Genomic DNA, 71,374 nt, shown 5'->3' with positions numbered 1-71,374 from the left:
ATCAGTTTAAAAAGTTTACTTAATTAGATAAAAAGTTTTATAGTTAATTAGGAATATATCATTAAAAAAATAGTACTTTAAACAAAATATGTTATAGGATGAAACATGCAAAAAGGTCAATAAAAGTGGGTTTGTTTTATTAACGTTTTTCAAATTGAATTTGTTACATTTAACCTAATATTGAAGTAATTAGAATCAATCTTATAGTTTCACATAAAATATTAATTTTTTATTTTGGGATGAGCTAGACTCTCCTGATTTGAGTACAAGAAACAAATAACTACCTCATTAAGATTAAGAAAAGCTGTTATTCTTTATAAATATGTCGCAAATGGAATTTATTTTACCAATTCTTCCAATTTAATATTGCAGTGTCTACTATATATATCTAATAATTTTTAATATCTAAATCTTTATTAAAATTTGTAAGAGGGGTGTTTCTGAAATAAATCATTAAATATTTCAAAAGCATATAAGTTTCATTTAGAATGTGACATACATAGGGGATCAAAAGAATACTACTTCTGGTGCTAATTATAAGAACTTGTAATTAGGACTGGAGTGAGTATCATTCAGTTTTTAACTTTTTTAAGAAAAAAATTAACTTCATGTTTTCAATAACAAAATTATTTTTGCATATTACATTTCTTCTAATCATATATAGATAATTGATGCCATAAAATATGAATACTACAACAGTAAAGTTATTTTATTTTTTGGTTTTGGTCCTTATCTATATATTTTTTGGTTTTTCGTCCTCATATTTTATGTTGTTTAAAATATTGATCTTTATAGCTCTATAAGAACTTAGATATGAGTTTAACAACATATAGTTAAATAGGCTAACGTGGACTGCTAATTAAGACCTTATATATCAAAATTAAAACCCATTAAAAGTATCAGGACCAAAATCAAAATATACTAAGAGTACAAGGACTTATAGTGAGTTTAACTGTTTTCATGAGGTTTGCGTGTTGAGTTGTACGTTTAGGTATTTTTGGGTTTTGGCTCTTAGCATGTGTAAATTGACTTTTTTGTGATTAATAAAATGCACTTGTTTTTTTATTGACAAAAAATCAATTTGAGTTGAGAAGTTGATTTTCAATTATAAAATATGATATGACTTCTAACATTTGAATTTATACTCTATTTTCTGACTTTTAAATCAAATCAGTTAGCTAATGCACTAACTAAGCAAAAACGTACTTAGAAAACGTTGCTCTCAAATGATTGTGTGGGACTTAATTCCCTTTAAGTTTTTAATTTAATCTTGGACTCAGCTCTCAATTTTACCAAAAATAAATAAATAAATCAAATCTAAGTCCTTATGAATTCAAAAAGTAGAGGGAGATTTTTTTTTTGCCATATTTATAAGTCACTTTATTAAATCGTTAGCATGAATATACTATTTTGTCCTTTATTTATTATAAGTAGTTGTCTCTTTTAAAATTTGTATATATTAAATATGGATGAAGTTAGAAAGAATAAAGAGTTAATGTATTTTAAGATATTTTTTTAGTTTATGTAAAATATGCTGAAAATACCTTATAAATAAAATAAAAGAATATATCTTATCGTTGAAAATGGATTTCTCACCTGAAAAATTGATTTTGTTAGTCAATGTCAAGTTTCTCGTCTTCTGGTAAAAGTTTAAATTACTGAAGATTAAACTCATTTTAAGTTTCCATATTTATAACACGTTTTAGTCTCCACATAAGTCATATTAGTCCTAGTCAGTAGTCCACACCAGCCTACTTAATAGTGTCAGTGTCACATCAGCAAGGTTAAGCTCGTTAAACTCAAATTCAAGTCTTTATAAAATTACAGGCAGACGCGTTTTAATTTAAATGGCGTAAAATATAAGAATGAAAAACAATAATTAAAAAGTATAAAAATAAAAACTAATTAAAAAATTATAAACACATGTAATGAGTTTAACTCGTAAATTAATAATGAAAAAACAAGCTATATATCGCTGTCCCATTAAATAAAAATCGGCCACAAAAGGAAAACAAAAAACAGTTCTCTTTACATGTTCTAAATGGTTTTTTTTTGGGGGGGGGGGGGACAAAAGAACAAACTATAGGAGGGTTCACATATCACACACTCAACTAGGAGGGATAAAATGATTTATCAAACTTATAAGTCCTATCAGTTTTTCAAAATTGTAGAGGAATTCAAATTGGACAAAAACATCTATTGCCTGCTGTGGTTAATAAAAGAGTTAGTTTGAGATTTAATTTGATCTTAAATATAAAACCTCAATCCGTATTGTTTTTACTATTTATCTACTTTTGCCTTCAAATAATTTTAATAGTAACTACACATGTTAAGTAACTACTATTAAGAAATAGTTTAAAAGCATATGATTAATAATAATATTTTAGAAAAGATAGCATTTATTTATTACAAATAACTAACTTAACTATTCTCTTAATATTTATAAATTAGTTATCTAATTCTTATATTAAAAATAAGAAATATTAGTAAATGGGTTTTCGGATTAGGCGTGGAATGATCAATCCAATGCATAAAATGAAAGCACAACATTCCAAAATGCTTCACGTGACTTTCAGTCTAATTTTCTTCCGTTCACACTATATTAAAATATATTGTATATCCAGTGAGATATTTAGAAATATTTTAACGTTGGAGGAAAGACTTTTTTGGCCTTTTATGGAGACAAAACTTCATGAAAACTGTTTATTTAGCATCAAATTCAGAGCGTTGCTTTATTTTATTTGGGGGGGGGGATGTGGTAGCAGACATTCCTCATGACCCCCACTTGTTTTTCCCCCAGTTTTCTTTAGAAAATTTTCGGTACATTGCAAAAGATTTAGAATACATTATAATATTTGTGACTCATCAATGAGATGTTTTAATTTGTTATAGTATACTCCTTCCTATTCCTATTATATGGCACTTCTAACCATCCCATCGAAATAATGGAGAATAAGTGATTAAGTCATTAGTTTATGAGCCAAAAATCGAATAAATATTTTTTCTTTTAGCCATATATTTAAACAAAATATTTTCATATCTGCAATACATTATTTACAGTATATAGTTAACCCTATAGTTAATACCTTTAAATATGAAAGATAATTAAAAATCATTTATAGTAAGAATGATATATCTCTTTTAAAAAGCGCCTTATAATGAAAATTGAGATAGTGTTTTATTCCTTTAGCCCTATTCATAAGGAGGAGAGAAAATGTTTTTGATGGTCATATTTAAGTCACTTCAATAAATTTTTAGCATAATGTACTATTTTGTTCTTTACTTATTATAGCGTTGAGAATTATTTTTTTTTTAAAGATGCACATATTTAATAGAAGTAAACTTAAAAATTTGTTATATTTTAATCAAGAGTTAATACAATTTAATGTTTTCTTTAATTGATATAAAACATGCTAAAAATGCCCTGTAAATCAGATCAAAGGGATATATTTTAGAATGATAAATTAATTGATTCCCTTTAACATAGTATGAAAAATAAAATAATAATTAAGTAACTATGAAAGAAAATTTTTAAAAAAATACCTCTAAAATTTCAAAATCCTAAATTAGGATAATTACAAAAATATGTTGTTGCTTACTTTTTAAATGTTGTTAATTGTATTAAAGTGTAATGAACAAAACTGATTTGAAATTTTAAAATTAAAAAAAAATTATTCTCCCAATATGAAAATGTTAATCAAGAAAAATTGCCAAATTCCTTCATGCAGCGATAAGATGCAACAGCATATTTCTTTTTCCGAGGAAACAACCTTGAGCCAGTGAAGCAGGGAATCAAGTTTTCCATTATTTTAATAGCTAGTCCTTAGCAGTTAAGGAATACTAATAAACCTTTTTATTAATTAAATTAATTATATACAAAGTTCAAGCACAACACATGACAAGCATGAGCAGGCGTTGATTCCAACGAAGCCAGTTTGGCTTATAAATTGAGGTTTCCATGAGACCCTAAATTCATCATAATACATTATCTTCTTCATCTATTGGCTGTGAAAGAAAGCTCTCCAAGTAATTTCATCAATGGCTACCTTGGTTGCTCCTAATGAAATCTCTCCTCTTCAAGATGCTGAGGCTCTCCACAAGGCCTTCAAAGGTATATAATAACATCTAATTTCTCAGTAAATTAGACCTTAACTATTTTTACTCAAATTGTTCAGGATCTAGTGCTACCAACTATTCAAAATAACCAACGGATTCAACTAGAAAATCGGTGAACTAACCAATGATCCCATTTGGTTTTAGTATCTAGTCCAATTTTTTGCTCCTTGTTATAAAATGGATCTCATATTTGAGACAAGAGGAGTAAGTTACAGGTCATGCGTTTGATCCCACTTATGCCTCTTGCTGCATTCCCCTTAAAAAAGAAGAAGTGTTCCTGAGCTGTAGTTTAATACTAAAAGCCATCCGAATTGAAGTCGGGTTGGGTTGCAAATAAAAGGAACTATTTAAAACAAATTTTAAACTCAATACCCGACATCTTTAGTGACACGAAATCGCTTTTATCATTAGAGGAGAAGATTAATTGTGCTTAGGTTTGATTCATTTTTGTAGGATGGGGCACTGATGAGAAGGCAGTAATAACAATATTGGGTCACAGAAACTCTTCTCAAATTCAGCTAATCAAACAAGCTTATGAAGAAGTTTACGAAGAGAATTTCATCAAACGCCTTGAGTCTGAGCTCTCTGGTGACTTTGAGGTATATATAGCTTCTTATAACTTTGTTCACAGTAGTTCTATTTTCTTTCATGATATTACTGATGTATATTAACTTTCGGGCAAAAATAATATGCAGAGAGCAGTGTACCGATGGGTGTTGGAACCAACAGATCGAGATGCAGTGTTGGCAAATGTGGCCATTAGGAACAGCAAGAATGTTGATTATAACGTCATTGTGGAAATCGCTTGTGTTTATTCATCTGAAGAACTCTTGGCAGTGAGACGAGCCTATCAATATCGTTATAAGCATTCTCTGGAAGAAGATGTGGCTGCCAATACCTCTGGTTGTCTTCGTCAGGCAAGTTTTGTTTAACACTAGCTCTTCTATTAAGGATTAGAGCTGATAAAACACTAATTAGTAGGGCTATGTATCAATATTGTAGGCAGGATGTTCTACCTTGGTCATCAGGCTTTTCATGTATATAGGTTTGTGAAAGTTGGTATATACTACCCCTGGTCCTAATTATAAGACCTTCTTTATAATTTATAAACAAGATTTCATAATTAGGACCAGAGATAATGTATAAGAGGCTAATAATATCTCCTAAATTTATGTGGGTGAAACAAAAAACATAGAAATAACTTTCTAACCAACTAATCTGAGCCATGTAGAGCCATATATAAATAAGTTTTGCTATTAATGCACATCCTTAGGACTCACATACGAGAGATTACTGGTCAAGCTAGAAGAGCCTTGATGTGCTAACTACTACTCATTAGTTATAGAGAGAATGATTATAAAGTCTTAAAACAAAAAATAGAATCACTGAGAAGTCTCTAAACAATGAAAGTCTCTAAACGATGGAGCAGCATACAGTGATAACAGATTCATGTAGCTCAAATGTCGTTGGAAGTTTTCGATAATTACATTCTTTTATTGAGATTTCATAGTAATTCTCCTTTAGTTATATATAAATATATATGCATATGCAGATGTGTTGTTAATTAAAAGGATGAGTAAATAGTGACGTTGGTTGATGGTTTTGAGCAGCTTTTGGTGGGGTTGGTGAGCTCGTACAGGTATGAAGGGGATGAGATAAATGCAAGGTTGGCACAAACAGAGGCTAATATTCTTCATGATGCTCTCAAAAGCAAGAATGGAAATTACGAAGAAGTCATAAGGATTCTTACTACAAGAAGCAAGACTCAACTTGTTGCAACTTTCAATCGCTACAGAGATGATCATGCAACTTCCATCACTAAGGTCTAACAATTAATTTTCATTCATTATATTATATCCATATGCATCAAATTAAACCATTAACATTAAGAACAACCCTTAATTACTATTGAAACTTTTCATTTGCATTCATGTATAATAATTATTTCTCATTCTGCTGTTTTGGCGCAGAAATTGCTGGATGGTGCATCTGATGATTTCCTGAGGGCAGTGCACACTGCCATTCGTTGCATCAATGACCATAAGAAGTACTATGAAAAGGTATAATTTAATTAATTAACATTACTTCTGTAACAAGTTCAAACTCATAACATTCCAATATATGACAATAAAGTGATATATGAGTATAATTATTTGGAAGAAATTTGTTATGAGATCTACGTCAAGAAATCGGGTTTATAAGTTCGAGAAGCTCTCCTACCTTACATGTAAACTAACCAATCTTTTGAGATGAATTCGGCTTTAACCTAATTCTATTGAACAACATAAATATACATACACATCTTTAATTAACTTGTATCCAACGGACACTACGATTTTTCTTACCCTGACAATTAAATTTGTGATTATTTATAGGTTCTGAGGAATGCGATTAAAAGGATAGGGAATAATTATGAGGATGCACTGACTCGTGTGATCGTGACAAGAGCTGAGAAGGATTTGCAGGAGATTAAGGATCTTTATTACAAGAGAAACAGTGAGAATCTGGAGAATTCTGTGGCCAAGGAGCTTTCTGGAGATTACAAGAAGTTTCTTCTCACTCTTCTGGGAAATTAAGATTAATTAAGCAGTTCAATTCTCTAATTAGGATGAGGGAGTTTATATGTGATGGAAATTATTATTGATCCATTTAGTTCATATTCGTCTATGTGGTCGTCTCATGTTTCCCTCTTCATTCGAGTCTGTTTCTGGCATTTTTAACTTCTTGCATGTGACAATGATGAGGGGCGGTCTCATGTTTCCTCCTCATTTGAATAATGATTAACTGCTTCGTTCTAAACTATAATTCTTTGTGTGTGTGTGTGTGTGTGTGTAACCCAAAAATCCCATTCAATGTGATATCTCACAATGAGTATTCCTCATAAGCACATTGAAATAAGTTTAAGAATATAAACTTTTCAAAGAATAGATGCAAACTTTGATTTGAAGCTTAAAAAAAAGAGAGCTTTTAATTTACAAATAGATGAGACAATAATAATGAATGCATTTAATAAGTAATGTACTCCATCCTATCCACAATATAAATTGCTTCTTGCAGAATAGCTTGGCAAAATATCGGTGATTTGAAGAGTAATTAATGTTTATTTCTCAATTTTATCCCCGTAATTAATACTTAAATGTAATTTTTTTGTATTTTTCTCTCCTTTACAACCTTATTTAATATGAGTAAAGTTAAAAAAAATTGTCAATTTGAAATATATTTAATAAATTAACTACCATTTTTTTATGTTGATGAATTGGTTTAAAATGATTTATATTGTGGAACAGAAGGAGGAGATGCTCTCTCCTAGGATCAAGCCATGAAAACAAGTTTTATTTGTTTTTCCTACAGGAAGAATATGCTATTAACAAAAACAAAAGCAAAAAATTGCTCTTAATTTTTTTTTTTTTCACCAGCGAAAAAATGGCTCTTACTGATCTAAATAGTGGGGGAATCAAAGGAGAGAGAGAAAAAGAAGGTGGGTTATCACTATCTGTGTCCAATTTAGGTCAAAGCCCAATAGACTTCAGGATGTTACTGGGCTATAATACCAACCTAAATGAACTTAATTAATGCCTAACACCGGATATTAGATAAGACAAACAATAATGAAATTTATTGGATATTCAATAAAAAAATTATATGACGACGTTTTGACATTTTGTCTTAATTAAAAATTTTGAAAACATATTTGATATGTGAGTCGTGATCAACATACTCTTTTGGTTTTATTTATAAGACATTTTCAACATGTTTCATCCAGACTAAAAAAAATATTAAACTGTACTAACTCTTTATTAAAATATAGCAATTTTTTAATTTTATCCCTAATTAATATATACACCTTTTAAAAAAAATAACTATCTCAATTATAATAAATAAAGGATAATATAATATATTTATGGTAAAAATTTAATGAAGTGATTTATAAATATGATAAAAAAAAATATTCTCTTTCTGCCCAGAGGAGTAAATAACTTTCGACTATTTCACACACGTATTAAAAGGCAAATTGGATTATTGAAATTTTCACTGTGGATTAAAATCAACTTATTTCAATTGCATTTACTGCATCATTTATTTTTAGAATACAATTAATAATAAAGACGTTCATGGACGGCAGAAGGAGGGGGAAAAAAAGACATTCATGAAAACATCATTTAATGCTATTAACTTTTTTTTTTCCCTTATGAGAATGCTATTAACTTTTTCTTAAAAAGTGACTTGTATTTAAGTTTAGAAGGATCATAACAACATTGCTTGAATACAATTAAGATCATCAATAAAACTGTTATAAATATGCATATTGAATTTAAAAAATATATAATCAATTGCATTTTTGAAGAATTAACAATAAAATGCGTTGGTAATCTAATACTACATTCAATTCTTAAGAGCTAATTTGATTTTTAATTTGCTCCTAAATATAATACCATAATCAATTTTATCTCTTATATTTATTTATTTTTTTTAAAGATAGTCTTTGTACGTAGTAGTTGCACATGTTAAAGGTTCTATTAAATGATAATTCTAATTGATGCATATGATTAGCAAAAATATTTTAAAAAAGACACTATATATTTATTACAATTAACTAATTTAATAAAATTTCTTAATTTACTAAAATTAGTCAAATACCTCTTATATTGAGAACAAAAGCTATAAAAAAAATTTTTCTTTCGTTGTTAATCAATATTATTGTCTTGAAATTGGATTTTTTCCATGCTCTCTTTGATTTAATTTGAATTGCTTCACGTACATTTTTTTTTTTTACCATGGCTTCACATACAATATTGATATTATAGTAATAATAAATAATTAATAGATTAGTTAATCCTTTTTATGAGGATAATTACTAAATCCCTAGCCTGCATCTAGAAGCATTAACATATAAGGATCATATGATCTTGCACCTCGTGGTAATCATCGAAAAAAAAAAAAGTTGGCAAAAACATCACCCAACCAAAATGGAGATGGATGAGGACAACAATATTAAAACAAGTTAAACCATCAAATCCGATAAGTGTCATCACTAAGCTTATAAATGCCAAAGAGTGGTTAACCTGAACACTATGATTGTTGCTTTTTAATTTCTTTTGGGTTTCACTATGATCGTTATTTTTGAGGAATCAATAAGTTTAAATTAATTTTTTGAATTTAAAATTTTACTAATTTTTAAATAAAATTAAATGAAAAAAAAGTGATAACAACTCTCAAATATTATAATTACCACACACGGTTTACCATCAGAATTGAAGAAAAACACATTATATGTTCCGAGAGTAAAATTTTAAATATTTTTGTCACTACAAGATTTAAAAAAAATTGCAAATTTTAATTTTAATTTCGATTTTTTAAACAAAGCTAAAATATTTAAGTTCTTTTAATATAATTTTTTTGTTTGAGTTTTTTGAAAAAAAAAATAATTTATGCATGGCGTTTACCATGTAGCTTTACCCTGAAGGAAAATTTCCATGAGATAATCTGTGTCGTTGGATTTCGCTTTAGGTAATGACAACAAAGATGTCATTATCTCGCCTATCCTACAATATTAAATAAGCACTACCTCTGGTTCTTAATATAAAATTTTGTTTGACTTTTATTTTGGTCTTAAATATAATACCATAATCTATTTTGTATCTTATATTTATATATTTTTTTAAAGGTAGTCCTTCTAACAATGGTAGTTCTCGTCAATACACTTGATTAGTAAGAATATTTTAGAAAATACAACACCTATTTATTACAAATAACTAATTTAACTTCTTTTCTTAATCTTCTCAAATTAGTGAACTAGCTTTTATAATTAGGACCAGAGGTAGTATTTAATTTAAGTGTTAATTTAGGAAATCAGTTTTAATGCTTATATACACATCACTGTAGTGACTTCTAAATAAACAAATTATTTTTTTAAAAAAATTTATAGTTAAGAGATTACATTTATTTTGAATTATGTATATATTAATAAAAAAATTTTAAACCTAAAAAATATTAAATATTAAATCTCAAATATTCATATTAAATTTGAATGGTTGAGATTTGATGAGTATCATAATGCTTATCACTGTAATGAGCAGTGAAACTAATTCTATTAATTCAAAAAGGTAATCTTTTGGGATTTTAAAGGATTTTAAAAATTCAGATAACCTTTTGATATTTTAAAAATCTAACTATCATTTTTCTAGAATCTTTTCTTAAAATTGAAGTCTGTTTTAAACATAAACTCTCATTTTTATATTCCATATTAATTTTTGTTTTGGGGGAGCTCCAATTAAATTCTGTCGAAATATCTGATTATAAATTAAAGCATACATTTTGAATAAATTTCTAAAGACCTAATTAAGAATTTTTAAATATCTTTAAATGATCAAAATACTCCTTTTTAAATAAAATAAAATCTGAATCCAAATTAACGAATATATTTTTAATAAATTTGTAATTAGGACATGAGACCTAATTAGAAATTTTTAAATATTTTTAAATGATGAAAACGCTCCTCTTTAAATAAAAATTAAATTTGATCATTTTATCCCTCCTAAGTGATTCATTATCTCTTATTATTTATATTTATACAAAAAACATATAAGTAATTTTTAAATTTTGTATATATAACTAAAACCTTCAAAATATTTTAATAAAAAATTTTAAATTACAATATAAGTAGTTTTTAAATAAATATTTTTTATTTTCACGTTATAAATATTTATTTTAAAATTTTAAAATATTTTAATCACAATAATATTTAATATTAAGTTGTTATAATCTACGTTTTCGGGTGAATCCAACATTGATAATACATAAAATGTAGATGATAAGAACAAAGAATAAAAAATATTTATTTGAAGGCTAAAGGCTACTTATATTTTTAATTTAACATTTTTTATTAAAATATTTTTAATGCTTTTAGTTATATAAACAAATTTTAAACATTGAAAATTACTTATATTTTTTCTCTTAAAAAATAAACGTAAAAAAATAAGGAATGACTTGGGAGGGGTAAAGTAATCAATTTTTCTTTTTAACTAAAGAAGTGCATTCTAGTTATTTAACAACATTAAAAAGTTTCTAATTAGGCCTCAAAATCTAATTAAGAATTTGTTAAAAATGTATATCTGAATCTGGTTTTAGGTATTTTGGTTGGATTTATTTGAAATTCTCCCTTTTTTTTTCATAATTTTCCTATTTATTGGAACATTTTTATCTCAACATATTAAACTTTAGTCGTTAAATACTATGTGCATTTTTTGAAAAAATATCATACCGAATTCTATACATATTAATTATAATTAATTAATTAATTTACCTAGCTACTTTTTTGTAATTTTTCAAATTACAAGTTAAGAGAAGTTTATATTTAGGACAAGAAAGAGCACCATCTAAAATAAAATATTACTTGTAAAGCCAAATCGGTCGACATTAACAATGAATCCAGCTCATTGGAACTTCCCAATGTCAGTTTTTTCAGTGTGTGCGCGCGCGTATGCATACCTTGTCTTGTTTTATATTTCGAGCATTATATCACATCATTTTAATTATCACTATCTGTTGAGATGAATTTAGGGTTGTAAAAAAATATGGAGATGAATTTAGGACAAAATGTAATGCTTTGTCCGAGATGAATTGACAAAGGGATGAAACTTTATGGGGAAAAAAATAGAGAATTAAAGCCGAAGGGGAAAATCCCCTTTTTTCCCCCCAATTTGGGAAGTTATATGTTATAATTGGAAAAAAAATTAACAAAAGGAAAGAATATCAATATTTTAATATTTGAGAAAAAATGCATATGAATAATAATAATTAAAAAAAACTGGAACTCATAACTCGATTACCATTTATTCCTCATCATCCCCTTACTACTACATGTCTACATTTCTGATATTGGATGTTCCAGTTTGGACCCTTTTTCTCCCCTTTAATTTAATTAGATGTTACTCCATCCGGTTTAAAATATAAGCTAAACTTTATCCATTTGTGTTTATCAAGAAATTAATTAAAATCATTTTAAAACAACAAATATGTAAGCCATGTATAAATTTATTAATAGAGTGGATATTGATTATATATTAATATATTAATTTTGGACATTGTGGATTGGGATAAAACCACATTCCAGCTGTGGTTTGCATAATTACTAGTTTGTCATGCCCACTGTTTTCACGATTTCTAATTTTGGTTTTTTAACCTTTTTTTCATCTAAGCTGTGGCAATTTATAAAGTAGTGATCCTTTTAAAAATAGTATTTACCAAATTAGAATAAAAAAATTTTCACAAAAATTAGGAAAAAGAATAAATAATGACTTTCTCAATAAACCAAAATTAAACACGAAGAGATTTTCATATCCAGAAGTGGGCAATATGTATTAGTTAGAATTTGCGCTATCCCTATAACTTTTTACCATTGAATATATTACTTTTTTAAATTTCTGGTAGAAAGTACTTTTGTGTTTAAATTAAGGGAATCAAAAATAGAAACTACAATCCTAACATTCCATTTCTGCATCCTATTAAATAAAAGCAATCCTTTCATATATTTATTATTATTTTTTGTTAGGCAATTGTGTGAAAATATAAAAGTTTGACAATGCTTCTTGATTTAAATTGAAATTAAAGCTATAGATAAGAGTAAAGATCTAGATCTGAGGCAGTAAATATCATTTCCAATTATGTATCCTTTATTGAATCGAATTCTAATATTAAAATTTGTTACCTTATTTTATTCACCCAGACCTACCCCTTTTTTATTATATATAGAAGGCCTTTAAAGCACATTGTAGTCATCAAATTAAAGGCAGTTGTATTAGGAGCATAGCACTGAAAACCATGGCTACTCTTATTGCCCCTACCGACCATTCTCCCCAAGAAGATGCTGAAGCTCTTCGAAAAGCTGTCAAAGGTACCAAAATCACTCCTTCAACATCAATTTTATTTGTCTTTTGTTTCTGAATCTCCTTCTTCTTCAAAGTTTAATGTTCATGATCCATCAAACATGTCATATCCTTCATGGTTCATGTAGGGATATGTATATGTTTTTCCCCCCTTGTAGCTATCATCCATCACCGTGTATTAATATAACGATCCAGATTTGATCCTAAATAGGGGGTATATAGCTTTCCCAACTTTTTACAATCCACCCACATACTATTGATATATAAATCATATGTATTTTTCATATTAAAACCCAACTTGAATCAACCAGTTAAACTAGTGACTGGTAAATCAGTTTTCTAGTTGGTCCAATCAAGAGTTTTGGACAGATTAATTGGGCTATATTTTATGCTTTTCCCCTCTTACAATTGTTCGTTAAGTTTGTATTTTGATAACTCTATTTTGTTGAATTATGCGTAATTTATATGTGAATAAATCAGCCAAGAGTTTTGGAGAGATAAACTGAATCGGATTTTATGATTTTTTTTTTTCCCTCCTCTTGACCAGTCTAAAATGATGTTGTTTTGAGTTTAAAAAAAAAACGGCAACTTGTCACATTGAATGGCTCCTTCCAATTTAAATCTTACCTTTTTTCAGAGTTACATATATATAATCATTTTTTGCACATTTTAATTAAAGTTATATATTATTTTAATCGTTCCTTGAATGTTTAATAACCTGTTCATCAGTTTTTTCAACACCCTTGAGCTTTTGTCATATATTTAAATGGTGTAGGATGAGGGACTAATGAGAAGGGGATTATAGCAATATTGGCTCACAGAAATGCTTATCAGAGACAACAAATCAGAGAAGCATATCAGCAACTTTACCAAGAAGATCTCCTCAAACGCCTCGAATCGGAGCTCTCAGGCCACTTCGAGGTCTTCTCTCTATTCGGCTTGTTTGGATTTTTTAAGTTTTCATAATTTCCTCTGAGATATGCAAATCAACAAACACTTGTTGATTTGATCGATTTGGTTGGAATGGAATGATCAGAAAGCTGTGTATCGGTGGATATTGGAACCAGCAGATAGAGAAGCAGTTCTGTGCAACGTGGCGTTGAAGAAACATAAGAATGTGGATTACAATGTGATTGTGGAAATCGCTTCTGTCCATTCGCCTGAAGAACTGTTGGTGGTGAGGAGAGCCTATCACAGTCGCTACAAGGCTTCCTTGGAGGAAGACGTTGCTGCTTATACCCACGGCCATCTCCGGCAGGCAAGCATATTTCTTCTTACAGCTTTTTGAACATTGATTATTAATCATCATGATCTCACCATACTAAGCCATTACTTTTTTACAACAGTAAAAATTAATCTCTCGAAATGACATTAAAGATTATAATTAATTCTATGATCAGGAGAATATCATACCGTACGTATCATGCTATTACCCACGGTAGTTAATACAAGAGATCGATAACTATTTTTTAGATATTAAAAAATTAAATAAGTTGGTCATTTGTTACAAATATGTCTGTTGGTCTTTTTAAATTATCCTCTTTAATTATATGCATTGGATTATTAGAATTATTCATTAGTAGGAACCCCTTACAATAAATAGCGATGTTTTGAGAAAATATGAAAACTAAAGTAAATTGAGGTCTTATATTTAGGACCAAATCTAACCCCCTAGTTAGCTCTTATAGAAATGACTAGGGGTGGTATTGAAAACTGACCTGGGTTAGCGGCTTTTCATACTAGTGAACTAGTTCTCCGACTAATTATTTGATCAAAAGTTCTGAGCAGGTCAAGCTGATTGGATTTTATACTCTTTTTTTTTTTTTTATGGGAGAATTGCAATGAACTCTTGAGTAAGGAATATATCGATTAAAAGCTCCAATGACAACAAAACAACCTGTAATGACAAGTTTTATAGTAGTAAATGACAACTGCTTGTTTGTCATTGAGACTTACTAGTAATTATTTTATTTTCTTAGAACCTCCTTATAATTTTTCCTTCTTTTATCTCATTGCCGAGTCTAAGAAGACGTTATTTTGAATTAAAAAAAAAAAAATTAGTTCCGCATATTTGTGCTGTGTTAACTTTATTTTGTTGAATTGTATGTGATCTATTTATGGAATGTTTCATTTATTACTTGTGGATTGATGTCTTTTTTTTAATTTAAACATTACTCTTTTAAAAATTATGTATAAATATTTTTGCATATATTAAATATAATATATTATTTTAATTATAGTTGGGTTAATCTTGGTTTAACCATGGTTACACTACTGATCCTCGACCACTATTTTAATTGGATTAATGATGGATATGTTTTTTCAAACATTCGCATGCACGGACAAGCATTAAGTTTCCATTTTTTATATAAAGGAAAAGGAGAAAAGGACAAGTATTATTCTCCCCTACTTTTACCTACCCTTTTTATTGTTTGCTCACATATGCCAAGAAATGCAAATAATGTTTTAATTCCTCCTACCTTCCCTAATGTGCCTCTATCAGATGTACTTTATTTTACTTGATTAAGAGTTAATAATTGTTCTTAATAAAAAGTAAAAATAGAATTGGAAAAAAAGAAGAGATTAGCAATTAACTTTGCAAGTGCTACTCCCAAAATCAGCTTAAAATGCGTTGGTCTGACCCAATTTCACTAAATACCATATAATTGTATAAGAAAGCATTTTTAATTGTAGTATAACACTACTAAAACATAATTAATATAAAAATGAAAAACCAGCACAAGAAACTTTATGAGTAATATTAAAATCCAAATAAGTAGTGTGAGTGTGTTTGGTGCAGCTCTTGGTGGGGTTGGTGAGTTCGTTTAGGTATGGAGGAGATGAGATAAATGCAAAAATGGCACAAAGTGAAGCTGAAATTCTTCATGACGCCATCAAAAACAACAAAGCCAACTATGAAGAAGCCATAAGGATCCTTACCACAAGAAGCAAAACTCAACTCGTTGCCACTTTTAATCGCTACAGAGACCTCCATGGCACTTCCATCACTAAGGTGCGTATCATAAATACTACTTCCTCCGATCCTTATCACAACCAATCTCTATATGTTCTATAATATAACATGTTTTGTTAAAAGTATTAATTTTTTTAATCTAATTAACTAAACTCTCTTCTAACTGATGATGTTTATTGAGAATAATTTTGATGTTTTATAAGAAATAATTGATTTTATTAGACGATATATGTAAAACTGTTATTAGATGATTATAATAAGGACCTGAAGGAGTATTATTTACAAGTCATGTAGTTTATTCTCCAAATGATACAATTACAAAGGGAAATATGCATAGTTAGATGTTAAAACTTATCTATTATCAATGACCAAACAATAAAACCAATTATAATAATTTATGTAATTCATTAATTGCTTATTTATTTTTAATATTAGAGTGTTTATATGTGATTTTTTTTATTTATTTATTGTTTCCATTCTATATATATATATATATATATATATATCGCTGTAGAAACTGTTGGATGAAGCATCAGATGACTTCCGTAAGGCATTGCACACAGCAATTCGTTGCATCAACGATCCTCACAAGTACTATGAAAAGGTCAGATATGTTTCTCACTTTTTTTTTCTTTGTGATTGGTTTGAGATTGAAAAGTAAGAAAATCCAATAAATATAACAAAGTCAGCAAATAAATAATTTTGAAAAGTAAATAAAAACATAACAGATGAATAAAACTACATTAAGAATGAATTTTCTGCGAAAAATTAAAAACATGAATCATATATGATGTAGGCTCTGAGGAATGGAATCAAAAGGATTGGAAGTGATCATGAAGATGCAGTAACTCGTGTGGTGGTGACAAGAACTGAGAGAGACCTAAAGGACATCAAAGAGCTTTATTACAAGAGGAACAGTGTTCATCTTGAGCATGCTATCGCCAAAGAATACTCTGGCGACTACAAGAAGTTCCTCCTTGCCCTCTTAGGCAGTGATTAGAGAGTCGGGTGGGGGTAGATGGTTGAACTGTCCTTCCAATTTGCTAACGGCTCAATTTGGATGAGAGAACTTTTTTTTTTAATGGTTGAATCTTGTGGTGTTATTTTATTAAAAACTTCGTATATTATGGTATTGTTATGTTAACAATTTGACTTATATATTATGGATATTTATATATTTCTTTTACATGTCATTATATATGCATATAATTATTTTTATTAAGTTTTATTTAATTATTACGTCATCAATTCAACCGTATCATGAAATTATGCACTACTGACTTTTCTAATTGGACACTTGGTTTGGCTTTTAAAACATTGCTTTTAGGTCAACACAACTAATTGAATCATTTAACTTAGGCAAAAGTATATTTTTGTCCTCTAATCATCTTTTAATTTTTTAAAGTGTTTTTTCATGCCCATAACCTTAGTGCCATTTGTCTCAAATGGTATTTTTTGTGCTAGTCAATGTTATTTGAGAAAAGAAAAAAGTAAACATAATATGTCCACATTTACAGTTATACATTCTTAAACTATATTTATGTGTGTATATAACCCCTCATATTTTAATTAGTATGTAAATAATCTCTTTAAACTTTAAAGTGTGTGAGAATAAATAAATAATTTTGGCCCAAAAAAGAATATATAAATAATATATAAAAGTAGTCATACAAGAATTATCTACATAAATGCAAGAATTGATGAGGAGGTTTACCGTATAGTTTTAAATGTTATGAAAATTATATGTATATGATTTAAAGTTTAGGGATTATGTATAATAATAATAAAAATAACAACAAAAAATAGAGATACCAAATCCCATAGCACTTTTTATGACAAAGAACATAACTAAATATAAATTTGTGGAGAGAGAACAGCCCATGGTATACAAACCAAACCCTACCATATGGTTTCATATTTCAAACAAAGACCAAGGTTTTTTTTTCTTATTTTCTTGAAAATAATAATTCTAATTATTCTCCTCTAGAAATCAAAGCTAGCAAGAAATCTTTGTAATTTCCCTTGGCCACATCAGCAATTTTCTGGGATAAAGAAACCCCATACAATTTTTGGTACTCTTCAGTGATATTACGTATATCCATGTCTGCTCGAGTAACAATCACACGAGTCAATGCCTTCTTTATATTCTTATCTTCACTGCTCAGTGCTGCATCCAAAACCTGAGAGGGGAAAAATATAAAGCTCAATAAAATTATCACAATTTTTTCTATAAAAGCAATTAACAAATTCATGTGATAATATATATAAAAAGGTTGATCAATTACATAGTTTTCACAAATTTTGGATTATGCGCAAATATAAACCAGTTATTAATTTTATGTAAATAATACAAAACTTTCTTAAATTTTTAATTACTTTCTTAGATTTTAAATGTAAGAGTTAGTTGAAGAGTTTGTTTTGACCCTAAATATATGGCTCCAAGCTTTCATTATTTCTCACATTTATCATTTTTTGCATCCCTTATAAATAACTAAAATACAAGTATTTTAACAAAATCAACATGTGTTTTTACAAATAACTAATTTAATAAATTTTCTTAGTAAATGTAAATTAGTTATTTAAATCATGCGTCTAAGACCAAAAAGGGATGTCTAAATAATATACTTGACATTTTATCTATTTAAAAAGAAAAAAGAAAAAAACACATTTGTCATATATTCAAATTTCAACTTGTGAGTTCTATCTTACCTTAGAGAAGTAGGTATGAGGAGCACAAAGGCATTGCACAGTCTCTTTCAACCTTAAGTCCTCAAGATCCTTTTCAATGGCAGCAGGGAGGTAAATTAATATACATTAATCAGTAATGAAAATCTTGAAAGGCTCAGAATTAAGAATTTAAAACTAAAAAAAATATGACATAGTATTTATATATATATATATATAATATAAAAAATATTCAAATTTCATACAAAACACTGGACTTATTTTAATTAGTTAGAGCAAGATATATATACCTCATCAAGGTAATTGCCAGATATCTCATGATAATATTTGTAGATGGCTTGAATATGAAGTTTGCTTCTTGTTGCTAGAATCCTTATGATTTCATCATCCTCAATAATATTGGGCTTGTTTGGCCCATTATGCTTAAGGATGTTTATAAGAACTTGGGCCTCTGATTTGGCAGTCTCATCTTTCACCTTTGGGCCTTCATATCTATATGCACTCGCTAGAGCTACTAACAGCTATTTTCAAAGGAACAAAAAAAAAAGATTATTAGCAAAATAGGTATACTTAAAAAAAAAAAAAGTAATTATTGTGGCACACATGTACTAACTTCTGGAAAGGGAAAAAAAAGGAGGAGGACATGTACTAACAAACTAAATTTGAAGTGAGATTTGAACCCATAACTCTAACTTCCCACTTGAAAGGGAGCTTAGATGACATAATATATATAATATTAAAAATTTCAAATTTCAAATTTCATACAAAAACACTGAACAAATCTACTCTAACATATATTCTCTCATTCATGAATGCAGGAGATAATTAAGGTATACGTTTTGATATTAAATGTACCACATTAACTTCTCATATTTATATTTTTTTCTTAAAATATTCCAATCAATTGCAATTTTTAAAAGGAGATTTATATCAATTGAGATCATGATTACAAGTGTATTTTAAAAAAGAAAAATACTTAGTTTAAGTTTCTTATATTAATTATGTCATGTTCTCCAATCAAATATGACCATATGTTTTTTTTTTATGTGGGTTTATAATTAAATGCTGTAAAATACTAATATTTTAAAAACCATACATATAATCAATTGTGTAAATAACTTAATATAATAGATATAAGAAATTTGATATAAATATTATTCAAAAAAAAGAAAATCAACACACCTTTATCACAGATAATTGACTTACCTAATTTTATCATAAATATACAAATTAATTATCTAATTTTTATTTTTAGAATTGTATGAAATATAACTGAAGTCATTAATTTATGTTACCAGCTCTATATACAGACTTACGAGTGAAAGCAAATGGCCAACAGAATATACATATATAAATGAATCATCATCCAATTGTAATGAATCTAGCGGCTGACCTTGCGTTCCTTGGTGTGGATGTGAGTAGCGATGTCTTCCTCGAAGGAGTGCTCAAAGAGGGCATGGTAAGCCTTTCTGGCTCCCAAGAGTTGATCAGAGGATCTGGTGCATGCGATCTCAATCAGGACTCCGTACGCCCGGGGGCCCTTCTTCAACGCCTCCTTCGCTAGCCGCGCGTCTCTTTCCCACGGATGCATCGCGCGTAGCACCACCGCATTCTTCCCCAGCATTTTCCAGCCCACAGCTATCGTCAGTTACTAATTTCTTTTTTTCTTTTTTTTTAATACAAATCAGTTCCTAATTTCTAATTCATACTTTTCTTTACATTTTCAATCATTTAAATAAAAGGAGTACTTTATATTCCAAATATTTTAGTGAAAAATAAACTAAAGGTTTTAATAAAATTAAAAACATATATACTATTTATTATTTAAATTTAGTATTAAATCATGTGGACGTTAAAGTTTATTGCAATAAAAAATATCTGAGTTTTTTAATTTAAAATTATGTGAATTTGAATTTTTTTAAAAAAATACAGGATTTGAATAAAATTTTGATGGGACAATTATGTCGTTTTTATTGGAAAAATAAATAATATAATTTTTTTAAAAAAAGAATAAAATAGTACCTTGAAACGCATAAATTCATGCTTGAGAAGACGAACACAATGATCATCCCACTTGTGAAAGTTACGTTCATCCTTTATGAAGAAGTTGGGATTGGCCTCTCTGAAAACTTCTCTTTCGTTTGCATCCCATTTTCCCAATGTTGATATCAGCGATTTCTCATCAATTCCAATTCCTTCATCATCAACCCAAAAATGAAAATTAAAAAAAAATGTTCAACATCAGATAAATAAAAATTAATATCAGTTTTGTCTTTAAATTTGACTTCATTTTAGTTTTGACCCCTAAAATTTAAAACTAGTAGTTTTTTTTTTGTTAAATCTTGTTTTGAGTACCAAAAATACTGTTTCAGGAACAAAATTATTTAAGCGAACAAAAATGAAGTTAAATTTTAGAAATCAAACGTTTCAATTTTCAGAGATTAAAATTAAAATAATATTAAAATGCAAGAATTGAAGATAACATTAACTCAATAAATAAGAATTAAATGGACTTTCTTCTGAGAAAAAAATTAAAATAATTGGCCCAAAAATAAGGGAAAACTAGGCCAGAAGAAAGGAATTAAAGTAATTTTTTATTTTTAAAAATTAATTATTGGAAGCTCCCCCCAAAAAACAATTGTTGTGTGTGACTATGTGGTGCGGATATAAGTTTTTTTGAAAGAAAAAAAATGAAAAGAAAAGGAGAGGAAAACATATGAATAAAGGAAGGAGAAAGAAATTAAGAGGAACCTGAGAGGGCATTTGTAAGAGCTTCGACCTCTTGATTGATGAGTGCCATTTATTTCTGTACGCTTCTCCCAAATGACGCCAACAATGGATTGCTTCCATTTATAAGAATCTCTGAGCCCATTTTCGTCATTTCACTTTTGTCATATAACCAAACTTGTCCTATGGGAGGATTGGGCAAAAGCAGCGATGCCATTAAATAAACATTTGAACGGATCATGATGATCCCGGCGGGGCAATAACTTAACAAGTCATTGACAAAATTGCCCTTAGTGATAAGAAAAGATAAAATGTAAACCCAAGTTGTCCCCCAAATTATGAAAATGTAAAATCTTTTCAGGAAGATATGACATTTTTATTTAGAAATCTTTTTAAAAGAAATTATATTTTAAAAAATAACTCATATTTAGAAAGGTGAATATGCTTAATTTTTAAATTCAAAATATTGAATAATTTATCTAAATATAACAAAAATGTGGCAATGCATATTTTTTTATCAGATTCAATAGTATTGTATTGGATTCAAAGATAATTTATATTTTGTCTTAAACATAATACCAATTCAAGGGGCTACATAAATAATTTGTAGAGATTAAACAACTTAATTAGATTAGTTATTTGTTAAAAATGTATACCAGTTTTTACTTAGAAATACTAAACATTTAGAAGTTTTTTTTGTTGTAAATTTGTCTCAAAAACTTAAAATCATAGCAATTTTGCTCCCTATCATTAAAAAAAAATGATCGTTAAAATAGTAACATTGACAGTTTACATTTTACTAGTAAAAGACAAGATTGTTATGATTTTAAACTTCTGGGTACCCAGTACTTATGAGTGAAAACTTTCAAAACAAATTTATACATTAACCCACAATTAGATTGCCAATTGCTTTTTCTAAAATATCTTTTTTAGTCATTAATGTTGAAACTACTTTTAAAGAAAACCCTTTTAACATATATAATTAATATAGATAGTTTGAAAAAAAATTATAAATTTATGAGAAGAATTAAGTTGAGATGTTATATATAAGATAAATAAATCTTTTAACTGATTTCCATATTGAGTACAGGAGGGGGTATTTCTGTTAAATGTGTACTTATACACATAGTGGAATGCATGTTTTATTTATAAGCATGAGTTTTATATGCATTCATTCAACAATAAATAAATTCAAACTGTTGTTCAATAATTAAAGGGAAAACGGAATAAAGTCGGAAAATAATAAATTATATGCCCCTCACATGCCTCACAACTGATTTGGATTAGCAAGTTATGCTTTTAGAGAGTAATTAAAACTTAAACACTTTCGGTAAAACTGCAATACGCATGTATTGTAAAAACGGCTTATATGTTATTTTACTCATTTATCATGAATACATTGAAATTTTACAATAAACTTCTTTGACTTTTACATTTATATAGACAACTTCTATATTATTAGTTTTGTTCATTATTTATCTATAAATAATTTAAAATTTAAGGAGTTCAAAATTTAAGGGGATTATACGCATAGACAAACAAAAGTTTAAGAGGATATACCAGCATGTTATTGGTTGACATGTTAAGCAGTTTCACCTCTGTAATGAGAAGAATACAAATTCGAATTCTAAAAAACATACTACATCCGGTCCTTAATATAAGACCTTGTTTGACTTTTATTTTGATCCTAAATATAATAACCCAATCCACTTTGTCTCTCATATTTATAAATTTTTTTCCAAAGTAATCATTCTAACAATGGTAATTCTAGATAACAAATATGATTAGCAAGGATATTTTAGGAAAATAACACCTATTTATTACAAATAACTAACTTAACTAAATTCCTTAATCTCTCCAAATTAGTCAACGGGTCTTATAATTAGGACCGGAGGTAGTATTTGTTAAGAAGGATTTTAATTTCAACACTCCCATCTTAATAGAGACTAGTCTCAAATATAAAATAACTTGAGAAAACTTTAAATTTACACACACAAAGTTTACCAGGATATAGAAGCAATAGTTTGGAGTTATTTGTATGGACTTAAAATTTTAATTAGGAGAATTTATTATAAATTAAGTTTTAAACATTAAGAAAACTATTTATACATAATTCTAAGTTCAGAAAAGTTTTATATAATTTAATTTTTTTATATAAATAAAGAATATACTTCATCTAGAAACCAATCTCTCTCAAAATATTTAAAATAAAAAATACACTCATCCTAATTAAGTTTGCTTTACATGCAAACATGGAAAAGCCACACTATTTATATGTTAAGAGTAATATAAACCGCCAAGAACCTCTTAAGTTGAATAGCATTCAAAATCCTTGGTCATGGCCACGTCACAGCTTCAAAGACTAAGCACTTGTTTAGTAGTTTTTGTTTTGAAAATAATTTTTTATTTTTTTAAAAAAATATAAACAAATTTATTTGATACTTTGTTTTTAGTTAGTTGTTTTAAAAAAATAATATGTTTTTTGAAAACTTCAAAACCAAAATACTTTTTAGATGTTTTCTTGTTTTTATATTTATATTTATATTTTTTTGTTTTGAAAAATGGGAGAAACTTTCTTTTTTTTCTTATTTATTACCCACCTTGTATTACTGCCGACGATGACCACTGCTTGCCAAATGTTATTTTTTATGTTCTTTTGTTTCAAATGTGATTTTTTTAAAAATAATTATCAAAGCATATTTTCTGTTTTTTATTCTCAAAACTTGTTTTAAAAACCAGTTTTACAGAAATGTTTTGAGAACACAAAAAACAAAAAACAGAAACAAACAAGCCCTAAATTTTGAATTATGATTGTTTTCTACAATTTAATAAATTTTGAAAGTATTTGACTTGCAAATAATAATATATTTTTATAAAATATTTAATTTAAGATTTAATAATTTTTAGGTTTTTTATGAGATTTTTTTAAAAAAACTTGCGTGCGTGATTAAAAAAAAAAGCAAAAAGAGTAATACAACTTTATACAACAGTCACAACTCATAGATTCCCAGCATTTCTGGCCAGCCCATGGGAAGGTATTAAATTTGACCCTACTTTTATCATTTGAGGGAATCGATTCTTTCCTTAGGCTTAGGGAATAGTATTATTACACGTGGATTCTTATTAAATATTGAATAGTATCAATTTGGACAACATAAAAAATTTGAAAGTCTTATAAAGCGTCATATATGATGATCTTACCAATCTCTCGCATCAATCCTTTTTGTACTTGAACAACTCATATGACATTTTATTTTATTTAAAAATTTATATTTTTCTTTTGAAAGAATTACAAAAACATAAAATAAAATAACTTTAAGTTAATTATAATTTTATTATAAGACAAAATAAAATCTTTACTGATTATAATTTTTTTTATTTCATTCAAAATTTAGATATCTTTAATTTTTCAGGATAAATAAAATGCAAATTTAAATAATTCTACCAACTATCAACTTAAAAAATTATCATGATTATAATAAAAATAATAACAAAATTTGAGTTGTTTGAAATCAATGTGAACTATCTTTAAAAAATGAAATCTTTGCTAAATACGTAACACATTAATCTAGTACATCGAGTGAAAAAAATATAGTCATATGAATTGCACGTTATATATTATATTAGTTTCTTCTTACATTTCTTATGCTTTTTTTAATACATGGCACATCAATTATTGCCCTAAAACAATAAAATATAATTAAACAAAAGTTCAAAAACTGTCATGAGTCATAACTAATACCTATATAATACATTATCATATTTACTTGTCACGCAAGCATAAGATATGATAATATTCTTTGCTTTGTATCTATCCATCCATTCGATCGATATATAAAGATCTCTTAATACAATAATCCATTACTTTAGATGCATATATAATGAGAAAAATTCATCTTTTAGTTTTTCAATATTTAACTCACTTATCACTGGTGAACAAAAAACCGGTTTGGATCGGCCGGTTCAACCGGTAAACCGGTGAACCGGTCAATAGACCAGTTCAGTTTGGATACTAAATTAGGAGGGAGTTGAACCGGTCAAACCGGTGTGAATCGGTAATAAATCTGTTTGAATGATTAGGTTGTTATTAGTTCTATTTTTTCTCATGCAGCTCCTAATATATCAACCCCTATAGATTTAAATGAATTTTAATAATAATTTTGGTATCAATGATTATTAATTTTAATTAATAATGAACTATAAAGATCAAAATTCTCAATATTGTTATACTTTGTTAATTGTTACAATCAAATTATTGTCATATTTTCTTATATTTTGTCATTAGTGATTGTCAATGTTGTTATATTTTATTATTTTTAATTAAATTATATTATTTTAATATGACCAGTTGGATCCCGAGTTGACTGCGGTCCGACCATCTGACCCTTAAACCACTACCTCAACCAGTTTAGTGTCCGGTCTGGTTTTTTGTTCCTTACTTATCACTTAGTCTTTAAAGCATAATTCAATACAACTCAGTTTTTAAATTTTTAACTCACTTTATAAATATAGTCCCCCAAAAACGAAGTTCAAAAGATGTATCACAGAGATGAAGGAGGTTCATGATAATGAAAATGATGACTTGGTAGCCTTGTCAACACTTACTAATTCACACATAAAATGACTTACTTATAAGTGGGCTTGATAAGTATCATTCTCTACCAAAAGTAAAATAAATAAGAATTAAGTTTTAACTGAGTTAAAATGTTAAGACTTGTTTGGAGTTTCGTTCAAAAAACACCTTTCAGCAAGTTCATAAAAGCTGAGGAAAAACTTTCATCACATACATATCTTGTATTTCATAAATTACATTTGAAAAGTTACTTATAAATTAATTTAAATAAACTTTTTAGAAACTTAGTTGTACTAAGTTATACTGCAAGAGTTGAGTTATAAATAATCAACAATTGAAGGACAAAAAACTGGTTTTGTCATATAATATTTTGGCCCAAAATAAAGTGTTGCATATTATAATTAAAGGATAACCCATTACTTGGGATGAATATAATAATCCAATGCATATAATAATGTAATCATCCACGTGTTGCTTTGCATGACGATTATATCCTAATAATTCATCGCTCGAATGGGATATGACATGACAATCCTATTACTTTTGACTGCAATTAATATTATACATATTTTCTTACAAACAATGCATATAATATAATAATATAATAATCCCTTGTGTTGCTTGCAAATATAAAATAATTATAAACAATAGTAATACCTTGCTTCCAGTGTGAGTCATGTGGGAAGTAATTTGAGGCCTAATCATTGCATTAGTAGTTCAAATCAGTGCTTTTTACCTTTGAAGTTGAACTCACAGAACAAGCAAGAAAAAAAAATTACAATGATGGGATTAAATATAAATATGATTAAAATAAGGTGCCAATTCTAATTCCGAACCTGACTTTTAATGAATAAATTATATCCAAAATAGATTACTTAAATCAACAAAAAAAAAATACTTAAAAGAGAAGGCAATTAGATGTAAAGAATTAAATTGGTGAAAACCTCGAATATCAATGTATAATACAAAATATAGAGTAAAACAGATTTTTTTTTTTTTATAAACTATGGATACCATTGTATCAAGTTGTGTTGAAAAGTTTTATAAATTAATTATTGACATCTAAAAATGGCAATTAACTTTCAAAGACTTACAACAGGACTTTAGGAAAATTTTATTTTGTAAAAATTATAATAATTCCTTAAAATTTAGTAACAACCTTTTGTGTTAAAATTAATTTATTGTCTTTAAAAGCTTCCAACGTAATTTTTCTCAAATTTGGGTATATAGATGCACATTTCCCTCAACAAAGCTGTTCACTTTAAGTCAGGGGCAAAAAAGTCCAGAAAAAATTACGATTGCTTGCATGAAAGAAGGAAGATTTCTGGGGAGGAAGTAGCCAACGCCTGTGAAGCAAAATGGCTTCTCTGAGAGTGCCGGAGGTTACTGCTCCGATCCAGGACAGCGAGCGACTCAGAAAGGCTTTTCAAGGTCTCTTTCTCACAGACTTTTAACACTAAATTGTATCTGTGATTTAGTTTCGTTCATTTACATTCGTTTTTCCTGATGATTTAAGCTGTATCTGAATTTGTTTATCGAAGGTATAAGTTCTGCTAGTGGGACCTCATGAAATAACATTTTGTAACTTGAATGCATACAAGTCTTTAAGATCCTTTTGTTTAAAAGTTCATTCCTTCAAATGGAAGGCGAGAGCGGAATAAATGTATTAATTTTGTTCTTGGGACATCTTATGTCTAAAGTTTCATAGATGTTTTATGTTTGGATTTGCGTGCTGAGTTGTACTGATTATAACCTCATAACACACACTTAGAAATGTCCATATGGATTACTTCTTGTCTCATATCATTGTCAATGATGACGCTTCTGGGAAAATTATGTAGGATTTGGAACAGATGAGGAGGCAATAATATTTGTATTGGGTCACAGAAATGCAAACCAAAGGAAGAAAATTAGAGAAACGTATCAGCAGCTTTACAATGAATCACTCATTGATCGATTACATTCTGAACTTTCTGGAGACTTTAGAGTATGTTGTTCTGTTCTTCCTTCCCTTCCCTTGGCCTTTCTTTTAATACGAGTCAAGAAACATTACATCATTATTGTATTTTATTCACTTATGATATTTGTGTATATATCTCAACTGGAATAATGTCATTTTGGTGAAATTGCCTTGGTTGCCTGCATTGAACAACTGCCTTCTGTTGCTCAAACTAAAATTCATGGTTATGCTTTCTTAGCATATAATTTTTTTTCTCATTTTATTTCAATTGTACGGTAAGGGAAGGCCAAAGAGAACACTTCATGAAGTTATTAAGCGAGATCTTTCAATTAACAATACATCCAAGGATTTGGCTTGGATAGAGCTCAATGGCATCATCTGATCTATGTAGCCGACTTCACCTAGTGGGATAAGGGTTTGTTGTTGTTGTTGTTATTGTTGTTGTATTTCATATTGCAAATTTGCTTTGTCACTTTAAGTTGCATTAGATATTTGTGCCAAGTCCTAACTGGCGTGTTGGCAGAATGATCCTTTTTATTTTGAAGAAAGTAACCATGTGATGTCTTATTGCACTCTTCAACTTAGGCTTGTGCTCTGTAACAGCATGCAGTGATTCTATGGACAACTGATCCTCCAGAAAGGGATGCAAAATTGGCAAATGCTGCATTGAAGGCTAAGAAAAAAGGGATTAAAGAACTACAAGTTCTAGTTGAAATAGCATGTGCGTCGTCTCCTAACCATCTAATAGCTGTGAGGCAGGCTTACTGCTCTCTCTTTGATTGCTCACTGGAGGAGGACATTGCATCCAATGTTTACAAGCCCCTCAGTAAGGTAAAAAGTAAAACATGTAGTTTGTTAGAAACATAGAACAAAAAATTTGGAATTGGGACCTAATATCTATTTACCATTAAATCACAAAAGGTAGTTGTTTGATTGGTGAATGCACCTGAAAAGCTTCAAAGGAGTTTGTATCCCTTGAAATTCTTAGTTGTGATTTAAAAAAAAGAAAGAAAAGAAATGAGTTCTATGCGCACTTTCACTTTTGTGTCACTCTTTTTCCAAGCATTTCAAAAATCTTACAATAAATCATTGTGAAGGATCCTTATTTGCACCAAATCCCTCAGTTATAAGGTTTAAAGCTCAATTTTTCTCGGTTTCTCTTTTGGTTTAAATTTCTGCTGTTGATTACGAAAAGGGAAAAGATATTGTATATTAAAATGGGTGACTTAAGACTGATGTTGTTGTCCACAAACAAGCTATATCCACTGAAACAAAAGACCAGAGTTGTAGATGGGAGTTTCTTACAATCACTTTATTCAATTCTCTGGTCTAAAACTGATCCTCAATATATTTCTTTAATAATCGAATGTGTCTGATGAAATGATGATGATTGATGAAAATGATGAAGAGATAATATAAGTGCAGCTTTCAAACTTGATTTCTAGGATGTGGGAACTTTTGGATAATCCTGAATATATGTTGATTTATACAAGACTTAAGTTGTTCTCATTAGCCCCTTGCTAAAATAAGATTCATAAACTTAATTTAAGCCAAATGCTAATAACAGAATCTTATACTGCATTCATAATTTTATATTTTATCTGTTCTATGATTTTTCTAGGTTGTTGATATAGCCTAATGATGTTGTATGATCTATGTAGCCAACTCCATCTAGTAGGATAAAGCTTGTTGTTGTTCATTGATTTTCCATGGGACCATAATCTGGTCATTGTGCAGCTTTTGGTGGGCCTAGTGAGCTCCTACAGGTATGATAAAGAGGTTACGGATCCTGACGCAGTGATGTTGGAGGCAGCAAGACTTCATGAGGCAATCAACAAAAAGCAATTAGACCATGACGACATTATTTGGATACTTAGCACCAGAAATATTTTCCAGCTCAGGGCAACTTTTGCCAGATACAAGCAACTATATGGGAATGCATTGGAGCAGGTTCTGGAAGAATACCTTAGTTCTTGCAATTTTTACCCTTAAACCAGTGGAACTTAATTTTGGATGATGATTTCGTTGATAGGATATCGAAAACTGTGGAACTGGAGATTTGGAGTCTCTCTTAAATGTGATAGTATGCTGCATTGATTGCCCTGAGAGACATTTTGCTAAGGTAATTTCCATCTTGATAAGTACGAAGTGTAGCTTGATCTGTTAAATAGCCAAAAATGTAAATAACTTATCAAGATCTGTGGTTGTTAGTTATATTATATGTTGATGAATTTTCAGGATGACAGTTGAAAATAAGAATATGTTTGGTAGAGTTGAGGGAAAAAATATTTTCTAAAAGCGCTTCATAAATTGGGCAGAAAACAGAAGAAATGTCTTGGTGTTCCCAAAATGTGACTAGCAAAGCTTTGGCAATTTAGCTAGAGGTTCAGCAAAGATATCACCTAAAAACGTAACTAAAAGACTAAATAATCTCACAATTATTGATGTTCAAACTCAGTCAAGTAATGTTTTATGACTAATTTAAGTCAATTTGATATTGGAACAATGTACAATCTTGAGCCAACTTCTATCTTTTTCGTAAGCCAACTTCTAGACCACAGATTCCAAATCTCTAGTTCAAATTTCTTGACTTCGTTCATCAACAGGTTGTAAGAGACTCAATTGTTGGGCTGGGAACTGATGAAGATTCTCTCACCAGAGCTATTGTAACTCGAGCCGAAATCGACCTGTTGAAAGTTAGAGTGGAGTATGCCACCATGTACAAATCCAATCTTGAAGATGGAGTCGCTGGAGATACCTCAGGGGACTACGAGAGGTTCTTGATGACTTTGCTTGGGAAAATAATCTGATACTTCATAGCCTTAAAACTTCTCTCTGGTTGTATTCTGGTCGTTATCTGAGATTGCTTCATAGTTAAGACTTTGGAACATATGTTGCAGAAGTGAAGGTTGAGACTAAAACCAATTGTTAGTGATTCTGAACTTACTGTTTGTAAATATTTATTGTGGCTTGATATTTATGTGAGAAGTTAGGGGACATGGTATGTGAATATCAAGTAGGTATAGTGCAGAGTGTTGCAAACCCAACAGAGAAACTATGCAGTTTATATTTGGCATTTTCAGTTGGTCTCTACTTTGAAACTTTAATTTTCCTTATTTATTAGGGGTTAGATTCAATCGTCGCAATTTGTGATCTGTTCTTGATTAATTATGACTTATTTTATTTATAAAAGGATTGATCAACTGAACATGATGTTTAAAAAAAAAAAAAAAGATAAGTGACGATTTATTCTATGAAAAATTCTTTCTTAGTTTAATATTTTAAAGATAAGGTTTTTCAATTTATTCTTTGAATGTTTATTTTGCAATTAAACAGGTCCTTGGGTAAGGCTTTTGTAACTCTAATGTATTGAAATTTGACTTTAATTCAAACCATTGTCATCTTAGCACTTCATTTTGTTTTTTGGGCCAAAATCTTAGGACTTCAATTCAATACACAAATAACTCCATAAATCAATTCTGATAATGTGAAATCTCACTTTTGATTAACGGTAGTATTACTTTGTTAAGGGCAAAAGCATTTCGTAAGCTGGAAATTTTATCTTTAAAGACCCAAAATAAGAGCGACATTCAAATACTAAATTATTAATTTACTTAAATACCTATTTAATTCCCAATGGTACTTTTGTATATGAAATCCTTTAGAATACTAGTACTTTTTATGTATAAAAATACATCATATCACATATTATTAGGCAATTAATTCTTCAAATAGATATTTATGGGCAATTTTCCCTAAAAAAAGAAGTGTTGTAGATTATGTATGCTCGTTGCTTATTTCGGTTATGAAGTTCTAGCATTTTTCCACTAAGATTTCTCACAATCACCTAAAAGACCAGCTTGATTTTCTTTGGAACAACTGCAAATAATTTGTTGTATGAATTTCCATTGTAGCAAATGGTGAGTCTTCCCTGACAAACCTTTAGTTTCATTTAAATGATAATCCCAGTGTTAATAAACAACCAAGTCAGTGAAGTCACCACAAAAATCATGATTAACTTTGTTACCAAGAAATAAGATTCTGTACAAACATCAGAGAAAGAGAGGCCACAAAATCAAATCCCATCCATAATGCTATCTATAGCTTCAAAAATTAAGTTAGCCACATTCTCATTTGCAGCAGTGATAAAAGTACTGGTTGCTCCAACCTGAATTAAAGCTCTGTGAGGGTCCTGCACATGGAGTATACAGGTACTCTGTGACTCAGTGTTACTTTTAACATGTTCCAGAGTTGCATTAATGCCCAACTTTGATAGTGCTGTCAAAAGCCTTCCCACGTCGGGTGAACCCCAATGAAGCAGAGGCCTTCGTTTCGACGAATCTTCTTGCTCGTTTTGCAGAAGCAAGTGATGTTTAGCATTTTCCAGGAATAACTCCCCCTTTAATCTTGAGATATTGATGTCTCCCTCCTTTAATTTCTTCCAGTGGAATTGGGAAGCCAAGTCAGTCGCAATTTTTAACTCTGCGTTGTCTTTTTGGCACGGTACTCGCAGAGTTTTTCCTTCAGTGTAATAAGAAGTTGTGAATGAATTTGCACTAGAAAAACTGATCTGTGACCTTAAATCCTCAGGAAACTGCAGACGATAATAAGATGAGTCAAAAAAAGTAAGGTCAATCTAAGCGTATCCAGATGAGTCGTATAAAATCACCAGAACTATCTTTGGCTGCAATATCTTCAGCAAAGGTTGTACTTTTGGCAACCTGCAAAGACATCAGAGAGTACTATGATCAAATTTTCAACAGACATAAATTTAGTTGTTCAAACAAATATGCAAGGATCTTTTTATATCTTTAGAATATGGTACTTTTTAAGTGAAAAAAGGGGTGCAAGCAAAGACGGGTCCACCCTCTTCTCCAGAAATTTAATCATTAATAGCGCAACAGGGCCCATAAGAAGATGTCTAATTTGGAACACATCAAACGGGAACGGATAGGAAAATTGAATGAAAGAAAAAAATTATGGATTGCAAATGACATTTGTATTGCATATTTTGTTTTTTATGCAGTGAAAAATGATGAGGAGCATCTTTTGCCAATACCAGAGACTAATCTTTCTCAGGGTATGGAGGGCAAAAGGTATATCCCTCCCAATTAAGTTTGCGGTCAGTACTCAAACTGATTTAGATGAACAACGGAAGGGTTAAATATGCTAGGAAAAGATCGAGGAAGTCATCACATAAGTGTTCTTAATAGCCAAAGACTGGGGAGAATCTCCAAATGGCATAGGACTATGTTTTATTTCTGAATGGTTACCTTCTGAGGTTGCTAGCCTATTTATAGAGCTGGAAATACATGAAAATAATTAAATAAATTCAGGGAAATCTCCTAACATACCCGAACAGACTCAAATGTCTCTAGAATAGCAAGATAGAACATTAGAACCGCTTAACAGTCATAATGGTCTTCTTGTCCAGCTAACTGACTCAAAGAATTAAAATAAAATAATTCAACAACTAACAATCAGAAAATAAAATAAAACACGGCTAATTTACTTCCTGAAATTCTGCATAACAGAATCAGTTTCAGATATGTTACTCCTCTTTCGTATCTGGTAGGTATTTAGGGGTGGCTGACTTGGTTTCATACCAGTTTGCTCCATACACAAACCACTTGCTTAACGTGCGAGAGCCTCAACCACTCAAGTGGTAATGAAGCCATATTCTTTTAGAGGCTCTACACGTGGCTGTTTTAAGGGAGTTTCTATTTCTTACATGCAGAGAGCTTGAACAACCTAGTCACTCTAAAACCTATTTGGCTATCTACCCATTCCTCCCTAATAAAATAACATTTATCCAAACAAACAGAATACACACAAATTAATGTTCATATTGAATGATATAGGTAGGGAAAAGAGAAACCCACTCTATACCAAAGGGAAACGCACATTGAAGAACCCTCATTGCAATTGGCTTAAAAGGTAGAAGTGCTAGTTCAGGATTCAGAACATCCTGCAGATGGTATAAATTCAGCCCAACATTAGACACCTCTGCCTGGTTTCATTAGAGAAAATCTAAGCGTTCAAGATACATAAATATATCAAATTTTATTCAGGGGAAAAAGAAAAATTGTGAACAAACTTCACAAAAGGCAAAAAAAGTCATGTAATGTAATGCATTAGCACCTCAAGGATAAGTAAAGATTTTGAATCCCCACGCCAACGTCGAAGCAAATGAACAACAGGGCCAAGGCGAAGACTCCAATGTGGAGCAAATACAATACATGGTTCCTGCCAATTCATTCTAAGCACAGACCATTAGTTTCTTTCAAGCCCTTCTCATGAATTTTGAAGCTACTAACAACACTACAAAATGAGTTTTTCTTTTTCCCCAAGATGTTGAAAATTACAGCCAGCATGTTTTTGGGTCTAGGAAAGACAAAACCATCACAGATCAATAAGAAAATAATCATTCCACCAGTAGGTGACTCCAAAACAGAGTGGAAGGGACAAGGATAAAAAAACTTACAGGAGTTTATGTGAATGAATAGCTGGAACCACATGAAGCCTTTTCTGTTTTATAAGATTGGCATGTAAAAACAATGGTTCCCCAGCAAATAGCTGCATCACCAAGTGAAGTTAGTCATTCAAGTTCTGTGGATAATTATACAAATATGGTTAAAAAGAATGCATACAGGTGAAACGTTTACAAATTCATAAATACGAAGTGTCTTGCCTTTTCTTGTCGTTGTTTGCAAAGCCATTCTGGTATGATATTAAGGAACGCCAGTAATTCCTCTGCCACGGAAGAAATTATATAAATTGGAACCTACAAACAGATAAATATGTAACTTAATAAGCATAGTTTGAAGGGTGGATGTGCACCAGCCCATATTACATTATGCTGAAATTTAATTTACTTATGAAGAATAGTGCTGAGTTCAAACTCTTGACCACTTCATTTGGGGGGGAAAAAAGAAAAGAAACCTTGACATCATGAGAAGGACCAACAACCCAAAAAGTTAGTAGAAGCAAATGTTGGAATGGTTGTCATCTCCAACTAACGAGGTCTATTTGATTAAACAATATTTATGAAACTTTACAAACCATTGACCAATACTGCCTAGGTTTGTTAGACAAAATCAATGATGAGACTTCAATTTCCATTTGACAATTGGAACAGCAAATAAAGCGAAGAAGCTAAAAGGAGATTATAAGAAGTAGGAATAACAAGAGGCAAAAGTCTGACCTTGTTAGCAACCGAAATACAAAAAAAAAAAGGAAGAATAGAAATTTAAAACTCTCCAGGGTTAGTGTTACAAAAGTTGCAAAGCAACCAAGGAAACCACTGACACACTCAGCTTGCCTTGAGTTGTTCAACCAGAAACTTGGTTTGCCGCAATCAACTAAATAGGACATGGGTGTGCTGTCTAAAGAGAGAGAAGAAACTTCATAGAAAGGCTTATCACAGACAACCACTGGTTATACTTCGGTGGGGTTTTAGGATCTTTATAACTTCAATAGTAAAACATTCAAAAGAAGAAAGTTTACCTCCATTGCTGAAGATTCTAGTGAAGCTATCAGTTGCTCCAAAAGCTGCAGAAGAGTTCCAAGTTGACTAACTGGAATCAGCACTGAACCACCATCTTTGACACACTCAATAGCACAGGCTGATATGAAAACCAGCTTTTCCTTTTCTTCTGAATTTTCATCAGAGTTGAGGAAGCATTCTGCTTGTTCGACATAGCTGCTGTTGTCATCACTGTCAAAGTTAATTTAATAACAAATTTTCATCACCTTGACTGTACAATGACACCTTAGTTACAGAGATGTACTAACTGAAATCCCTGGACAAGATTTGAAACTCAAAAACAAAATGTTAAAACTCCAAACTCATACCCGAGAAATAATGAGTCATTAACAGATGGTTTAGAGGAACTATTGTCATCCTCAACATTTGGTGTGACTCTTAAGGATGAGAAATCTGAATAAATTAATATACGAGTCCCTTGTAGACTATGGAAATCAAAATTCATTGCATGAGCGGAGTTGAAGCTGGAGCATGAAATATAGCCAACATTCCCCTTTGGACCACTTAAAATCCAGTTACAACCACCAAATTCTACACCGGAGCTCAATGCCTTTATAACCAAAGTGCCATTGTAGCAGGCTTCTTCAGCATATTTAAGTGTCTGAACCTTCAGCATGCAATCCTTCACATCTGCTGCACTGAGAAATTTCCATATCATAGCCCAGACAACTAAATTTTGCCATATTTATCTTCCATGAATAAAATGAAAATAACCAATAACTTTAGCACAAAACTGCAAGAAGCAAAGCTAACTCAATAGTCAATACATATCCTCCCCTGAATAGAGGGAGTGCTTTTTTACTCATTTTCAATAACCAACCTCCACCCACCAAGACTTAAAAAACAGTTGAAATCAAGACTGCTATGGTGAGCCAAACTTTGAACAGCTATGTCAGGCATAGTGCCTTCAGTTTCACGTACATAATGCATGATAAATGCATCAAAACTAATTAAAGGATAGATTAGACTACCTATACAATGGCATCCAACTTCCCAGCTCTTCTCCATCTTTGCCCAAAATTATTTCTCTCAACTCAGAAGGAAGCATTTCAAGTGCTTCCTGCCTCAGCCATGAAGGGAAGTTAGATTCCTCTGGTCCATAAAACTGCCTTAACTCAGCATGCATTGATACAAGATCCTCCATCATAAATTGGCCGAATCTTGCTGATACTTCAGTTACATAAATCTACCAAATTTAAACAAGTGACTAAGCAAAAATAATTTGGGCAGACTATAACAAAAATGAGATCAAGTAACAATATTTCAATGTGAGTAGAAGAACATCAAAGTGGGATACCTTAGCTGAAAAACCTTTCATGCGAGTAAGAAAAGGTAATCCCAGGATGCCCATAGGTCTTGAGATCAATATAAAATCAATAGAACACCAGTTCCACAGATGCAAGTTCTTAACAGACTTATACCAAGGTTCTGCAAAAATTAAACTATTAGCATCAAGACTTGTACCAGAGTTGCTTCTTCCTTTGCAGCGTGAGGCTGTAAATCCAGCGGGTACAGGAGAGAACACAGTGAGAGCTGAGAGGTCAAGTGGGCAATCCAATAAGATCCTGAGGCCACAAAAATTCAGCATATGACATGGTGGGAAGTGAAAGCCCTCGCCTTTGCTCAAACAAGTCTGCAGAAAACTCAGGAAAACACAAATTTCAAACCAAAAGGGAAAACTCCATAAATATTGTAAACAGAACTTTGCCACCACAGAACTGTAGAAATATGGCGTAAGAAACTCACAAGCTTCATTGAGACTCAGGGGAAGATGTTTGTCCGCAAAGCAAGGATGGTTGTCAACAATTCACCCACAGGGTCAGATATTGTGATAACCCATTCGAGAGAAGTAAGTCACATTCGCAGGCTATAAATTGGCAGGAGATGATTTTGCGAATATCAATCTCAATGGCGGTATGAATAAACAAGGAAAGAGTACAAGTGGGTCAGCATATTAGAACAAAAGATGATAGCCAGTGGCTAAAATCCCAGAAAATCACAACCAATCCAAGTCCATAAGCAAGAGGTAGAAGAAAAGGCAGGGGAGGGAGAGGAACGCTGAAGGAGAACTGGAGGAGGGGGTAAGGCCGAGCAAATTACGATACAGCGAAAAGGATAGAGGTCGAGCAACTTGACGACAACAAGAGGGAGAGAGAGGGAATGGAAGCAGCTCCCGACGGGAGTGAACGCCTGAACTACGCGAGGGTGGTGGCCGTTGGCGAAGGAAAAGGGGAGGAACGGAAGGGTATTTTCAAAATGACACAGGAGAACTACTAAAGAAAGGAAAGGTTTGGATTAACTTTTTAAAATTAATTTCATCATATTTAAATGTCTGAGAATTTTTGTGTCAACTTACATATAAACAGCTAACTATATTTAGGGTTCCAAACTCCCCTTGAAATGAAAAAATAACGTGGAAAGACCATGAATTTGTAAACTGCCAATAAAACACTAAGTCATCAATATATCAACAAAAAATTGGGTAAAGTTTCACTCAACACCTTAAGAACATTTTTGAAGGTGAATACAGTGTCCTTAAATAATTAGTGGTGTAATTTTGCACTTAAATAATAAAAATGGAGTAATCTTATCAATATTTTAAAAACAAAGTCAAACCGGAAAGATCAACTAGTCATAGTTTAATCGGTTTGACTGTCCAGTCAAACCAATAAAGCAATAATTAATTTAAAACAATATTATATATAATTAATATATATATATGAAAATTTCAAATTATTAAATGATTTAGAAATATATTTAATAATCTAAAATTATAGTGAAATCATTGAAAATAGACTAAAACCTTATATATTTAAATTTATATATGTTTAAAATATTTAATAATATTAAAAATTATTAATTCATTCAAATTAAAATATTGTTTTAAAAGCTATACTAGACATCGAAACGCAACTCACAGTTTTGATACCGCAATATATAAAATTTTCAATGAAATAATACTATATTATCAATAGTCTAAAAATATATTAGGATATTTGAGGAGGTCAATTTTTTTATTTTTCTTCTTTTTTTAAATTTTTTAGTATTTTTTTTCAGTTAGGCTAAAAAACCGTCTGATTTTCTAAAAACTATTTCGGCTCCCGATCCAACTTTGGGTTTTGGCTTAATGACGACTCAACTCCAATTCAATTCAACTCAACCATATGAACGGTTTTTTGATCCAAACTAAGCTGTTAATGAGTCCGGTTGAACGGTTCAACTAGTCGGACCGCCGGTCTGGTCTGGTCTGGTCCAGTAATCATTGAATCTTATCCTTCACTAACAGCCACTTTTAACTCCGTTAGCTAGGCATTACTTTTTTCTTTTCTTTTATTTTTTTGGATGCCATGTGTAATGCTTAAAACTAGAGATGATGAAGGGACACTATTGATCGTCATCGTTGCGGGCTGAGCCAGGGACGGAGGCGCTGATTAGCTTACTCATGAACAAATTGCATCAGATTAACTTACTCTAAAGCCAGAGAAAGCATTACTCCAGTGATACGAGTCAAGCTCGACATGTGCAAGCAAATGTCTTAAATCACGTATTAGACTTGGGTTCACCACATGGAACAATTGGTCCAAGTTTGTGAGATTAGGCAAACTAACAAACAAGCCAAGACCACGGACTCGTGAGCTATGTCTTCTTCCTACATCTATGAAGCAATGAAATTATTCCGAGGTAAATCCAAGGTTACACAGGCACAGCTGCACAATTTCAACTGGGGACGAAACATAGCCTAAATTCTCAGAAAAGGGAAGTTTTAAGTTCTTAACCTCATAAAAGAGGAATGAAGAATGAAGCCACGGGGTCATCAAGCCATTGCCTCATGAACAATCAACCTACGCAACCTTGAATAGCCAAGAAAGAGGGAAGCTATTCCAGTAGGCTTCTCTTTTCAGTCTCAGTCACAGACTTCCTTTGATCTCTGCCGTCGTCTTCAATGAGCTCAAGAACGGCGCCTCACCCGCCGGTCCTTTCTTCACTCACCTTGAAGGAGCATTCTGACGGGGTAAGAGTGAGATCGCTCCATTTTTTTTTATTTGAAGTGCAAAATTGCACCACTGATTATTTTGGGATGCTAAATGTAACTCTAAAAATTTTCAGAATGGAAAGTGCATCTTTATCCTAAAAAGTTTTGATTTTTCCTGATCATAAAGCCAAGCTTAGTGTTATCAATAGCTCCCCTCTGCTTTCGTTATTTGATACTCACAAAGCCGATCTGCAGTTAGTCAGCTTTGCGTTGGGTTTTATGCAAGTTTGAAAATTTCAAATTCCCTTCATGTTTCATCTCTTCTCACTTTCAATTTGAGTCTGCATTTCTCTTTTCCCCCTCTTCGATTTTCTTTCTCTTTCTCATTTTTAACGGGAAGCAGCCTACCTCTTTCTTTAAGCAGTGTGTTCTTGGCGCTTTTTTCTCCATTGTTTTGTGTTTTAAGCATGAGAACTAATGGGGCTTTGGTTTTTCTTTCTTCTTCTTCTTTTTTTTTTTTTTTGTTCATAGACTTTCTTGTATGCTCATGGCATTGTTCTGTTACAAATAATAACAGGATGCATCCAACTTTTGAAAAATAACCACAAACTAGTTAAATACTTGAAATTAAAAGGAACTTATTGTTATGTCTGGTTTTTTTTTTTGGCCACAACATGTACACACATATTCCTTCTTCTGGTGGGGGACTTTTCTGGTTTTTAGCTCGCACCCTACAAATGATGCCTTGAATAAAAAGGTTAATGCTACTTTGTATGCTACAAGAAAAGACCTACAAAAAGAGTTCCTCTGATTCTGATTGAATAGCTAGTTAGCTACAAAGACTTTGTTTCTGCATGCTCTAATTTCCAAAACCATTGTTTCATATGATTATTGATTAGCATGCATCATTGGTCACCAAGCATTATTGGCCGCATAGAAGCTGATTTTGGTCACCCAATGACTTGTCGTAAAGAGCTCATATGTCCCTTTGCTCCAGATTCATTCTCACCAATCTATCCTCTGTTGTTATGGGAAGGCACATAAAAAAAGTCTCTTGTTATCTCTTTATTGTTTTATCAGTATTATTTATTAAATTAGATTACTATTATTAGTAATTAGTCATTAAGAATCAAGAATACTACAATAAAGAATCAAAATAGAGATCCACAAGCTATCTTTGCCTCACTTTCAGTTTTTGATAGTAACCAGAGAACATATCGTCCATCCAGATCAAGATGTCCAACTTTCTGTCACCTATCGAACTGACCAGTGACCATTGGAGATCTTTAGCAAATCTATCAATTATAGCACGTTGCATTGCACATGAAAAGTTCAATAATTCTCATGAATTCTTTACTCATCCAACTAGGAACATTAATTAACAACAATGATATGTCATCAATTCTTGTTTAACTCCCTAATATTTTGCTGGCTCTTCAATTTCGTCCCTGCTTGAGGATATACAAATCGAATTGAAACCCACAAGTTTTTTTGGAAAAAAAAAAAAAGCATAACCAATAAATTAAGCAAATTGAAGGGACACCCTAACCGTAGCCTACAAGACTCGATTCTCCTAAACTTCTTGTCGTGTATAAACAAAAGAAGAAATACACGACAGGCCTTCGTTAAGCACTTAACCCTCACCAGCTATATTAAGAAACAACTCGCACTAAATATCTCAATCATTAAAAATTGCAAGGGATTGTAGATATGGAGCATTGGAACAACCTGAATTAATTTTTCTATCGCCCTTAATACTGCAAAGTACCATTCACACAAAAGCTAAGCAACAAACTAAAGCCATGGAACAGAAAACGTAAACAAGCAAAATTGATTTCTACCTTCAATTATGATGCACATACAATGGGGCAAACTCTAGAGTAGTACAACAACTAGAGTTGGTTGGAGAAAACCACATTTTAGGAGTTTGTCAGCTAAGTATGTAACAGAAAACACCTGAAATGCTTAAATTTGAAAAAACAAGGGAAAAAAATCCTTAAAAAAACACAGGAAATATATAAAGAAGGCAAAGTAAAAAATCTAAGATGCAGCAGGCGTCTCCTCGGCAGCTGTCTCAAAGGTTTCGCCAGCAACAAGATCTGGGACTTCATCGTCATCCTCCTCTTGTGCAGCGGTTGCACCAGCACCTGCTTCATGGGCCTGCTTCTGAAATTGCTCTGCTAGCTTCTTCAGGTTCTCCAAGTTATCTGGTCCTGCAGTTTTTATGTGGATAAACAGTCAGATAACTTTCAGCTAAAATGGGAACAAAGAAAAATATGATAAATCTATAAAATGAGATGAGAAGAGTCAAAGAACATACCTAAGTGGTTAATAATATTAGGAAGTATATCTTGCAACTCTGCAAAGGGCGAAGATAGAAAACTGAATGTCAATCTAAATTTTTATGAGGTTATAGATGCAAAGGCACAAACAGTTGAGTTGATCAATATTCAAACATTAATAAATGGGGAACCTAAGTCAAAAGAAAGTTCACGCCCTTAAAGCATACAAGATAGTTAATATCTAACTCCCATAGAGTGCAAGTTAGACCAACATTAAGGCATAAAAAAAGATACATACTCTTTGTTTGAGGAGCACCACTGACGACCCATGTGTTAGCAGCAATGGATGCTTGGACTGAAAAAAAAAAAGAAAGAAAAAGAAAAGAAAAGAAAGAAAGATAATAAGTATTAAATAATTTTATGTGGACACACTAAAAAATAGGATAACATAATACAGCCAAAATACCATCACTGTACATTACCTTTAGGATTTAGAAATTGGATGACTACATCATCCTTGAAAATGTTGACCTCCTCAATTGCAGGGATCGCATTCACGCCTATTCTCTTCAAAGTACTCTGAAGCCTTTTGTCATCTGTGGTAGTCGTCTTGTGGACGGCCTTCTTCTTTCTATAATTGACAGACAATACAGCACAGAATTCAAAAATATAGTCCCATTACTCAGCAGCCTCATTCTATGCGATAAGCGATAGGATATTACAAGGCATCACTCAGACAACCATTCAACAAAAACTGATAGTGACAATATACCAAATCCAGAAAGTTGAAACAAAGAATTAGCAAAAGACAATATATAAGTGTCTAGTGAAGGATATGCCCCCAAAAAAAAAAAAGCAAAAGAACATATGTTCATATAGTATTAAATCTGGTGCTGCAAACAAAAACAAGTAACTGTTACTATTCTTATAGCAACAAAAATCAAGAAACAATGGCTTCTTTCATGATTATAAGAAACACCATCAGAGATCAAGATATATGCCCACCTCCTCACAGTACCCTTCCCACCAGTTCGAACAGAACCAGCCATCTTCATCAGCTTTTCACGATTCATCTGTTTGAGGACATAAGCATAAAAACCCGGTAAATTTTTTTAATCAGAATTTATTTTCACCAGTAAGTTTATTAGACTTGGTCTTGACATAATTAGAGAAAAGGAAATGACAATGTTACATAGAAGGGCTTAAAAAAGGTAAACTTTTTTTGTAAAAAGATCAAAGAAAAAGGGGGAAGAGGGTGCAGAGTGATCAATGGATAAGATTAAAATTGCAATATCATGCCATCAGGTGTTATACACCCCCGAACCCAGACACACAGTGAAAGCAAGGATGAATTGATACACTCACTGACTCACACACACACACACACACACATAGAGAAGAAAAGAATGAAAAGACAGCATAAGCACACATATGCATGCACTTAAACAGATCGATGGCAATATTTGATTGACGCTAAGGTTAGACTTGAAACTTTTACGCCTTCTAATACTGTATAATAGGATCAGGATGAGACTAACATTGATTGAACTCGTGGAGTAGATCATACTACCATATAAAAACACCACACAAAATTTTAATTAAAAAATTATATGATAATTTGTGTAATCAACTAGTTGGTAGTTTATATTTGAAATGCATATTCTATGTTAGTTTTTGGACTTAATGATGGGGCATCAAACAATTTTAGAAGGATGAAAAATCAAGACAAGAACATTTGATTCAATGATGATGATGATTGTAAGAAAATCATTATAAGTAACATTAGTTTTAATTGATACCAGGGGTAATCAATCCTCTTCATCTATTCCCACCCACTTCGGTGCATATGTGTGCATAGCGAATAGCCTCCCCCCAAAATTCACAAAGCCTACGCTAACACCATCTTTAGTTTCAACTACTACTAAAATACCTCCCAATCAAATGATTCATAATAGAAATTATATCTCTAGGGACTAGGAGAGCCTTTACTTCCATAAATTCCCAATAGCTTAATCCAATGAAGCAAAAATTACCAAAAGCCCACAGAATACTCTTAACACGGTTCAAGGTAGATAATGGATGAGAAGTTATTAAAATGTGGGCAGTTAGTGTAACATTTGTAAATAGGAAAGGATGTGAACGTAGGTCTCAAAAACTTCAAAATAACACATACTTTAGTGAGCGTGTGTAAAAGCCTCAATGCATTATTTTCCAAACAAACTTAATTGAGCTTCAGCCCCAGGCACCATATCATCGGCAAACAATTAACAACACTAGCAAATCTCGGTGTGCATTTTAAAATCTACCCTGCAGCAGGAGATGAAGTATTTGGTCCAGAATCTTCAAAGAAAATAAATAATCCTTATAAATAGCTTCAGTTAAATCCCGGGGTAAGTTTCTGTAAGAAACGTCCCTAACCGCTAATTCTCAATAGAAAACACCTTAAGTTCCTCAACTTCAATGGCCTAAGGAACGCCCGAGCTCAGCATTTCACTAACACACCATACTATAATAGAAGTGTTCGCCGATACAAAATTGACAAGTTTACGATATGAAGAAACAAACACAAAACCAAAACCCCAGCTAAATCCCGCTTCTAGAAATCGACCAATTCCAAAATCCCAAAATCAAGACGAGAGAATCAATACATCCCTTCTTCAGTTGGGAGCTCATAAGGAGACCCAAATATATACTAAAACCATCACAAAACAATCGACAAAGCCAATCCATGTCAGTTCAACGCCAGAGACGAGACCAATAGTAATAAGAAGTTCTCAGTCAAATTGATAAAACCGAAACGACATCAGAAGCATAAATTTGAACAAAAAAGTCTGTACCTTTCAAAAATTTCTTAGAAACTCTTGCTCGAATCTTCAGCCAGATGAATCGCTCGGTGAAATGGAAGACCTAACCATAAAAGCAGAGGAGGACTATCTGCTTTATATCGAGACCCGCAAAAACCCCTTTTCCAATCAAAACCCTACATTTCAGGGTCGGGTTAGTCCGACTTGAATGAGTATCCATTACGGAAGCCCAATCTGTGATCCGAATGAAATGGGTGATTACGAGGAAATAGTCCATCTTTGTATTGGACTGCACCGACTTGCCTCCATTTTTTTGAAGTCCAAATACTTTCCCTTATTTGCCAATGCCAAGTTCGAGCTCACTAACTCGGCTTGCGTGATTGTTATGATGCTTATTATAATAATAATAATAATAATAACTAATACTATCTCCGATCCTTAATATAAGATCATGTTTGATTTTTATTTTGTTTCTAGATACAAGACCCCAATCCACTTTGTCTCTCATATTTATACTCTTTTTTTTTTCAAAGTAACCATTCTAACAATAATAGTTCTAGTTAATACATTTGATTAGCAAGGATATTTTAGAAAAGACAACACCTGTTTAGGACAAATAACTAACTCAACTTACTTCCTTAATCTCCTCAAATTAGTCAACTGACTCTTATAATTAGGACCGAAGGTAGTAACTAATAGCAGCTCACATGCCATTGGGAGTTGAGTCTGAAAAAAAAAAAAGAAGCCGATCACTTGTAATATAATAAACCGATATTAAAATTTTTATTTAGAGAGGTATTCTATTTAGTGCCTAACAGTACCTCAAATAGAATTATCTTCAATAAGAGAATACTATGCTTCAGCAAAAAAAAAATGGCAGCTCACATTTAGTGCTCAACAATACCTTAAATAGGATTTCCTCAAACAAAAGAATACTTACTTAGAGAAGAAAATAATAATAACTAATAACACCATAAAATATTTTGTTAGGTGCATTCAGCACCCTAGAATATTTTTATGGTGTATCATGCACCTTGAGAAATTTTTTTAAGTGAATCTAATATTTTAAAATATTTTATAGTTTATCTAGCATTTGAAATATTTTGATTCACTAACTGGGCTTGTGTATCAACAGGGTTAGGTCTAGCAAAAAAAAGACTAATTTTTCACAACGTAGTGAACTAAAGTTCAAATCCCTGTTAGAAAAGATGATTTAGTTCTCGACAGTGCCTTAAACAAGATTGCCTCTAATATCTAATAGGAGGTGCTTACCAGAAAAAACTGGGCTTGTGTGATTGCCATGGTGTTTATTATTATAATTATAACTAATAACACCACAAGAATATTTTATTAGGTGCATTCATCATCTTAAAATATTTTGATGGTGTATCATGCAACTTGAGGATTTTTTTTTTAAAATACATTAGTATCTTAAAGTATTTTATAATTCATCTAGCATTTGAAATTTTTTCAGGATGTGCTCAACCGTCAACAATATAAAAAATACTAAAAAATATTTTATATACTTAATATACATTCATTTAATGACATGTTAAGAAGTTGATGATGAAATTAAAATTATTCATGAAATAATAATTGAAAGAATGATTGTTTCTTTAAAAAAAATTAATACATTAAAAGTAAAATTACACTGAAAAAATTATTTCAGAATACTAAATATAATATAATATGTTAATCCTAAAGAAATATAATACCGACAAATCAGCAAACGACAAATTAATCTCCCGGAATGCTTTATTCTCACTGCAATTCTTACGTGGACTTGCACTGGAGCGGGAAAGTTGGTAACTTTGGCTAACTTTCTGCAAAGCATTGCGATTTATATTCATGAAAATGGAGACCTTATCCGAAATAGAAGACCAAATCGGGAGATAAGGACTATCCCCCCCCCCCCCCCAAAAAACAAAAAAACCAAAAAAACAAAAGTGGACCTTTTTTCCCTTGTAGTCTTTATCATCATCATCATCAATTTTTCCCTTGTAATCGAACCACACAAAATATATGAAATTCACATTTGAGACCAACTAATTCTATTTATTACCAGCATTTTCAAATTAAGTACCCTCATCCTTAATGTTAGTGTTATTTTTCTAATTTTTTTATTTAATTCAAGCAAATTAATAAACATAAGTAAACTACTTAATTATAACAAGTGTGATCTAATCTGCCTAAAATAATATGACACAATATTAGATTATATATCAGTTTATATTTTAGATAAATTAATTTATAAAAAATAATAAATATGAGAAATAGAATAAATTAATATTTTATATTAAGAATTAAAATTTACTCCTAACTAAATCCTGCATCTAGGACCAGATGGATGTGATTTTTAGAGATAATTAATATGCAAGTCCTTATAGTTTCAACTATTTTTTAATTAGATCTTTATAATTTCACATGTTTTTAATCACGTCCTTATAATTTTTTTTTTTATCATGTCCTTGTTTATCTTATTTTTTATTTTTTTAGGTTCTTGTAGTTTTTATTCTTTATTCTATAAATAATAAATTATTATAACAATTTTATGTTAATATTCTTTTAAATTTTTAGTTAAACATATATAGTATTTATTTTTTAATTCTAATTTTTATAATTATAAAATTCAAATTATAATAATAAAATTTTCTGAAATTGGAATATAATTATAAATAATTATAAATAATTTATAATTAAGTATAATTGATTATTCTGATTAATTATTCATAACTAAATGATTATATTAATTATTCTGTCCAATTATATTATTATTAATTTAAAAATGAAATTAATTTAAAGCATAAAGTTAATAAATAATTTTTTTTAAAACTACAAAGGACCTAATTAAAAAATAAGTAAAATTATAAAACCTGACAAAAAGAAAAAAAAATAGAAGGATCTAATTAAAAACATGTGAAAAATAAAATGATCTGATAAAAAGAAAAATTTTTATAAAGACCTGATTAAAAATCAGATGAAGCTATAAGGACCCAGAGAATAATTATTCCTAATTTTTATTTGAATTTCTTCAATCTTTGTTTCCATTTGTTGTCCAATGTATGTTCCGAATGGATCCTATCTTCTTCTTCTTCTTTTTATCTTGTTTTCCTTCTCAAACTCTCATCTCCACCTATAGATAGAACAATGAATGGTTCAAATATAATATTTTATACAACTATAATTATAATTTATAAACTTAATCTTTTTCGTGCTTTTTATATTGTAAGCATGGATTATGCAAGTCAATTTTAACAGTGTTAATTTATTTACTTATTTTTATACTAATATTTTTTATAAAACATTAAATTTGAACTATCCATTTTTATATCGGAAAGGATGGAGATCAGACTTTGGAAGAAAAGAAAAAGAAGGAAGGGAGAGGAATTGAATTTTGAATCCATTCCAGAGATGATTCGATGTTGCATTATAATATTGATACTTAGGGGGTGTTTGGATAGAAGCAAAATTATAGTTTTGAAAGTACTTTTACAGTATACAAAATAAATATGTGGAGGGATTTGTTTCGATTTACAAAAAAATAATTTTGAAAAACACTTTTAACTTAACCCAAACACCCTAAATTTAAAAAGGTCAATAGAAATAAGTTGAGTATAATATATTCTTTGGTTCTATCCTCCACAACACAGCTAAATGACAATCAATTTAAGATTATAAATTATAATTGTGCCAAGCATATCAATCGCTCCATTTTTTGGGAAGCGTTTTATTGGAAGACTTGGCAAGATTTTGCAGATTCGTTGACGCACGCCATTTTATTTTCCCTTGTTTGTGTTATTTTGATAAAATGATGTATATACTGTCTAAATTTTATTAAATATTTATAATTTATAAATTTTTAACATAATAAAATATGTTATCAATATTTTAATAATGGATTGATAATTATTACTCCTTAGATCTTGTTTGTAGGACATTTTATTATGCTTCATATAGATAAAAACACATTAAACTAATATGTCTCAAAATATAACAATATTTTAATTTTACCCTTATTTAATATATGCACTTTAAAAAATACCAATTAATTTACTAGCTCTAGTTCTTTTTATATGATCCCAAAATTTGAATTGGTATGGTCCTTTTTATAAGATCTTGAACTGAGTCAAAGCTACTACAATGTAATAAATGAATGACAAAATATTACATTCATACTAAAAATTAAATGATGTGATATATAAATACGATAAAAAAATTCTCCCTTTGTTTTATAAATAGGAATGTGGACACTTTAGTTATTTTTATTATCATTATTTTTTAAAATTAAATACTTTAATTTTTTGACCATGAATATAATATTTTAATTCCCCTTACATTTTAGTTTAATAATATGAACCTCCCTTCTATTTTAAAAGATACATTTAAATCTAAACCGGCCAAATTTTTTAATTATAATTTATATTAGAATCTTTTTAATCAATGTAAGCCCATCTTTTTGCAAGAATGCAAACCTATTAATTTATATTAATTATTAATTATTCAGTATTAAATCTATTAATTATTTAGTTGTTTATTGTTATTATTATTTTGCCAACTGTTTATTATTGTTAATTAAAATGTAATATTAATTTAAATCTAAGGGTAAATTATACAACCCCCTAAATTATACTCCATCCATCTCTTTTCATAAGAAACAACTGTCATTACCCTCTTATTCCTAAATGAAAGCAACATTTACAAGTTGTTTTAATTTTTTGTAACAAATTTTTTATTTTGTCCCATTAATTACTTATTTTAATACTTAATATATTTATTATTTCATTTTCCAAACAATTATCTCTCTTTATCCACATTTTTTTTTAATTCTTTTTCTTTTATAGTGTTTTCTATTATAATAATTTTCTTATTCACTTTCTTATACTTTCTATCTCTCCTATAAATAAGGATATTTTTAAAAATTTAATTGTTATCTATTTATTATTTTTAACTAATTTTTTTTGACCTAAATGACGAAATTTGTTTAAAGTTGTTTATATAAAAAAAAAGAGCACACCCCATCATATCTCTTCCGATCTTCCCCATTCAATTCAATTTTATAATGAAATTAAGGAACACACGTGGTGAGAGAATCAGCATGCCTCTCCCAAAGGCTAACCGCAATTGTCCTCTTCTCTCGGTGTCTCAAATGGCCGTCTTTGTCAAATGCCTGCGATTTCTCAGCCATTTTGCTGATATTTACAGGTTGGGTTAATATAATTTTAGTTTTTAAAATTTATTCCCATTTTGATTTTAGGCTCTCAAAACATAAAATAGTTCAAATTTTTATTAGATTATAAAAATTAATATTATAAATAAAAGAAAATTTAAAGATCAAAACCTATAATTTAAAAAATAAATTTGAAGAACAAAAATTTGTAATAATCTCGTTTGAAAATTGGTCTCAGTTCGTGATTGAGGGGGGTCAGATTAGTTGTTATTTGCTGTAAAATAATAGTCTCTACTTTCTTATATTTCTTAAATGGATCTTTCTTACCTTCTCTATGCTCTCTTTCGTCATCTTCTTCTAGTGAGGGGTGTTTGAATGGAATCAAAACTATAATTTTAAAAGTGTTTTTATGATGTACAAAATAAATATGTGAAGGAGTTTATTTTGTTTTTTAAATTTTTGGATGCTTCTAAACATCCCTTGAGTCATACAGGGTTTGGAAACGCATTTAAAAACACTTATAAGTATATTTTATGTAAGTTAAAACAAAATTTTTCTCACATATTTATCTCATATTTCGTAAATTATGATTAAAAAATTACTTATGATTTATTTCAAATAAGCACATAAACAGTCCAACCATGTGGACCCATGCGGGATGAGCTGTTAAGATAACCATTCAATGGCATCCAACCAATATTCTAAAATATTTTTAGTGTATTTAATATTTTAAAATATTTTTTCAGCATTAATACCTACTAAGTTGGATGTCTACTACTTTTGCGTGTTATTTTAAAAAAATAATGCAATACACTAGACATTAATTTAGAATATTAGATGCTATAAAAAGAACATACCGAAAATATTTTTGGTGCCTTAAAAATTATTTTAGAACAGTTGAAACAAAAAACAAAAAGTGGTTAGCTTCATTTTCACACCCACAACGGTTTTGGTTTTGTGCGGACCGAAGAGAAGAGGATGGGAAGGGCATAGTAGGAAAGTCAGAACCTCGTGTACGTTTTTTCTACGCCCGAAGAAATCAATCATGTGATTCGCTTCAGAGAAAGACGGTGAGGAATCTCTCGCTGAGATACCACAATTATGTCCATTGTCAGCGTCACTACTCCGTCCTCGCTTCCGTCCCAAAGGTGAGATACGTCTGGCTCTTTAATTCCCCACTTTTTTGTTCGACTTCTGGTGGTAAATCTGCATGCAATATCTTGAATCCTCGTTGGGATTTCTTCGGATTTAGATCTGCTTCAAGTAACTGAAGCCGAGTGGATTTGAACTTATATGCTATCAGATTAGTCGAGCCTATATACAGATTTTTTGGCTTGAGTTTGACTTGCTTTGACGCTTCTGAACTCACTTTGTTTCTGACTTACTGCTGGAAGCTTTCGATCCTTTTCATTATATGCACATTATAATAATATATTTGAATTTCAACTATGGAGATATTGAGCTATCTGCTTTGTTTCCAACTTGAAATTATTTATAAGAGATTATGCGCGTTTCTCATTTCTCAGTTCTCACTGTAGCCTTTTTTTTTTTTTTTGTTAGCTGACTTGTGTTTTCTCGAATGCTCTCTAGTTGTTTTTCCAAAGCAGTTATATTTTCATTCCTGAAATGCTTTTGCTTTAATGTTTTGTGTATCCTGCTTATGTCAAACTCTTAAATCCTCCTACCTAGCTGACTATGAAATTTCTATGAAGTCTTCAATATGTACATATAATAGCTGCTTGTCTTACCACTCTTCTCCACCTTTGGAGTATATTGTGAGTTGGTCTAGGAGGAGGGTGAAAAATAACGAATAAAGATATTTAAGTAATTTGGAGGTAGGATGATTTATTCGTATGACCTTCTTGACTGGTTCAATACTTTTGGTTAATAAAAAAGGTGACTTCATCTTCCGGACTGATGATGTATCTGTGTTTCTATGATTGACACTTGTGCTAACACCTGAACTGGTCATGCACCATGGTAGAAAAACTTTTATCCTTTCGAGTGTTTAAACTACAGGCGAAGCCAGAAGCTTAGAGAGATTGAACATTCTTCCATTCTTTCCATTGCAAAATGGAGTAACTTGTATTTGTCGCTTCATTACTTATCCTGCATGCTATAAAATTACTGATGGATCCATAGGCATACATGACTGAGGTATCGCATAGAAAAAGTGCTTACCGTGAGAGACAGAGAGCAGCCTGGGACAAATGGATGTAATATAGAATTATAGATGGTCTGACTGAAATCCGTGATTAGTTTTTGTTCTTTAAAAAATTACTCACTTCCATATTCTCATTCTTTACTTGCTGTTGCACATGTTGGTTCTGCAACATTTCTGCCTGTACTTGTTAACATACTTTTGTTCAGGCATTCAATTTTCATTAATCTTCTGCATTATCACCCCTTTCCCACTTATGCTGTGTCACATTACTATGTTGATTGTTGTCTTTTCCTCAGGTTACTAGGCAAAGTAGCATTGGTTACAGGAGGAGCTTCTGGAATTGGAGAAAGCATTGTCCGTCTATTCCACCTCCACGGTGCCAAAGTTTGCATTGTTGATGTACAAGACAACCTTGGTTCGCAGGTTGCAGAATCCCTTGGTGGAGACGCAAATGTTTGTTTCTTTCATTGTGATGTTACAGTAGAGGATGATGTTCGCTCTGCAGTGGACTTCACTGTGCGTAAATTTGGCACCCTCGACATTATAGTCAACAATGCTGGAATTTCTGGGTCGCCTGCTCCTGATATCCGCGAAGTGGATATGTCAGAATTTGAAAAGGTATTTAATATAAATGTGAAGGGAGTATTCCATGGGATGAAACATGCTGCAAGAGTTATGATTCCATTGAAGAAGGGATCAATCATATCCTTATCTAGTGTATCAAGTGCCACTGGGGGCATTGGACCACATGCTTACACAGGGTCCAAGCATGCTGTTTGGGGGCTCACAAAGAATGTTGCTGCTGAACTGGGGAAACATGGAATAAGAGTGAACTGTGTGGCACCATATGCTGTTTTCACCGGTTTGTCTTTGGCTCATTTGCATGAAGATGAGAGCACTGAGGATGCCATAGTTGGTTTTCGTTCATTTATTGGGCGAAATGCCAATTTGCAAGGGGTAGAATTGACTGCAAATGATGTGGCTAATGCGGTGCTCTTCTTGGCAAGTGATGATTCAAGGTATGTAAGCGGTCAGAACCTCATGGTTGATGGAGGCTTTACTAATGTTAACCACTCCCTTCGAGTCTTTCGATGATGAGTGGCTATTGTTTGTTATATTGTTAAGCCTCTGATAGCAGTTGTTCAACCAGGCTTATCTATCAATAAATTGGTCCAGGCCAATCAACTTCGTGTTTGATAGAATGGCCTTTATTTGTATTTTTACTACCATTAAATTTGAATCACGAGACTTGGCATGAGCTGAGAAGGGACTTATGCTAGCCAAGAGTAGATCCTGGGGGGGTTTTCGTGGAGAAGTAACAGTTGATGAGACGAATATCATGGCTAGTCGCTTCAGAGTGTGTGTGTGTGTTAGCTCCATTGTTGCTTAACTTTGCGACATTAACCCACAATATTTATAATCCCAGAAGCATAGTTTTTTTATGGGTTTGGCTTCTCTCTTGATCTTTTGGTTTTATTCCCTCCTAATGCACCATTTGATCCTTAGAGGCTTGAAACCAGTTTTCCAGCTTGAAAAGATGGAGAACATGTTACCTTCCTTTTTGTCCTCTTACTGATTATTCATAGCCTTGCCTCCTTGTCCCTGACCAGCTGTAGAGACCCTATAAGATGCACTGGCCTCCAATATTTTTTTTTAAATAAAAGAACAACTTCCATTATACGGACTTATAGTGGGCATTTAGCTTATTAGCATACAAAGGAGGATGAATAACACATAATAAAGAAGAAAATGGTGGGAACTTTACAGAGCAAAAACTGGTGGGAACTATCTGCAACGGTTGATATTATGTGCTTCTTTTTTTTTTTTTGGTGACAATTATGTGCTTCTATCTTGACAAGAATTGGCAGTGATGCATGTCCTCCTTTCCCAATGCCAAAACGAATTGGCTCATGGACCATTGAAAACTCTCTTCGCCTGCAAACATTTCTGAAATGTTGCAAGAGCTCAGGGACAATAAAATACTCTAGAAATTGTTAAAGAACAAATCAGTGTGGATAAATTTTAAAATTCTAATTCAGACTCCTTATATCATTTTGGAATTTTCAAATCTTACAAAATTATACAAATGTTTTTTACTATTATTTTTCTTTTTTTCCTTTAAATATTGCCACTTTAGCAGTTCTGGCCGTTGGAGTTCCAATGATGGGTCATTGGAGTTTCAATGACTACTTTTTCTTATGTATTGACTATTTTTTTTAGCTATTGATTACGTTTGTTTTTAGAACTCTAATGACTATTTTTATTTAGCTACTGAGTACTCTAGTATTGTGAGTGACTATTTTTATTTTTAAATTTTTGACAACTATTCTTGTTTAATTATTGACTACTTTATTTTCGTTATTAACACTTTTGTGTCAGAAATTCAAAAAATACTTTAAGTGTTGTTGGGATCTAATGACTACTTCTTATTTAGTTATTTATTACTTTTGTGTAGTCAATAACTTTATAAAAGTAGTCATCGGAACTTTGAAAACAAAAGTAATTAATAGTTAAATTAGAATAGTCAATAGTTATATAAAAATAGTCATTAAGAATAAGGATAGTATTGTTATTTCATAATATTTTAAAATTTTAAAATAGTACAAGAGGTTTGATTTGAGATTTTAAAACTCATCTATCCTAATTTATCCTTTAACATTTTTGAGGATATTCTAGTGTCTTTTTTCCAATTTAAATAGGCTCTTTCAAGTGTGAAATTTGTTGAAAAAATTGTGCTTGAAAGTGAATATTTTATCATGGATTCATACAATTTTTGGTTTCATAAGTTTTTTCTTATTTTGATTTTGGTCTTAAGTTTCAAATTATAGGTCTTTTTCCTTCAAATTTTTTTTTCCCATCTAAAACACGTTTCTATAATTTAATAAAAATTTGGAATAAATCTATGGTTTGGAATGTGAGAGGATAATATCAAAATTCATGCAAATTTAAAAGATCAATGATTATATTAACCGTTTCATCATCAAGCTTCTTTTAAATTGAACTGAACTTATCTTTGAGAAAAAAAATATTTCTTTAGTTTTAAGTGATATAATATACACTATTACATTTGGGATTGAAAAAGTACACGAAGAAGCTAGGCCATTTTTAAGAGTTTTCACTTGTTATTCTGTGTGTCTCTAATCAATGATGTAAACATGTTGATTGGTTAAAGAAAGCGAAAAAAACGTTGTATCCTAACTGTAGACCTGCAGTAAATCTCAAATTGGCCTTTTACCCGAAACCTTTGGATCTCAAACATACGGTATGATAATCACACATGTGCTTTTAAATATTTAGATCTCAAATTGGCCTTTGACCTTAAATTAAGGGGAGAATCACAATCAGGTTTAAGAAAGATATTTAATTACCTTAAAGTTTATCGACAAATAAAGAGTAAGAGCAATGAAAAGTTTCAAAATAAGAAATAACAATATATTCAGGCTAGTCACTTATCATTAAAATTTTTGAGAAAATTAATCTTTTACTCTTTTAATTTTTAACTGACTTATAACTCAGTTCCTCAATTATGATTCAGTGTGATTTGGTCTCTAAACTTTTAACTCGATTATAACTCAGTCTCTCGTCTTTTTATCATTTTATATTATCATCCTTCTCATGTACAGCGCAACCTGAGTCATCCTACATGGAAATAATGAGTAATAAAAATGATTCCAAGTCAGCTCCATGTAATTAATGAAGAGAGAATTGAAGACATGGAGAAAAGGGGAAAAAAGAAAGAAGATTAAGCTGCTTCTGAAGCTGGAACCCACAGGGACATCTACTCCTTTATACTCTCAAATCAATTACGTGGAGATGAATGCAGGGCCTCTCTCCATGTCTATAAATTTATCTGCCTTTGATCCCAACAAGGCTTTCAATAAAGCTTTGCTGTTTATGTAAATGGCGGCAGCCATTTACTCGCATTCTTGCTCGGAATTGGTTATATATTCTGTTCATGTTAGCAGCCATATACCTCATCCTTGTTTTCTAAATTGATTTTCTTCAAAATTTGTTCATATAATTGTTTTCTGTGTGAATGAAATCAAAGCCCTATTTGGGCTGTGCAGTTCAAATTCTTCTTTGTAGACTATACTGGTTCGTCGCCTCTTCTTTCTTTTTCCCCTCTTCTCCGTGTTCTTCGGTTTTATCTTCTCTCTGGTTAAGTGGAGCTGACTTGAAAACAACTTCTTACCCATTATTGTCATATAGGATGACCCAAGCTGAGTCATAAATGAGAAGGATGATAGGATAAAATAATAATTAAAAAAAAAAGACTGAGTCATAAACGAATCTAAAGTTTAGGGATTGAGTTATATTGAGTCATAATTGAAGGACTGAGTTACAAGTGAGTTAAAAGTTGAAGGACTAAAAGATTGATTTTTCCATAATTTTTTTATAATTAAATTTTTTTCTTAGAATTTTTTAATGATTCTCCCTAAATTAAGTCAAAAATATAAGAGGACATGGAAACACATCCATGATCTTGTTTTGGGCTTGTGGATCTCAAATTAGCTTTTGGCCTTACATCAAATCACAACATGCATGCACGCACACCCAGCACCCCAGCACGTGCATCTTTATTCCTTTAAAATCATTAATTAGCTTTTGACTCTAAATCAAATTTGGTCATAGCATATTTAATGGTGGAAGACTCACATGTGTACCTCTTTGATCTCTGTTTTCGCATTTAGATCTCAAATTCGTTTTTGTGATGTCTGGGTAAGATCAAAATTATAATTTTATAAGTATTTTAATAATATATAAAGTAAATATGTGAAAAAATTTATATTAATTTACAAAAAAAATACTTCTAAAAAGTGCTTATTGGACTTTCCAAACACCCCATAAATAGAGGAGGAACGTGATGTCTAACGTCATTTCTCAAAAACAACATAAGACTTTATTATGTAAATAAAATAATTAGTTAAAAATAATAAATAGGTAAAAATTAAAAGTTCTTTCTTCAAAATATTCTTATTTATAAAAGAGAGAGTAAGAAAGAGAATAAGAAAATTATTATAATAAATAAAATTATGAAATAGAGAGAATATGTGATGGAAAGAGATGAGGGTTTGAAAATGAAATAATAAATACAATAAATATTAAAATAAGTAAGTAATGGGAGTAAAATAGGAAATTTGCTATAAAAATTTAAGACAACTTGTAAATATTGCTTATGTTTAGTGATAAAAGGAGATGGTAGTTGTTGTTTATAAAAAAGGAGGAGAGAGTATTGTATATATATACGCACCCATATATACTATCATTGGTCATTAATATAAGAGCTACTTAACTAATTTAAGTAGATTGAGAAAGTTTTTTAAATTAGTTATTTGTAATAAACGTGAGTTGAATTCCTCAAAGTATCATTTTAATTATGACTACCTTTTTATAGAAATCTCCTTAATGTGTGTAATCAATAAGAATATTTTAGAGAATGAATTTAAAATTCGAAAGACATAGTAGATTGAGTCATTGAGATCTTACATAATTATATTTAGGACCAAATACTATTTACAGCTAACTCTTATATTAAGGACGAGAAGTTAGATAATTAATTTACAATATTCTTGTTTATTTATTTGCATTGGATCCTACTTCTTAGATGAAAACCCCTTAACTTGCAATTAATAAAAATAATTTGGAACAAAATATATAGTTAGAAAATAAAGTAGATCAATATCTTATATTTAAGATAAGAATAAATTCTCTTACTTTTTTGCAATTAAGAATGAAGGGAGCATACAATATAGCAAGTCACATTATTTATAAAACATGTCGTATATAATTAAAGAGTTGCACCCATTTGCTCAAGGACACGAGTCTTTAGGGATTTTTGGGTAATAAATTTTGCAACTAAAAAAAGAGAAAATTACACTCAGGTCCTATATAAGACAATTAATTCACAAAAAGTCTCTCGAAATCCTAAAATAACTCCCAAGTCTCCAGGGACTTGTGTGTAACAAATTATAATTATGAAATTATCTATTTACCCTCATTCATTTACAACCTTAATAGTGGCTGTTGACAACCTGATGAGAAGTAATTAACAACCTCGACAGTATCCCCTAGAATCCCACAGAGTGAGTTGTCAGGGGCACTGCCGAGGTTGTTAACCACTTTTCCTTGGATTATCAACAACTACTGTTGAGGTTGTAAATAAATTACTGCAATAAAATTAATAGGGGTAAATAGGTAATTTCATAATTTCAATTTATTACACACAGGTCTCTGAGGACTTAGGAATCATTTTGGAATTTTCAGGGACTTTTTATGAATTAATTGTCTTGTGTGGGACTTATGTGTAATTTTCCTCTAAAAAAACCTCAACAATTTTTCTTATAAAATATAAATTATTAGAATTAAATTTGAACGGTTGATTTCATCCAAAAAAACAAACGTCTGAAAATTTTTGAAGAAAATATTTCAAATGATTAACCAATGAAAAGAATATCCTAGAAAGTCCAAAGACATGTATTCAATAAGAAGAAGCTTTTTTTTTTTTCATTTTTTCAAAGTGATAATAATTTATAAGTTATTCAATAAAGATGCCAAGAGAGGACGGTGGGGTAAAAGATAAATATGGTGATTTTCAACCTGATGATAATTTAATTAACCACCGAAAAGTAAGTACGTCCTTAAACCTCATGATTAAAAGCTTTAATGAAATCTTGATCTTTTTTGCTTTTTTTGTTTTTAGGGAAAAGGGTTGAATGATATGCCACGTGCATGGCAGGTGCGCCACTTGGTTTATGATGAGTGGTAACTGATAAGTAAGAATCCTTCGTTGTTGAGGAATCTCTGAGAGCCCACAACCCAAACCACTTCGGGGCGTCCAAAGTCGCTTTAAATTTGTCTCTCCGGTGTCTTGCCCTTTGCCATAAAAAATTCTGGTAAAAAAATATTGCATATTTATGCATCTTTTTTATTCTAGATTTTTAATATAAAAATTAGTTAACTAATTTGAACATATTAAGAAAATTAGTGAAGTTAGTTATTTATAATAAACATATATTATTTTTTTTAAGATACCATTGCTAATCATGTGAATTATCTAAAATTACCATTTGATGAAACTTTTAACATGTGCAGCTACTATAATAACTATCTTGAAAAAGTAGATAAATATGAGAAACAAAATAAACTGTAGTCTTATAGTTAGAATCAAATTAAATACCAAACTCGCTTTGATATTAAGAAATAAAAAGGCATAATGATTTGCGCTTTAGAAACTTACTAAAGTTCAGGCAAGTTTTAATACTCAGAATATTTACATGTGTTTAGATGTTACTTGTCAATGTAGTTCTCATATTAATAGTGAAATTCAAGCCCATATTTTTATGGTACATGGGTTGCATCTTATTATGAACAACAGTTGTTGTTCCATGTATATTTTGCTTGTGATAGTGTATCATATGAAAATTTAAGATTGAAAAAAAATAAAAAAGTGATTTTGATAAGGTAAATATGAAGCACTTGCTTCCTCTGATTTACATTACAGGCACTTCTAATTACTTTTGACATATCAAGGAATGATGGTTAAGTTATCAAATTTGTCCAAGATTGATAAATTTACTTTAAAACATGTCCCTTTTTAAATTATTTGATTTAATAATACTCCTCCGGTTCTTAATATAGGGCTCAATTCTTGAATTGGTTTTGATCGTAAATATAAAACCCATTTCTTATATTTATGAATTTTCTCTAAATTACCCTTATGAATACTCTCTCAACCATAATCAAGTAGAAAAGGAGGAATGGATATTAAGAAATATGATTATGGTCTTTTAGGAAAAATATGTCACTTTTCTTATAAGTAACTAATTACCTAACTTTCTTAATCTAATCAAATTAGTTTAATGGGTCTTATATTAAGGACCGGAGGAGTATAAGGATAAAATGAGGAAAAAAGTGATTAATGAGATTGTTTTTAAATAATTTTAATAAATAAAACTTGTCATAATTATTTAATTTAACAATACCAAGGTTATAATACTTCATAAAAAATAACAGTCAAATACTAGCATTTGATTTACTATCTTAACTGGTTCAGTTCCGGGTTTTTCTTTTTTGGTAAAACTCATCAAACTTCGTTGCAGTGTGGTCAAAAAATTGAGTTTATAAAACTAATTCAATAATATTAAATATTATTTAATCTCGACAAATGCTTTTACTTTATTTGGTGCCTCCCAGGTCTGTATGTTTTCCAAAAAAAAAGAAAAGAAAAGAAATATATATTAGTATTTTTGGTGAATTTTAATTAATGAAAGCTTATACTAATAATTTATAATTCGATGTTATTTGTATATTTAAAATGAATTTATTATCTTATAGTATGTTGATAATTTGTCATATTGTGGTATTTTTTTGACACTTAGCTTTAATAATAATATATTTCTTAGTTGCATATTTTTTGAGCTAATAGTTGTATATGATTATATATGTATATAATGTTATTTTTATTTACTTATTTTATTACCCATTTGACCAGATGATTCAACCAATCCGATCATTTACACCATGACTGCTGACTCTTTCAACTTAACATTCAGCTTGGCTTTTCAAATATTAGTTCCAATCACCGTTCCATGGTATCTTGCATGGAGGTAGTATTATTATTATATATATATATATATATATATATATGATATTTTGCCGTTATGATATTATAGGTGTGTATCTTAATTTTGAAGTTGAATATGACTAGAATCTCTTTAACGGATATGAGTAACTGAACCTCCTACATTTTATCATTTTATTTTATAAATTACTATTTTATTTTTATATACTCCATTTGTTTCTTATTATAAAGCATCAACTAACACGTGTTTTGGTTTTTTTAATCCAAGAAATTTGCTTTGCTTTGAAAAAGCATTAAATATTTTTTTTTTCCTCACATGTGCTCACATCTAATAAGAATAGTTAGAGAATAAAAATTAATGTGATACTAGAGTTTAGTATAATTAATAAAGATAATATTCAAAGGGGTAAGGTTCAAATTTTTTTAAATATTTAAAATCATAATAATATTATTTTCTACTGGCAATAAATATAATACTATTACGATTTTGAACTTAGAGAATAAATTTATAAAAAATTTTCTCAATACTTAGCAATTCACAACTAAGAAAAAAAAATTAACAAATTTACACCATAACCCTATTAAAAATGACTTAAATTTTAATTAATTAATTAATTAATAATAACATGTGGCGTTAATTTGAAAGTTGAATATCTCTAGAAGTCCCCCATGTTCTGACTTCCCACTTCCCACTAACAGCTTGCTGATAGTGTCAGTCCGCTTCCGCTTCCGCTTCCGTCGTCCTCTCGCCATTCCCGCTATCCACTTCGATTATTTTCCTGTCAATGCCCCTGACTTCTTTACCTTCAAAGGTTCAAAACTTTGATTTCTGAAGCAAATCTTCAGAAGAATCTCAACTTTTTCATACCTTGTAAGAGTTCTCGCTCGACATTGCGTGTATTTATGCTTTTTCTTCGGTGTCGGCGTGTCGTCGTAGCTTCTTCGTGCGCCTTTTTCACATTTGCGTTTTTATTGTACTAAAGTGAAATATTTAGTGGCGGGTCAACTTTTTCTTGAAGTCCATTTCATGGGATATGATGCCTCTCTTTTACTTCGCTTTATTCCTTGGTAATCAATCGGTTATAAATCCTGCTAATTGAATCTTACTGCGTTTTCTTCCTCGTTTTTCTCTTACTCTGCAGGTGGATTGAGAGCTGGTGAATTCAAGATGTTTAGGGAATTCCTTTCTTTGCTGGCAATTTTATGGTTATGTTGGTCGCCATCAACTGGCGAAGCCCAAGCTGAGTATATGAAGTACAAAGATCCGAAGCAGCCAGTGGCGACTCGAGTTAAAGACTTACTTAGTCGAATGACGCTCGAGGAAAAGATTGGTCAGATGGTGCAAATTGACAGAAGTGTTGCCAATGAAGGGGTTATGAGAACAAACTTCATAGGTGAGGACCTCTCAAATGTGCAAGTATTATTCAATATAATACACCTTTAAGGAACTCTGTTATGCCTTCTAGCGACCCACGTCTGATTGGGTTTGTATGGCTGATTAATATAATCAGTTTTGTTATTACAGATTTAAATAAGTGGGACTGAGTCTCATACCTTACATTCTTTGATTACCACTTCTTTGGTAACTCTCATTCTCATGCTTTTATTCCCTTGAAGTTTTCCTTGAGGCCAAATATTCCATTGACTGAAAACCTTCTGTGTCATCCCGTCCTGGGAATATAGTTAATTTGTTTGCGTTAAATAAATTGTACTTGAGCTTCATGTTGAATCCCCCTTTTTTCTTTTTACCTACATGGTGGGTGACTCCTAATTCATGCGCCTCTTAATATTCTGTTATTAGTGCTCCCTGTTTTTAAGCAATCAAGCACAATACATACCCTTTCACTTTTGTCTTTATGGTTTCAAGTAGTCAAATGTGGTCAAGGGATGGGTAACCGGGAGAAAAAGGGAAAGGTGTGCTTTCTGTATTAGTTTATCCACCTTATACTTCAATTTGACTTCACTTTTTGCACTTATTTATTTACGCCACCTTCCTGCTTGATTACGTTTACATTTTTCACTTAATGTATTCGGGGTTTTGGATATATTTTTGAATTTCATATTTCCTTTTAAGTATGGAATTATATAACCATCTATTTGAGAGCCAGGAATAAGAAGTAAACAAAAATGTGGATAAGAACAGGTGATTGGAAGCTATGATTATGTATCTCTCAAAACAATTGTGAACTTTAGATGCTCGTAATTTTATGCAGGAAGTGTATTGAGTGGTGGTGGCAGTGAACCACTGCCAAAAGCTACTGCTGAAGATTGGGTTAATATGATCAATGGATTTCAAAAGGGGGCTTTGGCTAGTCGACTGGGAATTCCAATGATGTATGGCATTGATGCTGTTCATGGACACAATAATGTCTACAATGCCACCATATTTCCCCATAATATAGGGCTTGGAGCTACCAGGCAAGTTAAAAATTTTGAGTGATTATCCTTCAGCGTGTGTCCCGTTGATAATTTGTATGACTCTAGTCTCTAGTGTCTTGTCGTGATAATTTTTAAAGTGTTTCCATAATAAGGAGTATGATTTATGCATGAGTTACAGTTAACTGAATTTGCATTTGAATTTGTACAGCCTCAATACTTAATAGAAATAGTGCATAATTATGTATATCAATCTTTCTGTCAAATCATTGGGTCTAATTTTGAATGATCTTTGGTGCTGTTTTATGCTGATGCTTTGATGTATCTGTCTGTCCTTTGTTATAATTTATATTTTCTTGTTGACAGGGACCCTAACCTAGCATATAAGATTGGTGTTGCAACTGCTTTGGAAGTCAGAGCTACAGGGATTCCTTATGTTTTTGCCCCATGCATTGCTGTAAGCTGAATGCCGAAAAATGTTAAACTTGTGCACAAAAAGATTGGTTATGCATATAAGTTTCTCAAATCCGTATCATTTTGTTCTTTCTAATTTTACTTATTTTTCCTGAAACACTACTTATAGGTTTGTAGGGATCCGAGATGGGGTCGATGCTATGAGAGCTACAGTGAGGATCCCAACATTGTAAAAGAAATGACGTCAATCATACCTGGTCTACAAGGAGACATCCCTGTGAATTTCCGGAAAGGATCTCCATATGTTGGTGGCAAGTATGCACTTATTGATATTAAATTCCTTTTAACAAGAATGCATTTCAATATTATAGAGGAGTTTTATAGTCACACATTTTATATTATGTACTTCTGATGAAGATTGAGCACAACAGCATTGTGCGATTCATCTAGCCCATCCCACCTGGTGGGATAAGTTTTGTTGTTGTACTTTTAATGAAGATTCTCAAGGTGTTTTAGTCACATGAGATATTTGTGGTTAATTTCAGTCACTGCTGATCATTCATATTCTACTGTTCAAACAAACAAACAACAAGCCTTATCCCATTAGGTGGGGTCGGCTACATGAATCACACGACGCCATCGTGCTCTGTCAACAACCCAATCCTTAGATATGTTGTTGATTAGGAGGTCTCGTTCAATGACCTCATATTCTACTGTTCAAATTGAAAAAAAAATGTTTGAAAAAAAATTGTAATACCATGATTAACTATGTTTTAGGACAAAGGTAGCTGCTTGTTCAAAGCACTTTGTTGGAGATGGTGGAACAACCAAGGGAATCAATGAAAACAACACAGAGATTGATTGGCATGGGTTGCTTAGCATTCACATGCCTGCCTATTCTGATTCCATCCTTAAGGGGGTTGCTACAGTCATGGTTTCATACTCCAGTTGGAATGGGGTGAAGATGCATGCAAACCGTAACTTGGTTACTGGCTTCTTGAAGGATACCTTGAAGTTTAAGGTGATGGATGAACATTTTGCACTTCTTTTTCCCCCTGGTATAATTACCATTACGGTTATACCATACAATGGAAACTGCCGCCAAAATTTTCTGTTCATTTGACATTTATTTGATGATCTCATTGTCACCAAATGACAGAGAGCACACCATCTAGTTAGATATTAGTTCTAGAAATGAAGTGTCTGTTGAGCTTTTCAATATATTTTATTTTTGAAGGGAAAAGGCTTTTGGTATCCTTCACCATGAGTCCATTGAAGTCTGTTGTTGAGCATTGAAGAATGGTATTTAAAGAAATTACATGTTTGCGGGAGTTCCAGGCAACAAGCCTGCTGCCATTGGATCCCATGGATTAAGCAAGCATATATGGCAAATATAAAAGCTACACGGATTCAGAGTTAAATGCTAGCTTGAAAAAAAAATGCTAGCTTAATAAGGAAATTAAAGGTCCTTATTTTTTTCAAATAAAATAAACCACATGGATCACATCAGACATTTGCTTAGTTAGATAACGAGAATATCAGATATGAATATCTAGTCATTAATGAGGTCAGGGTCAAATTCCTACACGTTATAATTTCAGCGGTATCAAAAGATATTGCAAAACCTTTGTTATGATAGCTATATGAAGAATCTATGTGATTTCTACATGGATTGCATTCAATTGACTCCCACAGGAATGCTACAAAACCAGTCTTTTGTTTAATTAAATTCATAGTTGCCAAGTACAAAGAAACATGGTTTACATTGCATGCTAACCGCAAAAATCTATTCCTCTTATTTGTCAGGGATTTGTAATCTCTGATTGGCAAGGTATTGACAAGATCACAACACCACCTGATTCAAACTACTCATATTCTGTTGAGGGGTCCGTTGGAGCTGGCATTGATATGGTTGGTTTGCAGTTTTTGTCCAAATTGCTTGTAGAATTGAGGGGGGAGAGTATGATTTCTGCATGGATGTAGCTTATGGACCATGTAATGTGTACTGTAGCATAGGATTTTACAACTTAGTGTTTCTTGTGTTTGATTTTCATTGCAGGTGATGGTCCCATACAAATACTCAGAGTTCATCCAGGATCTTACAATTGCAGTGAAGAACAATGTCATTCCAATGGAGCGTATCAATGATGCTGTTGAGAGAATTTTGCTTGTGAAATTCACCATGGGTCTGTTTGAGAATCCTCTGGCTGATCTCGGTTTAGTCAATGAGCTTGGGAAACAGGTAAGACATTCTAACTTTTCAATCTAATAGAAGATTTGAAATGAACTTTATTTGCAATTTAGTTCATTTGAATAGTATCTTGTGAAATGACGTTCTCTTTGATTTCGTAATGAACATCATTCTTGATGATAGTGTTCTTTGCAATGGATGCTCAGGCAATTTCAAATTTATATATGATTAGTAATAAAATCCAGGGTATGGGGATCTACTTGGCCTAGCCCTTGGATTACGTGATGGGAACGGGGAACTGCATATTCCTTTGTCAGTTTTCTCAGAATCCACCTACCCTGACCAATTGGGGTGCGAAATGAACATCTTTGGTTCAGGAAATTTCCAATCAATCCATTTTAGATAAGCACTTCTGCCTGAAATTTTCAGATCACAATCACTTTAGAAAAACACTTTTTATAAACCTGGATTTTTAAGATCTATTATATAAAGAAGCAAAATATGATGTCCCAATTTCTTTGTCATACTTTCCTGCATTAACTTTTAATAATGCCTCCTAAGCATTTTAAAAATGAAACTGATATTGAACTTCACTGGCATTGCTTGTTTGCTGTAATTTATAATATAAGAGCCCTGAGATGTAATATACCATATTGTTTACATTCAGGAACACAGGGATCTAGCAAGGGAAGCTGTGAGAAAATCACTTGTGCTGCTTAAGAATGGAAAAAATGGGAGTACTCCACTCCTTCCTCTCCCTAAGAAAGCCTCAAAAGTCCTAGTTGCTGGTACTCATGCTGATAATTTGGGGTATCAGTGTGGTGGGTGGACAATCAAATGGCAAGGATTTAATGGCAACGAGGACACGAGGGGTAAGTAACTCTCAAACATGCCTAATGCATATATGGTGGATGCATCACAGCTTATGCGCTTCTGGCCCCTGCATGCACCAATTGATATTATATGCTGGAGAAATAATAAACAGGCATTCTTTAATTAATTTGAAAATTTTGAATTGTACAGAATCCTGCAGCAGTGCAGAGACTCTAATTAATGATTATCACTAGATTAGATGCTATATTGATTGCATGGTCTCGGATGAATAATGGTAGGTAAATGCGTTCCTATGAGGTAAACAGAAGTAGCTGTTGCTTAATTCCTTAGTTGCTATAATGTTAGCTGTGCTTAATAACGGCAGATAGACTTCCATGAGACGTTCATCTTGTCAGTTTATGCCCCCCTTTAGTTCAATGCACATTCAATCTAAAACAAAATATCTTAATATACTGCATCGGTAGGCATGTTCACTCCAATCAAACCTAGGTTTTGTCTTCATCTTGTTTCTGCTCTAACTCTAACTGAATATAGGTTTCTTTTTTTATCTTGTTTTTGTTCTCATTTCCAGGTAATTTTTCTGTGTTATTTTTTGGTGTTGTCATTCCTGGCTGGAGACGTTTGGTAGACAGCCGAAATCATTTCCCATGGAAGTAAGCTAAAATGGAAACAAACTGACGGATTTCGTTTTCGTGGACAGGAACAACTATTCTTGGTGCTATAAAAATGGAAGTTGATCCTAACACAGAAGTTGTCTATCGTGAGACCCCTGATAGTGATTTTGTCAAGTCCAGCGACTTTGAATATGCCATTGTTGTTGTTGGCGAGCCTCCTTATGCTGAGACTGCTGGGGACAGCACAACACTTACAATGGTCGATCCTGGCCCTGATATCATCAAGAATGTTTGTGAGAATGTTAAATGCGTGGTTATCGTTGTTTCTGGCAGGCCTATTGTTATTGAACCCTATGTGTCCTCGATAGATGCGCTTGTGGCAGCATGGTTACCTGGCACAGAGGGTCAGGGTGTGACAGATGTCCTTTTTGGTGAATATGGATTCAGTGGGAAGCTTCCAAGAACATGGTTCAAATCGGTGGATCAACTCCCAATGAATGTAGGAGATCCTCACTATGATCCACTTTATCCTTTTGGTTTTGGACTAACAACTGAATCTGTTAAGGATCTCGTAGCAAGGTAAACTTCAAAAGGCCATAAAAAGGCATGCATATTAAAGTATTCTCTCTCTTTATGATGACGGTTTAACTGTTAATCTTATTATTTTGTTGTGACTTAAGTTGGGATTTTCATTTTTACTTTTTCTTTCTTTGAAGGAAAAAGGTTTTGGGGAAAATTAGCTAGGAAACGTTAATCTTTTGACTCTTACAGTTTTGATTCGGTTGTGCATAAATGTTATGCTGTTCTAGTCTTACAGTGAACATTTATGGAAATTTAGATAGAGCATCGTTCATGTTATTAGGCTTGTGTATTACTTATTAAGCTACCTTTTATGTGCAGGTCAACCTCAGCTGCTGCTGGTTTGAATGTTTCTATATTTGCTGTATTGAAGACTGTGATCTTCATCTTATTATTTTCCAGGTAAGGATTTGACAGAACAAGGAAAAATACAACTAATTACTCCAAACTATAATTATTTTCGTGAAATGGATTCCTTTAAGTTGGGATATTGTGAAATTTTCGTAAATAATTACTTAAAATCTGATTTGCGGGTCCTTTTTCTTTATTTAATTTAATTCGTTATATTTATGATTATAATTATTAAAACTCATTTGCAGGTGAAGCGGAATTTATGGGGGAGTTTATTGAAGCTGGCTGATAGAGATCTAACTTAAAATTGTTGCCAGCATTTTTTTAAACCTTCATTAATGGTAATTCATTGTAGTGGGAGAGTCCCATCAAAATTTGTAGGAACAATTAATTTGAACTATTTTTTTAAATTATAATTGATCCTTTCACTATTAATAGAATAGAATTCGATTTCCTTAACCGAGCTTCGCCCGAGATATAGCTAATTTGATCAAAGCATATGAGATGGCACCTGTTGTAGAACCCCCGGGCCGGGGGGGGGGGGTGTGTTCAAAGAAACACAAAATTAACAGGAACTATCAAAAGCCCATACATATTATAATTAGTTTTTTTTACCTCTATTTTGCATCTAAATTGAATATCTGTTTAAAAAAGTATTTACATTTAATGTCGAACAAAGCTTTAAATAGATTGTTTACAGTGGAAGGATACTAATATAATTTATAAATTAATTATTTATATTCAAATTTTAACTAATTTTACGTTTGTCATGTGTAGCAAAATAATTTAAAAATTATTTAGAAAAATTCTAATAAAATACACCAAATTTAGTGATTTTGCAAGTATTTATTTGGGGTTTGCAAATCAATATTATCAATATCAATATATAATCAATAGCTCTGCCATCAAGCTGCCAACAAAAACAGGTTAACACCGACTCCAAACTGAAATTACTGGACACGAGCTGTATCGCCAAAAAAAAAAAATCCTTCCTGAATCCTGACGCGAAAATTGAAATTGAAATTCAAATTTCAGTTCACCCTTAACTCTGAAACATCCATATAATTTACCCACCATTCAAGCACTCTGCAAGGTTCTATGTGTGACAAGGTCGTGTTATGGAAGGGTTGTTTCCAGGTCCTCTCGCATCCAATGATGTTTATTTTCATTGCTTATGTGATTTGATGTTTTGATGTTCTTGTCATGTTTATTTTCATTGTAGCCAACAGGAATATAATGATAAAGGTATTGTTGTCAAACTCATGAGTTGATTCTCCGAGTTTAACGTTTTTACATTTTCAGCTAATAAAATCGTGTCGACTCATTCTTAAACTCGTGATAACTGTAAACTCGATTAAACTTGTGAATTCATTTACCGAGTTTACTGTTTTTATGTTTTTAGTTTACAAAATCGTGTCAACTCACTCTTAAACTCATGTTAAATTTCTTAATTTGATTATGTTTAGTGACTTTATATATGATTTTTATAGAAATTTTTTTGTTGAATATGATAAATTATGAACATTGATAGATATAATTTCAATTATTTAAATTTAAAATATATTTAAATAAAATTATTCTCAGTTTTTTATATATTAATTATTTAATTATATACTTTTAATATCAATTTATTAACAAAAATAAACTCTTATAAGTTCACGATTCGAGTTTATGATCCGAATTTACATCATTATTATGAGTTTGTCTAAACTCGAGAATTTGATAACCTTAGATAAAGGTGTGGGCTTAAATTGATATATGCTTTTCACTTGCATTCACATGTTTGGAAGCTCACGTGGGAAAAACCAAAGGACTAACATGATCCTCTGGATTTTTTTTTGAACAGAAACTGAAACTAGTGCAAAAGACCAAACAGTCCAAACTCTAGCTAACTCCTGCCATCATCCCCTTTATATCAGAAGGAGGATGGCTTGATCCTCTGGATTCCTCATCGGTAATTTTCTTCATGATGATTGAATATAGCTGTTCAAATATGTTCAAAAGGAGGTTTACAAATTTTTCTATTGAAGTTAGAGGTACCTCCTTCAGTTAATTTCAGCTTATTTTTGGGAAGCCATTGTTGAAGCCAAATATTCAATAATGGAAGCAACTGTTTTCCATATCATTTAGTTATAAAAGTTGGCCTGTGTTACTTTTTCGTGCAATCAAAGGAAGGGTCTAGATTTCCGAATCCCGTCCTTATCCATGGAGATAATTTTTTGTCCCCTATAACATGCAAGAAGTATTAAAGATTCGATAGTGTGCATGTTGCTGTCAAAATGCCTTTTGTTTTTCTCGGGACAAGTATTTTGGCTGTCTTGGATGTTACTACCTCCGGTTTTTAATATAAGATCTTGTTTGATTTTTATTTTGATTCTAAATATAAGATCCCAATAACCTTTGTCTCTCATATTTATCTATTTTTTCTCAAAGTAATTCTCTTAATAATAATAGTTTTAGCTAACACACTTGATGAGCAATGATATTTTAGAAAAAATAACATCTATTTGTTACAAATAACTAATTTAACTAGTTTTTTTAATCTACTAAGATTAGTCAACTGGCTTTTATATTAAGTACCAGAGGTAGTACCTCACTATAGCTATTAATATTTGAAGAAAATACTGTTTTAGTTTTATTTTTTCATTTCATGCTCTCCCAAGATCAAAGTTCTGAGTATGGAGAAGTTTTCAATGAACTTTCATATTGAAATTTTTTTCATTTTTGCAGCTGGAATTTTTTTCATTCCTTTTTTATTGTTCATGTATCAGAATCATGGACATATAGGTATACAAGTGATCACCACAAGTGTTAGAGCTAAGAATTGTGGGTAAATTATATAGATGTTTTAGAATTCTGATGACTATTCTTATATAGTGAAGTGGTCATGGGATCTCTGACAACATCTAATACATGTTTTGAATTGAAATAAAAGTAGGCAACAACAAAACTGGAGTAAGTAATAGCTAAATAAGAATAGTTACCAATTTTTAGAAGCAAAAGTAATCAATTGAGATACAAGAATAATCAATAACTAAACGAGTGATTGTCAGATATCTAAAAACAAATATAGTTAATAGCTAAATAAGAGTAACTAATATTTAAACAAGAGTAGTTCTCATAGCTTTGGTGACCAGTTGTCAAAGCTCTTATGGCTGGGCACTGGAGGGGTGACTAGTGCAGAGCATTCATGAAGAAAAAAGTGCAGGGCGTTTGCATTATTTCGTAATATTTAAGAAAGTTCAAAATAGTATAAGAGGTTTGATTCATGATTTTAAAATTTACCCACCACTATTTGTCATTTACCAATTTTTAGAACATTTTATTTTCATTTCCCCATTATAAGTTAATTGAGCATGTTGTGTTGTGTGATCTCAGCATGAGGATATTTTAAATGCAGCAGCTTGAATGTTTGTTTAGCTCGAAAACAAGTGAAGCGGAACAAATTCGACCATTAATGTTCATTGTCACTGACACGACGAAGGCAATTTCACCTTGCTCTTACTCAGATGAACTCTCTCACTGAGTCCATGCGACGCAAGCCTTCGACCACCATTGTTGCCACGGCTGGCTTTGAA

The 71,374-nt window shown here is 31.1% G+C and overlaps 7 protein-coding genes and 1 pseudogene across 7 annotated transcripts; 5 read left to right on the top strand and 3 right to left on the bottom strand.

Annotated features, from left to right (window-relative positions):
- Positions 1-4,026: 4,026 nt before the first annotated feature.
- LOC114719311 (annexin-like protein RJ4) lies at positions 4,027-6,921 on the top strand. Its single transcript, XM_028904803.1, has 6 exons — positions 4,027-4,111; positions 4,570-4,715; positions 4,812-5,033; positions 5,727-5,939; positions 6,087-6,176; positions 6,492-6,921. Exons 1-6 carry the CDS (start codon positions 4,039-4,041, stop codon positions 6,690-6,692), a joined length of 945 nt encoding a protein of 314 aa, XP_028760636.1. The 5' UTR covers positions 4,027-4,038; the 3' UTR covers positions 6,693-6,921.
- A 6,015-nt stretch (positions 6,922-12,936) lies between these two features.
- LOC114719312 (annexin-like protein RJ4) lies at positions 12,937-17,134 on the top strand (annotated as a pseudogene).
- A 663-nt stretch (positions 17,135-17,797) lies between these two features.
- On the bottom strand, positions 17,798-21,468 carry LOC114719313 (annexin D4-like). Its single transcript, XM_028904804.1, has 6 exons — positions 21,412-21,468; positions 20,683-20,855; positions 20,054-20,272; positions 18,951-19,181; positions 18,685-18,753; positions 17,798-18,155 (listed from the first exon to the last, which is right to left on the bottom strand). The coding sequence occupies exons 1-6, from the start codon at positions 21,458-21,460 to the stop codon at positions 17,949-17,951; spliced, it is 948 nt and encodes a 315-aa protein (XP_028760637.1). The 5' UTR covers positions 21,461-21,468; the 3' UTR covers positions 17,798-17,948.
- A 5,850-nt stretch (positions 21,469-27,318) lies between these two features.
- LOC114719275 (annexin D3) lies at positions 27,319-30,931 on the top strand. The gene is made up of 6 exons (XM_028904751.1): positions 27,319-27,391; positions 27,802-27,947; positions 28,524-28,751; positions 29,658-29,870; positions 29,953-30,042; positions 30,527-30,931. The coding sequence occupies exons 1-6, from the start codon at positions 27,319-27,321 to the stop codon at positions 30,728-30,730; spliced, it is 954 nt and encodes a 317-aa protein (XP_028760584.1). The 3' UTR covers positions 30,731-30,931.
- Positions 30,932-31,916: 985 nt separating this feature from the next.
- Positions 31,917-37,606, bottom strand: LOC114719298 (integrator complex subunit 9-like). Its single transcript, XM_028904780.1, has 11 exons — positions 37,213-37,606; positions 36,764-37,099; positions 36,438-36,652; positions 35,775-36,104; positions 35,427-35,637; positions 34,612-34,704; positions 34,405-34,496; positions 34,062-34,179; positions 33,803-33,888; positions 32,590-32,641; positions 31,917-32,514 (listed from the first exon to the last, which is right to left on the bottom strand). The coding sequence occupies exons 1-11, from the start codon at positions 37,219-37,221 to the stop codon at positions 31,996-31,998; spliced, it is 2,061 nt and encodes a 686-aa protein (XP_028760613.1). The 5' UTR covers positions 37,222-37,606; the 3' UTR covers positions 31,917-31,995.
- A 3,646-nt stretch (positions 37,607-41,252) lies between these two features.
- Positions 41,253-44,645, bottom strand: LOC114719307 (nascent polypeptide-associated complex subunit beta-like). Its single transcript, XM_028904791.1, has 6 exons — positions 44,559-44,645; positions 42,727-42,794; positions 42,204-42,352; positions 42,020-42,076; positions 41,760-41,798; positions 41,253-41,652 (listed from the first exon to the last, which is right to left on the bottom strand). Exons 2-6 carry the CDS (start codon positions 42,792-42,794, stop codon positions 41,480-41,482), a joined length of 486 nt encoding a protein of 161 aa, XP_028760624.1. The 5' UTR covers positions 44,559-44,645; the 3' UTR covers positions 41,253-41,479.
- A 6,015-nt stretch (positions 44,646-50,660) lies between these two features.
- On the top strand, positions 50,661-53,297 carry LOC114719306 (xanthoxin dehydrogenase-like). The gene is made up of 2 exons (XM_028904789.1): positions 50,661-50,840; positions 52,153-53,297. Exons 1-2 carry the CDS (start codon positions 50,794-50,796, stop codon positions 52,949-52,951), a joined length of 846 nt encoding a protein of 281 aa, XP_028760622.1. The 5' UTR covers positions 50,661-50,793; the 3' UTR covers positions 52,952-53,297.
- Positions 53,298-61,195: 7,898 nt separating this feature from the next.
- LOC114719297 (beta-glucosidase BoGH3B-like) lies at positions 61,196-68,250 on the top strand. Its single transcript, XM_028904779.1, has 12 exons — positions 61,196-61,308; positions 61,580-61,831; positions 62,651-62,855; positions 63,180-63,270; positions 63,397-63,542; positions 64,005-64,248; positions 65,034-65,138; positions 65,287-65,469; positions 66,086-66,290; positions 66,953-67,445; positions 67,767-67,847; positions 68,045-68,250. Exons 2-12 carry the CDS (start codon positions 61,606-61,608, stop codon positions 68,046-68,048), a joined length of 1,983 nt encoding a protein of 660 aa, XP_028760612.1. The 5' UTR covers positions 61,196-61,308; positions 61,580-61,605; the 3' UTR covers positions 68,049-68,250.
- Positions 68,251-71,374: the final 3,124 nt, after the last annotated feature.

The sequence above is a fragment of the Neltuma alba genome, unplaced genomic scaffold (genome assembly GCF_004799145.2).
Source record: "Neltuma alba isolate B1F8T4 unplaced genomic scaffold, ASM479914v2 tig00011902_pilon, whole genome shotgun sequence".
Classification (NCBI taxonomy): Eukaryota; Viridiplantae; Streptophyta; class Magnoliopsida; order Fabales; family Fabaceae; genus Neltuma; species Neltuma alba.
The sequence above is the reverse complement of the archived record's forward strand: the minus strand, read 5'-3'. Positions and strand labels throughout refer to the sequence as shown.

Bases quoted from the DNA above. Each gene is read 5' to 3' on its own strand.
- LOC114719311 (XM_028904803.1), top strand. From the start codon at position 4,039: ATGGCTACCTTGGTTGCTCCTAATGAAATCTCTCCTCTTCAAGATGCT. The intron at 4,716-4,811 runs GTATATATAGCT...AATAATATGCAG, and splicing joins AGCTCTCTGGTGACTTTGAG to AGAGCAGTGTACCGATGGGT. The intron at 5,940-6,086 runs GTCTAACAATTA...GTTTTGGCGCAG, and splicing joins ATGCAACTTCCATCACTAAG to AAATTGCTGGATGGTGCATC.
- LOC114719313 (XM_028904804.1), bottom strand. From the start codon at position 21,460: ATGGCACTCATCAATCAAGAGGTCGAAGCTCTTACAAATGCCCTCTCA. The intron at 20,856-21,411 runs GTTCCTCTTAAT...TTGATGATGAAG, and splicing joins TCTTACAAATGCCCTCTCAG to GAATTGGAATTGATGAGAAA. The intron at 18,754-18,950 runs GTATATATATCT...GCCATTGAAAAG, and splicing joins CTGGCAATTACCTTGATGAG to GATCTTGAGGACTTAAGGTT.
- LOC114719275 (XM_028904751.1), top strand. From the start codon at position 27,319: ATGGCTTCTCTGAGAGTGCCGGAGGTTACTGCTCCGATCCAGGACAGC. The intron at 28,752-29,657 runs GTAAAAAGTAAA...GTCATTGTGCAG, and splicing joins TTTACAAGCCCCTCAGTAAG to CTTTTGGTGGGCCTAGTGAG. The intron at 30,043-30,526 runs GTAATTTCCATC...GTTCATCAACAG, and splicing joins CTGAGAGACATTTTGCTAAG to GTTGTAAGAGACTCAATTGT.
- LOC114719298 (XM_028904780.1), bottom strand. The intron at 34,705-35,426 runs GTAAACTTTCTT...ATCTGTTTGTAG, and splicing joins TAGAATCTTCAGCAATGGAG to GTTCCAATTTATATAATTTC. The intron at 32,515-32,589 runs GTGATTTTATAC...TATCGTCTGCAG, and splicing joins TGCAGCCAAAGATAGTTCTG to TTTCCTGAGGATTTAAGGTC.
- LOC114719307 (XM_028904791.1), bottom strand. From the start codon at position 42,794: ATGAATCGTGAAAAGCTGATGAAGATGGCTGGTTCTGTTCGAACTGGT. The intron at 42,353-42,726 runs GTGGGCATATAT...TGTCAATTATAG, and splicing joins GGGAAGGGTACTGTGAGGAG to AAAGAAGAAGGCCGTCCACA. The intron at 41,799-42,019 runs GTATGTATCTTT...CGCCCTTTGCAG, and splicing joins TGGTGCTCCTCAAACAAAGA to AGTTGCAAGATATACTTCCT.
- LOC114719306 (XM_028904789.1), top strand. From the start codon at position 50,794: ATGTCCATTGTCAGCGTCACTACTCCGTCCTCGCTTCCGTCCCAAAG. The intron at 50,841-52,152 runs GTGAGATACGTC...TCTTTTCCTCAG, and splicing joins TCCTCGCTTCCGTCCCAAAG to GTTACTAGGCAAAGTAGCAT.
- LOC114719297 (XM_028904779.1), top strand. From the start codon at position 61,606: ATGTTTAGGGAATTCCTTTCTTTGCTGGCAATTTTATGGTTATGTTGG. The intron at 63,271-63,396 runs GTAAGCTGAATG...CACTACTTATAG, and splicing joins TTTTTGCCCCATGCATTGCT to GTTTGTAGGGATCCGAGATG. The intron at 63,543-64,004 runs GTATGCACTTAT...ACTATGTTTTAG, and splicing joins TCTCCATATGTTGGTGGCAA to GACAAAGGTAGCTGCTTGTT.